Raw genomic sequence first — 72,089 nt, forward strand, 5'->3', positions numbered from 1 at the left:
TACATACTGTTGAAATATATTCCATGTAGTTAAAAAGTACACCGTATTTAAAACATCCTGCCACCCAAGGCAGTCTTAGGTCAGACTTCTTCTGTATGAATTCCCATTTTGCACCACTGTAAACTTTTAGCACTGTTGTCACAAATGTATAAATATGAAGAAACACACCCCGAGTTAGTTCTTGGATTATTGTTGGTACTTTAACGCAAACTTTTGCCTATTATTGAAAGCTTTTTCTTTCCTATAATTCTGGCTTACTAAGTAAGAATGTTTTTTTTTAAAATAAAGTTTTCCTATTTTACAGTCAGTGCTATTCATTCATATTATGGTTACAGAGGATCACAAATACCCACTGTATAAAGACCAATCATTAGCTAAGTTTACTCCCTGGATGTGCTATTTTTTTTTTCAGAAAGTTCTGTGAATGGAAATCATATATAGTGTCTCCTCTCTGACATGGGTTTCTCCAACAATATAATTCCCATATTCTTACACAACTGAAATGTACAGTGATGGCGGGGTGGGGGGTCCCCCAGTGAGTCAGTGATTGTCAGTTTTACTGCCACTAAAGGATGTGATCATCTAGTTTTTATCCTGGTTCTCTCTTGATTGTAAATCCCCAGGGAATAATTTAGGGTTCTGTTATGCTGTAACCTTTCTCCGTTCTGCCTCTGGTTCTATCCCACTACTAGCAACTAATCAGGCATGAACACTAAAGTAGTTCAAAATCTCTTTTGCTTCCACGTTCCCCCTTCCATATTCATCTGTATCTTCTAGACATCTCGTTTTCAAATGTACTGGGGTCAGGAACCATTGATCCAGAACCCTGGAGTAGTTTTATTTTGTTCGAAGTGAGATTGAGCCACCTGTTCTTTTCCCATTGGTCCTTTGTTTCCTTTCCTCCAGATTCTTGCTATGTCTGCAGCTTTCCCCTACTGTTACATTAAAATGTTGCATAGTGGGAATAGTAAGCATTCTAATAGCTGAATCTCAAAATCAGTTATTTTCATTCCTATTTCATTTCCTATTTGGAAGTGTTTCTTTCGTTTGCAGAAGAACCTGCCCTGGGAGGCTTTCTAGGAGGTAATTGTTTCTTTTTCTGTAAGGTTCACTTTGTTTGTTGAAGTCCCTTTTAAAAAAAAAAAATCTCTGACCCTCATGACCTAGGAAAAATATGTACAGCCCCTCAAACATGTCAGCCAGGGTGGGGATCCTGTCATATCTTAGTAGCATTCAGACCATCGTCTGCACAGCACTCTCAGGCCCACACACCACCTTCTTTCACAGTGGCAAAAAGCAGCTGCAGGTAATCAAACAGTGGTTCTTCCTATTAGATGCAGTCCAATAAAAGAACAAACTAACTAACCTCTATTCACACTGTGTATCTGCTTTGTCTTTTGTATCTGTAAATACAGCTGCAATCAATTCTGTGGATGACACCAAAGATGATGGGGTTAGTAGCTACAGAGAAGAGAAGCAAACTGCTAAATGTCCTGGAGTGAGAATAGCAGAAGCTACAGGTAAATGAGAGGAGAATAAGTATCAAATAATTGGTAAAGACTTCTACCCAGGGAGCAGAAATAATTAGACAGATGCAAAATAAGGGGAGAAATGCACCCAGCTGCATTCATCTCATTAAAGCAGGTTTACTTTCATATTATCTGTTTGACAGTGTCCTATGACATTGTTTTGGAACCATGCTCTGCAGGTGCTACAAGGAAAGTGTGGAATCCTGAATTTCATAGAGGAGTTACCCTTCCCCCCACAGAAGTGGGAGCAAGGCCTCCCCTCAGACTTGGGGGCATTGTGACTTCAATTGAATCACATCTGTGTAACCCTTCTCTGGTTATGGTCCATGGGTCTGAACAGAAGATGATGGCTGTTGCCTTCCCACCAGCCCCTTCCATGCCACTGTTCTGCTCAGCCTCCTGCCCCTCCCCAATTGTGGACCCTGGTCTGCACTGAGAAAGCGCTCCTGGGTCTGGAGGAAGAGAAAATGGTCCCACTGAGGCAGCAGAGCCCCTTTCTGGATAGAAGGGGTGAGATCTCCACAAGGAGGTGTCCTTCACTCAGACATCAAACGAATGTTGTAAAATGTGAGTTCAGAGTGTCAGTAAAGGACAATTAAGTGTTTTCAGGGTTGTTTGGGGTTTGGGGGGGGGGGTAGAGAGGGCGGGGAAGGTTGACACCCTTGATTCACTGGTGGGAAAAATTCACCTATTTTCTTTTGCTTCCATCTCAGAGTTTCCTAGAGAAGTGCCCATTCAGGACTGCATTTCTTCCACACCAATAATTACATATTTTCCAAAATAACCTCAGTGATTTTACCTTTCAGTTGCCTCCAGTATCCATGATACAGCCACTAAAACATGCACTGTTTTTTATTGAAATGTAATTAGATGATATCAGTACCGAATATATGTATATATGTGAGTGGGGGGGGGGGAGGAGGAGTGGATAATCTCTTTGCCGTATACTATAGTATATACATACATTCCCCACTCCTCCCCAACCGTCATGCTTTGATATTGTTTGGTAAACTGAAACAGTTCCAGAGTGAGAAACTGTTGCTTTAACAGAACACTTAAATTGTTGTTCGACTGAACTGATGAGAATGATTGTCTACAGTTCTTGAGAAGGAGAAATGAAATCTGCCTGAATTCAGTCGAGTGAATTCCACTCTTTCTCATGATATTCAGACATGCATGTAGATATGCCTCAGTTTCCCCTCACATATGATAATTGTAGGTAACATGAGCTGTCTCATATGGCATTGGTTAAATTGTATCACTTCAGGAGGAACTGGAGGGCACACTGTGAAAGTTTTGAATACATTATACTTTGTCTCTCCTTCTACCGTCCTAAGTCTTTCAGATCATTGTGCTGTTATTTTCTTTGTATTTGAGAGACAATTTCACTTCTGCTAGTTATTTAAACATCAGAGAGCTGTGGAAAGATTTTTGAGCTAAAAATACTAAGGAATATTTCATCTGTGCACAATAGACGTGCAGCATGTCTTTATTGCTGGAAAGAAATGTTTTCAGATCAGTAAGATTATGCTGAGATCTTCAGCTTTGACAGACCAATATGTTCTCAACTAGGGATGGTCTTCCTGTTTCAAGGGCTTCAGTCATGCCCCTTTCTTTATGGTTATCTATATGGAGAGTCCCAAAATTTATGAGAGGGGGCTCCCAAAACTTTTTATTGTAACATGGGGCCACAGGATGGATAAACTTGGGAACCACTAATTTAATTTATTTACACATTTTCCTTTACTTAATTTAATAGCTCTTTTTCATGCCCATTCTTCTTTCTATTCCTTTTCCAACATCAGGCAGAAATACAAGTTTTATTTAAATTCCGGTTGCATAAGGAATGAGCTTGATTTGGACATGTATGGTTCTATCATTTGCAGCGTTGACAATGCTCATGATTTTGTCACGATAATTATTGGTTTCCTTAAAGCCTCAGCTCCTGGTGTCAAGTGGCTAGGTCATGATTTCAGGCTTCATCCTTAAAGAAAAAGTAAGTTTCTAGCCCCCATGCCTGTGGAGAAAGCTCCAAAATGTGACCCCAGTGCACCCTAAAGGCTCAAAAATAGGAGGCAAATAAAAAGAACCCCAAATCTATTCTTTTTACATAATCTCATGATTCTAAAGCCAATCTCATGATTTTTGGTGAGCCGGACTCATTATTTTTGAACATTTGGGGTTGGCACTACTGCATTTGAAAATCACTGTTAAGCCTAATAGCTAGATATGCATCCTACCGTACGCTCAGGAGTTCTTTGAGTATGCAAAGTAAGAATTAACAGAGTTGTGTCGCCATCATTATGTGAACATATCATGACACTCCAAATAGGTTCTATGCCCACCCAGAAACTTCCAAGCCTTTTACCTAAAACCTTTTTACCTAAGAAATGATGTGCACTGCACATCTGTATGGTGAGACGTGCATGCAGAGGCACCAATTTTCTAATGTGCCAGGGGTGCACGCCCCTGGCTCCGGCCCAGGCCCTGGCCCCACTCCACCCCTTCCCCCAAGGCCCCGCCTCTTCCCACCCTCGCTCTTCCTCTTCTGCTACCAGCACCTCCTGCACGCCATGGAACAGCTGATCATGGCAGGCAAGAGGCGCTGGGAGGGTGGGGGAGGCAATCATTGGTGGGGCAGCCGGTGGGCAGGAGGCACTGGCGGAAGCGGGAGGTGCTGATCATGGAGAGCTGCCGGTGGGTGCTCAGCACCACCATTTTTTCCCCAGCCCTGGCTCACCCACGGATTCAGTGTCTATCCATGAATGAATGTACAGCATTCAAGAAAATCCTTAGGGATTAAAAAGCAACCATTACAGTACAGACAATATGGTAATAAGAAGACATGTCACAACAGCAAATATGAGAAAACAATAATTTGCAACATAGATAACTTAAGTAGAAACCCAATGGACACAGAAATGAAAGCATATTGTTTTGCATAATAATAATAATCATATTTTGTATTTACATACAACCTTTCAATGAAAGATTTCAATGTTTTACAAACATCAATTAATCAAGGCCATGTCTACATGAGGAACACTTTACCAGCATAGGAATACCAGTATACTATACTGGCAAAGCACTCCTAGTGTGGACAGAGTTTATATCAGCAAATCTCTTACCTGGATAGTTTATTCCACCCCCATCCACTTGAGTGAAACAAGCTACACTGGTAAAAGAAATTGATTGACCATGGTGGGTGCAGGATCAGACTGCAAGTGAATTGTCAAAAGTAATGTGGCATGTCGGTGGTGAAGTATAGAAGAATAGAGTGAAGGAAGGCTCCTGACTCCCACATTCCCATGTTCTAATCACAATATAGGCCCAGTCCTGAAAACGCTTGCACACATTCTTAATTCTAAACACAGGAGTAGTCCCGTGCATTTAATTAGGACTACTCAAATGCTTAAAATGAAGAGTAGATATATGTGTTTGCAGAACTGGAGCACACTTTAAAATAGGAAATGGCAATATTCAAATAAATAACATTTGTGAGTGTGATGATGTTGTCCAGATAAGCATTGGCTGAATTATTTATTATGAACACTCTATATGAAGAATTCTGGCCTTTCTTCTGTTTGTGAACCATTTGCAAATTGAGCTGGATTTCTCTGAGTGTGTTATTCATATATGCAGTGGTGTAGCCACATTGGTCCCAAGGTATTAGAGCAACAAGGTAGGTGAGGCAATAGCTTTTATTGGACCAACTTCTGTTGGTGAGAGAGAAGAAGAAGAGCTCTGTGTAAGCTTGAAAGCTTGTCTTTCTCACCAACAGAAACTGGTCCAATAAAAGATTACATCACTCACCTTGTCTTTTTGTTATTTATAAGTATTCACTAAATAGCTTCTATGAACAAGTGTTCACACACTATTAACTTTCAGTATTCATGGTAGGTGATTACTCATCTAATTTATATAGCATTTTCTACTCATGACTAGGATAAAAGTTTCTTTTTGTTGTTGTTGTATTTTAACACAAAAGAATAACCAATAACTATTAGTCAATAATGAATAGTGCACCTCTGGTAAAAATTTTCAGGCAATACATTATTCTTGCCAAATCTGTGAAGATGATGTGATTTGCAAACATTTTCCTAAATAAACTGGCGGCTGTCCACATGCTGTCTAATGATTTGATCAATAATCTGTGCTGCCACTATTTTTTTTTTAGCTGAAAGAGAAAATAACGTTTTCAAATCTTTGCAACCAGTTCTATTTGAATGAATAATACGACCCAATGAATAACAGCAAATTGGATTATATCCAGTCCTATATAGTCCTAATCATTGCAATATCTGAGCTCCTTCCAGTCTTGCACTAAGCGGCATGATTAACATTTGTCTTACTTACTTGTGAAATATTTACATGGTTTTGTCCTATTAGATCAGCTATAGATAAGATGAAAATTGCATAAGATTTTCAATGCATCTTGAGGAAATGGACAATTCTGTCCACAAACTAGAAAAGCTTTGTAAAGTGAACTGCTGAATGAAACAATTAGGGCTGAGTTGTGGCTGTTGATTGCACTAAGAAACTTCTGGAGTAAAATGAGGTCTGAACTGACAATGCATTAAAATTCAGTTTACTGAATGCACCTAAAAGTATGTCAGGCAGAGGCTCATATTTTCATTGTGTTATATTGTAACTGTTCAATTTAAATTGCATAGGGCTCAACTGATTTCAGAGTGGTGAGTTGCCTTCCACTTGATCAGTACCATCTCACAAACAGAATTTCCTTATAAACAGGAAATTAATGCATCATAAAATACATTAAATCCTAAGCCTCATTATAGGCACAAAGCAAGACAATGCTGCATTGAAACAGTTACTATATCTATCTCTCACTTCACTTTACATAAAATTAAAAGAGATTCCTCAACAGGAATCTCCATATGATATAATACCTGGACAGAAATAAATTCACATGCAGAGTGTATTCCTGCATCCTTTTAATTGAAGCTAATGGGGGTGTTACCTGAGCAAGGAGTGAAGGATCAGGGCCTTAATATACAAGTGAATGACTGTAAATAAATTAGAAAATCTGACCTCCAGTGCAGTGAAACCGACAGTAGTGTTTTGACTCTACCGTTCTAAAAGTTTCAAGGTCAGTTGATAACAGCACAGCCAAGGGCATTTCTGTCTCTCATAATACCTGGCAAGTGGATTTCTCAGATGGAACATCTGGCCTTAGGAAGAGGATAAAGCAAATTATGTAGCACCACATACAACTCAGACACATAAATTAGAGATTGACAAGACTCAATAGGTCATATCTAGTCCATCTTCTTGACAGTGAAGGATTGATCCCTGCAGTATATTTGCTAGTGATTTGTCTGGTCTAGTTAGGCTCTGGTGACTTAGGGCTTGGCTATACTTGAGAGTTACAGCTAATTAAAAGAGCCCCGGGTGCACTAGCTCACTACCCATCCACACTGGCAAGGCACATAGAGCGCTCTGACTCTGCGGCTAGAGCGCTCCTGGTACTCCACCTCGGCGAGTGAAATAACGTTTTGTGCACCCTGGCTGGAGCGCCACGGTGCCAGTGTGCACCTGGTCTGTTAGTGCCCTCTGATCAGCCTCCAGAAGTGTCCCACAATGCCTGTTCTAGCCACTCTGGTCATCACTTTGAACTCTACTGCCCTGCCCTCAGGTGACCAACTGTCAGACCTGCCCTTTAAATTCTCTGGGAATTTTGAAAATCCTCTTCCTGTTTGCTCAGCCAGGCGTGGAGTGCTCTCAGCGAATCTGTCCAGGTGACCATGCCTCCACGCACCAGGCAAGCCCCAGTATGGCGCAGTGTTGAGGTGCTGGACCTCATCAATGTTTGTGGGGAGGAAGCTGTCCAGACCCAGCTGCGCTCCAGCCATAGGAATTACGATACCTTCAGGCAGATATCAAGGGACATGATGGAAAGGGGCCATGATCGGTATGATCTGCAGTGCAGGATTAAAGTGAAGGAGCTGCGGAATGCCTACCACGAAGTCCATGATGCAAACAGCCGCTCCGGTGCTGCCCCTGAGACCTGCTGTTTCTACAAAGAGCTGGATGCAATATTTGGGGGCGACCCCACCTCCACTCTGAGTACCACCATGGACACCTCAGAGCCCGATTCAACAAGACAGGAGGAGGAGTAGGAGCAGCAAAGTGGGAGCGAGGGTGCTGAGGCAGAGGAAGACAGCCTGGAATCCCCAGATGCATGCAGCCAGGAGCTGTTCTCAGACCAGGAGGAAGGTAGCCAGTCGTGGCAGCCGGTGCTTGGGGAAGGACAAACACCAGAGGAGGTTCCCGGTAAGTGGCTTTTATTTTGGGAAGGAAGTTGGGGTGCAGGCTATTGGGGTGAGGAGGGTTAGGGCTGCATGCATGCCTAGATGCAGAATAGGGCATTGGGGTGCTCTCTCACATTGTGGTAATCGGCCTCAGTGATCACTTCAAAGGTCTCATCCAGAACTTGGCCAATGAGCTTGCGCAGGTTTCTCAGGAGAGCCACTGTGGTCCTTGTCCCAGTAAGGCTAACTTCTCCGCGCCACTGTGCCGTGAGGGTGGGGGGGACCATTGCTGCACACAAGCAAGCTGCATATGGGCCAGGGTGGAAGCCACATTGTAGTAGAAGACCCTCCCTTGCTTCCCAGGTCACCCTCAGCAGCGAGATATCTTCCAGGACGAATTCCTGTGGAAAATGTGGGGACAGTGTTCAGTATAGGGGCCCCCTGCTGCTGTTGGCTCTCCCCAAGGCATAGAAATCCAGAGGACAGGACAGCCATGAAACAATCAGTCATGCCTGACCCTGTGCTTACTCATCATTTTTTTGCTCCCGTGGGTTATATGCACTCGCTTTGGGCTGGGCAAATTATGCTATTGTGTAGACTGTGCTTCCCCTTAAGTACGGGGGAATCATTGCTCTGTCTGGTGTGAACAATGCTGCCTCTGTTAAGTGTTGCATTTTGCCTTTACAGATGTAACCTTGAGATCTCAGCCATCCGTGTTATCACCGGCCGAAAGACTCCAAAGAATCAGAAAGAGGCCATGTAGAAGCAAGGAAGACATGTTGCATGAAGTAATGCAGTAATGAAAATCATAAAGTGCAGGAGTGGCGGGACAGTGAAAAGAGGATCTGCCAGCAGCATGAGGAGCACTAGGGCAGCTCTCCACCATCAGGGCCACTCTCAATTTCGTTCCCTTGCTCCACAGGGTGGGGGCGAGCGCCTCACACAGTCCCATGAAAGTGGCTTTTCTCATCCGAAAGTTCTGCAGCCACTGCTTGTCATCCCAGGCTTGCAAGACGATGTGATCCCACCACTCAGTGCTTGTTTCCCAAGCCCAAAAGCAGTGTTCCACAGTGGTGAGCATGTCCGTGAATGCCACAAGCAAACTCGTGACATATGTGTTACTCGAGTCAATATCGTCATCGGAGCCCTCACTGTCACTTTGGATCATAAGGAATAACTCGACTGCCAAACGTGACGTACTGGAAAGACTCATCAGCATACTCCTCAGCAGTTCGGTCTCCATTCCTGCAGACTGAAAGGGAAGACGGAGCGCGCAGTATAAAAAACGTTGAAAGATGGTGCCAAATGTGGACGGAAGCAGAGGGATTGCTGGGATTCAAACCGATGCATCACGGGGCATTGGGACAGGACCCAAACTGCCCCGCGTTCCCCTCCCCCTTCCCACAAGCCACAGCACCAGAATGGGAAGAGGTGCTCTGTGGGATAGCTGCCCATTATGCACCGCTCCCAATGCCGCTGCAAGTGCCGCAAATGTGGCCACGCCAGTGCGCTTGCAGCTGTCATTGTGGACAGACTGCAGCGCTTTCCCTACTGAGCTCTCCAAAGGTGGGTTTAACTCAAAGCGCTCTACATCTGCAAATGTAGCCATGCCCTTAGACACTTTTGAAAATATACCCAAAAACTAAGGGCATGGCTACACTTAAAACACTGTAGTGATGCAGCTGTGCTGCTAGAGTGCTTCAATGAAGACACCACTAAACCAATAGGGGAGCTTCTTCCTTAGGTTTCAGAGTGGTAGCCGTGTTAGTCTGTATCAGCAAAAAGAACGAGGCGTACTTGTGGCACCTTAGAGACTAACAAATGTATTTGAGCTTCAGCTTTCGTGGACTAAAACCCACTTCATCAGATGCATGCAGTGAAAAATAGAGTAGGAAGATACATATATACACAGAGAAAATGAAAAAATGGGTGTTGCCATACCCACTATAATGAGAGCAATCAGTTAAGGTGAGCTATTATCAGCAGGAGGAAAAAAAAACCCTTTTGTATTGATAATCAGGATGGCCCATTCAGCTGTGAGTAACAACAGGAGGGAAAATAAGCATGGGGAAATAGTTGTACTTCGTGTAATGACCCATCCACTCCCAGTCTTTATTCAAGCCTAATTTAATGGTGTCCAGTTTGAAAATTAATTCCAATTCAGCAGTTTCTCCTTGGAGTCTGTTTTTGAAGTTTTTATGTGGTAGTATTGTGACTTTTAGGTGTGTAATCGAGCGACCAGGGAGATTGAAGTGTTCTCCAACTGGTTTTTGCATGTTATAATTCTTGATGTCTGATTTGTATCCATTTATTCTTTTACGTAGCCAATGTACATGGCAGAGGGGCATTGCTGGCACATATCACATTGTTAGATGTGCAGGTGAACGAGCCTCTGATAGTGTGGCTGATGTGATTAGGTCCTATGATGGTGTCCCCTGAATGTGGACAGAGTTGGCAACGTGCTTTGTTGCAAGGATAAGTTCCTGGGTTAGTGTTTTTGTTGTGGGTGTGTTGTCGCTGGTGAGTATTTGCTTCAGGTTGGGGGGCTGTTCCTAAGCAAGGACGGGCCTGTCTCCCAAGTTCGGTGAGAGTGAGGGATCATCCTTCAGAATAGCTTGTAGATCCTTGATGCGCTGGAGAGGTTTTAGTTGAAGGTGATGGCTAGTGGCGTTCTGTTATTTTCTTTGTTGGGCCTGTCCTGTAGTGGGTAACTGCTGGGTACTCTTCTGGCTCTGTCAATCTGTTTCTTCACATCACCAGGTGGGTATTGTAGTTGTAAGAACGCTTGATAGAGATCTTGTAGGTGTTTGGTTCTCTGTGTATATATATATCTTCCTATTGTATTTTCCACTGCATGCATCCAATGAAGTGGGTTTTAGTCCACGAAAGCTTATGCTCAAATAAATGTGTTAGTCTCTAAGGTGCCACAAATACTCTTCTTCCTTAGGTGTAATTTAATCAACCTCTGCTAGAGTTGATACAAAGGGAGAAGCTCTTCCATCGGCATAGCACTGTCTACACTGCGGGTTAGGTTGGTATAACTCCGTTGCTCAGGGGTGTGGATTTTTCACACTCTGAGCAACATAGTTATACCGATATTGAAATGACAATAAGTGGCTGCACTAATGAAAACAGATGATGAGATGGTCTGTTCAAATTACTTATTGCTGCGTTATTCATAAAAAGCAGTTTATTCATCAGTAATTGGGCTTTAGAATGAGCTACTACTCTGAAAAGTAATTAACACTAGCATCAGTTTTGAGGGATAGCTCAGTGGTTTGAGGATTGGTCTGCTAAACCCAGGGTTGTGAGTTGAATCCTTGAGGGGGCCATTTAGGGATGGGGCAAAAATTGGGGATTGGTCCTGCTTTGAGCAGGAGGTTGGACTAGATGACCTCCTGAGGTCCCTTCCAACCCTGATATTCTATGATTCTATCTCATGCATTCGATGACAGAAAGGTTATGAAGTACAGGAGCAGCTGAAAAGTTTTTTATTGTAGTGTAGACCAGGCCTAAGTCCCATTAATGTTCCACGAGAGGCTCCTAAATGATTTGGGTGCTTTTGAATTTTTTACCTTTAATATCCTAAGCCAGTGGTGGGCAACCTGCGGCCCATGGGCCGCACGCTGCCTGTCAGGATAATCCGCTGGTGGGCCATGAGACAGTTTGTTTACATTGACCATCCATAAGCATGGCCGCCCGTGGCTCCCAGTTCGTGGCTCCCAGTACATCGTTCCCGGCCAATGGGAGCTGCGTGTCCCTGGACCACCCGAAGCAGGACTTCAGACTCCGGCCACAGGATCACCCCTCCCTACGCTGCCCCTGGCCCCTGCTGCCTCCTCCAATACCCAGCTGTACAGCCGGACCCCAGGCTCCAGCACCTCACTCCCACCTTCCCCCGTCACTCGACCACCACTGCCTCCTCCAGTCCCCCATCACCCCTGGCTCTCCTGCCTCCTAACCCACCTCCCCATCCAGCATTTTGTTTGTCCATTTTGTTTTGTCCAGCTTGCTGGGGATGAGTAAGTCTGCTGTGAAAAGTGATATTAACAAATATCACTTTTCATAGTAGCAGACTTACTAGCTAGCAAGTCTAAAAAAAAAAATTAACAAAAAAAGCAAAACATACAAAGCACCTTATTTGTGTTTCTAGTCTGTTTAGGTGCAGTAAAGAATAGAGACAACTGTCCATTATTTTTATTATTGAGTCTGCAAAAAACTCTACATAAATAAATTACAATGATTTGGACATGTATATGTGCATATTTATTTGTTTTTTCCTAAAGATAATTAAGTATTTTAAGAAAAACTGTCAGATAGGGCACCAGCAAGAGTTGGTGGCCTCAGAGTGTAGCCACAAAATTTTCTTGTGAGAATCCCCGATATGTATTATTTTTGTTGATATAAATTTCTATTAAAAAAAAAAATCTTGCTAAGCATTTTGTCTTCAGTGATATCTTGTGACAATGAGTTCCATGGGTTAATTGTACATTGTGTGAGAAAACTATTTCTTTTTATCAGTCTGAAATTTGTTTCCTTTCAGTTTCATTGTATGTTTCCTCTTCTTACATTTTAGAAATAGTCAGTTGAAACTCCCATCTCATCTGGTACTTTGTATACCTATCATGACCCCTCTTACTTGCCTCCTCTCTAAAGTAAACTAGACAAATATTTTCAATCTCATTTCAGAAAGTGTGCAAAGGGTAAGGTCTGTTATTTCAAACTTGGATGGAAATGTACAGTTGTTATTGCAGGAGTCTTTCCTCAAATTCATGCCATTAAAATGAAAATGGAAACTTTAGAGGTTTTCACAATGAAGTGTGGGTATATAAAATTTACCCTGAAGATTTATTTTAAAATCTGCTTTGTGATTTATTTGCATAACAGCATTAAGTTTCCCGAGGCCCATCCATTTGATTAAGTTTATCTGGCAATTGCAGGTAAAAAAGGAACAAGTAGGCCACTACATCACATCATACTTTAATAGTTACAATCAATTGATACTGTGAGGTGACTGCTGATTAATTTGGAAGTGTAAGAACAGCTGTAGATGTTTCCCAATTCCCATTTATCTTTGTAATGAGGAGAAAAGTAAGTGAGCAATATTAGAATGCTTCACATTGCAATATACAGCAGATAAAGTTGTTTAATGTTACCTTTGCCAACAAGGGAAAGAGGGAGGGAAAAACCCTTTATTTTAATACCTATTTTACTCTAAGAAATTCTCAGCAGTGGAATAGTAGTTCTGTGCCAAGACTGTCTTGCAGACATCTCAGGGGATTTGGAAAATATTTGTCACCATTTAAAGGTGAGGAAATCCCCACCTACAGCATATCAGTCTGGACCCAAAGTCAGTGTAAAGACTCCCATTGATTTCAGTGGGTTTTGGATCAGGCACCTAATACCCAGAGTAGATCCTGCTTCATGAAACTTCTCTTGGCAGCAGCCTCAGGAATCTGAGGGATTTTTTTCCTGTGTGTGTGTGTGTGTTAATTTAACCCACCCAAACAAGCTGTGACTCCAGTTCCTCTTTGTAGTCACAGCTCAGGGAGTTTACAGACCTGGGATTGAACTGAAAGTATGTGGGGCATTCCCAGGGCTGCCAGTAATAGGTAAACCATGGAATGGGCTCTAGCTTTATTTATTGCAGGCTGATGTGACTATCTCTTAGTAGGGAAAGGGAGTGTTTTATTCCAATGTCAAAAATGACAAAGCCCCTTCTAGATAAACCCATCACCCTACCTGATTACTCCTCTTGTTTAATACAAACACCAGCAGAAGTGGGACAGGGCTAAATTCAGGATGCCTGATTAACCACTACACCTACAGCTTGGTATAGTCCTTTGCAGTACTATAAAGTGAGTGTAAAATGCAATGAACTCAGAATGGAAACATTTTACACCTACTCAGTAATGGTGCAAATAACTGTACAAGCTACAGGGCAAAGGTTCATTCTCCCCTGCCTCCAGTACCCTCCACCATCAGTTCCCTATTTATACTGCTTTCTGCTTTAATAGGTTTGCCTTTCTACACTGTAATCCCCAGTGAAAGCCCATTGAAGTCAATGAGACCCATGTTTCCCCTTTCACAGCTTTATTACTAATCCTCTTTACGCATTAGTGCCCAGGTTTTTGGAACAAACAACAACTTTAACACATGCTTATTTCCCCTTTAACAAAGTCAGCCAAAAAGACAGGTTTCAGAGTAACAGCCGTGTTAGTCTGTATCTGCAGAAAGAAAAGGAGTACTTGTGGCACCTTAGAGACTAATCAATTTATTTGAGCATAAGCTTTCGTGAGATGCATCGGATGAAGTGAGCTGTAGCTCAGGAAAGCTTATGCTCAAATAAATTGGTTAGTCTCTAAGGTGCCACAAGTCCTCCTTTTCTTTCAGCCAAAAAGCTACACTATGTTGGAGGTCAGTGCGGTATTGCATTGTCCCTTTCTATTCTTCTGGCCACTCTCCCTTCCTAACAGCCCCCTTTTATGGCCCGATTTTCAAAGGTGCTGAGCACCTACAGTTCTCACGGGTTTCAGCTAAAATTGGGGGTTCTCAGCACTTTTGAAATTCAGGCCCTCTTGGGAAGTGTTATGAAGCCACAGGTGGCTGTTGAGTGAGGTTTGCAGATCAAAGTCTCTAAAGGTTTATATGCACCTAGCAAAGTATCCAATGTTTACCTAAAAGCACAGAGGGGCCAGAGAGGTAGCTGTGACCTACTTTGTCACCCTGAAATGAGAAGCAGCTACAGGTTGATTTGTAAGGCAGGTTATTATTATGCACTAGAACTGGTGGAAGAACTACTATCTGCCCTACATTAAGGCTCCTCTTTAGCTGCTGGACTTGACCTTAAGTGGCTGGAACTTGGTGGAGAAAGTTTGAATCCTTCTGTTGGGCGTTCTTGCCTCGCTCCCTCCTGGAGTCAAATCGCCTTTTCCCTTTGCTGATTGGTGCCTTAGCGGCTGGCAAGGCTGAAAGTTTAGCAAGTTCTGCAAATAACTTCACATCACAATAGAAAGTGGGTTGCTGGGTTTTTTTTCCCTTTTCCTGCTCATAAACGCCTCCTTGAAGATTGCAGCTGGGCAGGACTCCAAAGGTGCAGCAACAACAAGAAACCAGTAGTTCAGAGTTAGCAAATTGCACAACTTCCAGCCCATCGCTACGCTCGGTGACTACTAACAAGCTGGAGGAGGTGAGCGGGGGGGGGAAGAACACCCCAGCCTTGGTTTTGGACGCGTTGATGTCGTGCTTCGGCCGCTGGAGTGGCTATGGCTCCCTTTGGAAGGAATCTATTAAAGACCAGGCACAAAAGCAGGTAAAGAGTGAGTGTGTGGTCGCGCTGGGGCACTGGATGTGTCGTTTTGCAGTCAGGTAACTTCTCGGGGGAGTGCACGTTGCTGGGAAAAGTTGACACCCTCCCCCCGAAACTGTGACTTAGAAACTTTCCTAAGGGCTCGTGAGTCAGTTTAACGTGTTGGAGGGCTATTGATCCGCGTGTGCCAGAAGGGCTGCGTCTCCTTACTCCGATCTGTGCATATTTCACACCCGATGCCTAGTTTAAATCCCGGCCAACACTTTCAATAGGAAGGGCAAGCTCTAATTTAACAGATTCCCTAGCCTTGGGGGCCCTCAGTGCTCCCAGGCCAGCCAGGTGGTTTAAAATCTCGGGCACCTCGTTTGTAGCAGGCTGCAGATTAATAGGAGTGCAAAGGAATGATTGAAATCCGGATGTTAACGCTGCCATGCGTGGTGGTAGCTCATTGCAGCCAGGGTTAGAGCGCCTCTAATCAAGGCTGAAAAAAAAAAAGTATCCGGCCCCTCTCCCGCACCAGGGCTTGCTTCTTGCTGCTGGAAGTTCAGAAGCAGTGGGAGTTGAGTGGGTTATTTGAAAGCGGTGTGTTGCTGCATCGACTTTCAGGCTCTGCTGTGGGGATATCGGTCTCCCTCCTCCCCCCCCCCCCCCACCAGCTTTTTCCGAAGTTTGCCTGGATGTAGGAACTGGGTCCTGAAAACTTCCAAGGATCCCTCCCGTTTCTTAACACGTCCCTTTAACTGTAAGTTTGGGGTGGGGACGGGGGGTAGCATGGTGACTCGAATCTGGTACGTGGAGAATTGAGCGGCTTTTAGTGTCCCTCTCCCGCGCCCTGAATTTGGGACCCTCTTTTTGCTAAGAAAACTGTTTCTGATCAGCTCAGGTTCGCTGCTGCGAGTGCTAAGCATACAGGTTGATTTTGGCGCGCCCCCCGAATCAGACTTGCTTCTACATGCCATCTGCATAGACTGGAAGGGGAACTAAGCTTGCACAGTATGGAATTATGTAATTATTTTAAGTGCTAATATGGCACTAAAGATTTAAATGCAAGTTTTCATGGAGAGCACATGCTATTTCAGTCTCGAGTTGCTAATGACTCTACAGGTCTAGCTAATGCCATGCATAACTCGGTCACTAAAACGCCGGCTGTGAAAGCCTCTGTGGTTCTCTTTACTTCATGTTCTCCTGCATTTGGAATTTCGTTCATCGTGATCCTGATCCCTTCCTAGTGGGCAGGATTGGGCCCAAAATGTGACTGTATTTGTGGTTTCCTAACTTTATCTGAAGTAAGTTTATGGATTTTTTTTTCTTTTTTGTTCATTGTTTCCATGCAGGGTTATGCCAAAGATTTATACTGAGATTGTGCATACATTTTAGTGAATTATTAATTCAACAAATTAATGAAAGCAAATCACTCCATCAGCTAGGGCCTTCATTAACAATAGTATATTATTTTAGAATCACTAATAGCATGGGATACTGCCCACAAAAGTGTATGGGAACAGGACTGTAATTAGTATTTTTCATAAGGGAATTTCGACCTTCTGGAAAGGTTGATATATTATTTTAGACCAAACTAAATGTACATAAAATTACTGTATTTTTCTTATACTTAAAAAAAAAAAAGAATTGTATTATATTGAAATCAATTAACTGAATAAATACATATACCCAGAAATACCCCTCCCTTTCATTCAGCTGTGAATCTCTTTCTGATTTAAAATACACCCCTTATGCTAATTATGTCCATTTTTTACAGAATGAAGGTCAATATAGAAAGCGTTTTAGTGTGAATTACAATGAAAAGCTGAGGGGAATCTCCAAAAACTTGAGACAAGCTTTTTTTTTTACTTCCAGTTTCTCTCTGAAAAGGGCATATCAATTCTGACTGGTACAGGTGTTTTAATGGAAGATGAGGGGGAGGAGGAGGGGATGTAGAAGTCCTGTCCATGTATAATAAGGGTTGGGGTAGGGGAGAGAAGTGGTTCTTTTAAAAACTTCCCTAACTGCATTTTCAAACAGTGGAACCTAAGTGTATATGTTTAAACTTCTCTCTTAGAACAGATTTGTACTTGAGAATTCAAGGTTAGCTCGTAGAGATGGTAAATGGGTTCTGCCATCTTTGCCAGCTTATTTCAAACCTTACACTGAACTGAAAGTGCCATTCAAGCTTGACATTGGGAGGCAGTGTTATCCGGTGGTTAGAGCAGGATATACAGTGCATCTGGGCAGAGCTAGCATAGGCTACAGTTTCCAAAAGCATCTACATAACTTAGGAGCCTTAGTCTCATTGAAAGTCAATTGGGCTAAGATTCCTAAGTGCCTATGGGCCATATTTTAAAAGATAGGTACCTAGGAGAATTTTCAATAGCATCTAGATGTTTAAATCACCTTGAATGAATTAGGCGCCTAAATGCCTTTAACATCTGGCCTTAAATGACTTTTGAAACTGAGTCTTAGGCTCGTAAGTCACATAGGTACTTTTGAAAATTGCTGGCTCTGTCACTACCATATCCATCACTCCAGAATTCCTTGCCCACTTCATACCAAGAAAGATTCAATCATATTTTCTCATTCATCGAGGCCGGTCCCCTTGATTTTTCAGAGCAAACTCAACTACCTCATAGATCTAGCATGCCATCTAATTTCACAAATTGTTTATTTTTAGACCAGGCATGGAGGTGAGGGTCCCTCGCCCTCATGCAGATCTCCTGCAAGTGCCAATCTATATTGCTAGGCGCAAACAGCCAGAGCAATATCTTTGGAGCTGTCTGCATAACTCAGCCATAATGGCCTTAAGTTTGCTACAACCATTTATGTGTTTTATTTACATACACACACTGTTGCTTGCTGATTGGACATTACTATTACAAATCCGTTATTTATATTTATTGCTTTTGCTCTTGCTTCATGAACATTTCCATGTCTATTGCTCATTTCTGAGCCCTGCACCGGTAGCCACTGAGTTCATGCAGGCAAAGCCACTCTGCTGATCAGATTTAGCCTGTTCTCTGCCCTGAGCAATGATTGGCTGTTCAGCATTGGGCTCTGATGTGGGAATGGAGGCAAGCCAAGCATGCAGTCCTTACTGAATGGCCCTTCCCAATTAATACCCAACTAGCCCCTGAGGACTCGCTGCGGGGCAGGATAGCCAGTTAGGTCAAAGACTTGGTTTAAGCAATACCCATTTGGCACTGACTCTAGATCCCCACTGCCTCTCCTCTACTGGCTTCACACTGAACCTGTTCAGATCCTGATACCAACTGCTTATATTTTCCCCAGGTCTATAAGTCAGTGTGATGCAGTACATACTAAGCCTTGGTGAAGGGACACTCGAAATGCTCAGCATTTGGGTTTGGATTGGCTAAGAACTCAGTTCCAATGATGATCTGAATTATCGCAACCTCATATAAATCGGGCTGGAAGTCTCATGAGAACATATACACAATGTCTGACACTTCCCTTCTTGGATGGGGTTACCATGAGAGCAGACTATCTTGTGCCATTTTGGCACTTCTTGTTCCAATCCCACCTGGACTCTGGAGTGTGTGTTTGGGGGCTTATTCAGAACCTAAAATTGAATTCAGGTTCAGTTTTAGAAATGGGAAGATATTCAGGGTGGTGACATAGTATATTTTCCAAATTAGTGTTGTCCATGACTACATGCAAGTTCTTTGAGGCAGGGGCTGTCTTTTTGTTTTGTGTTTGTACAGTGTCTAGTATAATGAGGTTCTGATCCAGGACCAGGCTCCTAGGCATTATGGTAATACAAATTAATATTAATGATGTTGCTCTGCCGTCAGAGAAAGGAACGTCTTTTTGGCCCCAAGCTCACATATTATAATTTATTTTCTGGTCCAACTTGTCTGCTTTGTCGCAAGAACCAATCTGGTTGCAAATATTTTGTAGTGATCCCTGTACATGGCTGCCTGCTTCACTTTCAGGAAGAGCTATATGTCTGGCAAAACACTAGCTTTATTTCTAAAGAGTTAATTATCTACTGTTCTGGGAGAGTAGACTGAAATTGTAGTGGAGTAAATGGAATGACTAATAGACTTGTGTGTAATACTATACCTTCTGGAGGAAGAACAATACTTAAGCAAAGTTTAAACGAATCTGAAACACCAGTATAATGTTCCGTGGGGGTGAGAAAACACTGCAGATGAAGAAAAATGTTTTCAATGGAACAAAAGACCAATCTTGTTGATAAATTATTTTTATTGCACTGGTGAGAAATTAGAATTTCATGTGTATGAATGGAAAAAGGGGATCAACTGTGCTGCTGAACATGGAATGACTTCAGTATAGAGAAGTAGATTTTCAGTGGCAGGATGGATTTTAACTCTGTATCCTCCATAAAAGTCACATTAGTGACAGGGCTAAATCTCATAGAATGGTCTGAAAACGTATCCTCAGACCCTTTTGCCTGAGCTCCAACATTCTTAGTTTGTTTTCTTTGAATTTATATGTTGAATAATAATAAAATATGCAAAACAGATGGAAGTACTTTACAAACATTATTATTTTAAAATAACCTGCAAACATTAAATAATAAATGCTGTACAAACATTTATTAATTCTTACAACATCCTTGTATGGGAAGGAGGTGAGTACTAATTCATATTGATACTTCACTGATGAGGCAAAAGGTAAAGTGATTTGCCATAGACCACACAGCAAGTTAGTATCGGTACTGGAGTGTAGGACTTTCTGGTTCCCAGTCACATGTTCAAATGGCTGGACTGTTGTCACTATTGTTGTTGTTATTAAGGTAGTTCCTAGGAATCAATGAATGAATGAATGATCAGGGCCCCATAGTGCTAGATCCTGAATAGGCACATAATAAAGAAGACCATCCTTGCCACAGAAATTTTACAATCTAGGGGCCTTTGTTGAAGTCTATCAGTATTAGACAGAATGCAACAGGTGGACAAAACAGACAAGTCTTGTATTGGAGTACGTATAGTTTAAAAAAAACAATAACATGTAAGTCTCAAGTAGGTAAGCAGCTGCAATACAGACAAATGCTGTACAGCATTCTCGTGAATCCCTGTCAGCCCACCTCCTTCCTGACCTTGTTGGTCCCTGCTATTCCAGTCCTATGTCTCTGATGAGAAAAGACTGTCACAGGTTGGGCAAAATACTTGTCACAAAAATGTTGCTGATGACATTTGCCTTTCATCTTCTGGAAAACTGCAGAATTCCTGCACTTGTAAAGCATTGGAGAATTTTCACCCAATACTTTCTACTTTTGTGTATGTGAGATATAGAAGTTAAGGCCAAGACATATTCAGAAATGACTAGTGATTTTGGCTGCTCAACTTTTTGGATGCCCAATCTGAGACTGTTTAAAGGGGACTGATTTTCAGAAAATGCCGCACAACTTCTGAAAACTAGGCCCCATAAGATTGTCTCCGGTTGGGTGCCCACAGTCACCAGTCACCTTTGAATATCTTGGCCTGACTTGCCTACAGGGCATTGCTACCTAGATAATGGGATGTGGAGTAAGGAGACTTGAGTTTTACTCCTGGTAATGTCACTGACTTGCTTTGTGACCTTCAGCAGTTGATAATCTCCCTGAGCTTCACAGTTCCTCCCTGTAAATTGAGGGTTGTGCCATGTGCCTGCCTCAGAGGGGCATAACTAAACCATGTGTCATCTATAGAATTGCAAAGAGTGAGAGCCACCCAGGAGGAGAGGGGGAATCTAGAATCTCAGCATTCCTTGTGCTGAGCCTTGTGCTCAGTCCCCTGCACCATGCTGCCTACAGGACATCCCATAACACACACGTGAGAATTCGCAGCTGGCTGTTTTGATTTTTCATCTTCTTCACTGAGAAGCTTTCAGTCTTCTGAAGTTCCACAAGACATTAAAAGTGGGGGTGGGGGAAGGGCTGTGAAATCACTCAAAAGGAAATAATTAAAATTGCCACATGGCTCGAATAGATTGGATGGCAGTTGTATGAGGTGAATGTACAGAGGAAAGATGAGCTCAGGGCCAGCTGTGTTCAAATAAACATGTAAGGCCTTAATTTTCAATCACAAATCTCTGCATTAATGACTTCCTGACATAATAAAACTAAACCCCTTATACTCTGGGGGCACAGAGAAAGCACCCCAGCTGTCGGACTGAAAGGTTCTTTTTCCACTGTGCTCTTTGATATACTTCTCAAATGCCCCTCATTTCCAGAGATGACTTTCATTTGTTACTTATGCACTACACAAATTCAGGGTCAACTCATTTTATTGTTGAAAGTCAGAAGTCAAGAATAATTTAACTGGGATTACAGACAGCACTACTTACAGTCAGGGGATGAACCCTACTGCATTTTAATGTGGCTGCATGAATAAATTTTTTTATGCCCCCTCGTGTGGAGTCTTTGGGTAAGTCTACGTGGCAGCTGTAAATGTAATTCCCAGCTCAAAGTGACATACGTGTGCTAGCTGTGACTGGGTTAGCATGCTAAAAATAGCAGTGCAGGTGGTGGTGTGGGCTAGCTACCAGAGCTCCTTACAGACGGTCTCAGACTCTACTGTACTCAGGGGCTAGACCAAGGTGCCTCCACGGCTACATTGCTGCTGTTAGCAGGCTAGTTCAATCAAAGCTATGTCTACCTGAGCTGGAAACTGCACCTCCAGCTGTAGTGTAGACCTACCCTTTGTCACACATGTGGGCTTTGGATTGATGAGAGGCATTATCTTTGGAGTTTACTTATCCTGGGTAGGAAGTTGAGACTACCAACTTGTAACCTTAGGTAGGATTGACATCCATACCATCATTGTCTGTGTCACACTTGAAGTAGTCAGCTACATTATTAAAAAATAGAATAATGTTAGAAACAAGATTATTTTTTTATAGAGATGGGACATTGCCATGAGTGGGTAGCTATGTAATATATTAATTTACTACAGATCTGTTTTGGGGTTCAGAGTCTGGAACCTGCTTTTTGCTTGAGGTCCCTATTCTCTACACCTATATACTCTCACTCACTCATGTTTAAAATAATTGCGTTATGGATGTCCCAATCAGAGAGAAAATGTCATTGCCTTCCTTGACAGGTACAATATATTTATTTTGCTTCTTTTTAAGAAAATAAAATTGATGTAAGGGTTGCATTAAATAAGGAAAAATGTAACATACCTCTTGGTCAGGCATAAAATCAAGGTTTGAAAAATGGAATAATCAGTTTGCTGTGAGATAATTATGTGAAAACTTGGTCTATCAATATGTCTACTTTCTTTTAATCTTCACCGGTTCAATGACCTCAGTGGAATTGTGCATATGAGTCAGGCTTACTCATGTGAGTAAAGTTTTGCAGGATCTGCTCTTAGGCCCTGAATCTGTGTAGAAAGATCCCTTCATCCATGTGGAACAAGTTGTAGGACTGAGGCCTTATTTTGCTTTTTGCCAGCCTCATCCAAGTCCAACATACAAATATTTTGGTTTAGTGGCAGTTTCCACATATGTAAGCACTTTAAAGTTCAAAAGTATTCAAAACTATGTGTGTGACACTGATTTGACAGTTAATTCCATGCCTCATTTATGAAAGGAAGTGATCAGATTCTGTTTACTGATTAAAGTGTGGCTTAGTAATAATTTGTAAGTAAGGGGTCATGGCATATTGGTTTTTGGTTGTTCTTGTTTCTGTGGGCTTTATTATTTGTAGGCTGATGTGCTGAAATGTTGCTTTGTTGTTTTGAAGAAGTAGAATCCACTATTGGACAATATGTGTCAACAGGCTTTCTGCATGCTGACAACTAAGCTACTTGCAGCATAAGGCCATTTTCTGCAGCAGTCAGGGCAGTTTCACTATTAAAATCTTGTCATACCAAACACCTCACTACAATGGTCAACCCCAAATTCTTAACAGAAATTTGAGACCTGCTGACTTTGGTGTAGTCTCCCAGGCTTTGGTACTGGGAGACTTCAATTTCCTTATACGGCAGAAGTCATCTTCATTTACTTGTGAGTTCACAGATGTTAAAGTTACCACGCATGTTTCTTAAGTTATTACGAGGAGCAGGCAAAGAGTAGTTGTATGTTTGACCTTGCTTTGGGACTGAACTAGAATTCTGGACCTTTATTTTTTTTCCACAGTCAGACCATCATCTTACGCAGTTGAATATTGAAGCAGTAAAATGCTTTTCAAAGGGGAAACTTTGATGGTCCAGCATCAGTGCTTACCAGTCACAGAAGAAGATTTGGCAAAGTTTTTGTACTCACTGTCACAGTCCAGGGCAACTGCCCATGTATTTCCCCTCTACAATCCAGCCAAAGGCTCACGCTTTCCGGTTCCCAGCCATCACCTCTCTTGGACAGAGACACGTGTCTCTCCCTCTGACTGGCATATTTCCAGGTTTGCATGGTATTTCCAGGTTCCCTGCCTCCTACACTGTGAATTTCCAAGGAAGGCAGATTCCTCAGTGGGCCTGCTTTGCCTTCCTTCCTCAGAGGCTGTAAACAGCACAATTGCCACAGTTAATTTACCACACAGCTCTTTCTAAGCAAACATACATTCTTAAAATGAAAGCATACAGAGAGAACATACTAAAAACAATAAAAGAACATGCATGCTAATAAGTTTACCTCCACAATTGCTCTTGTTGGTGTCAGTCCTCCTAACTCTTCCTTAAGGTTTGGGACCCTCCATGCTGGATCAGAATGAAGGCCCCTGGTCAGTTTAAACTCAGGCTATTTATCCAAATGTCCTTTCTATGTCTACTGGTCTCTAGAGAATCCAGATTGAACACAAGCGTCTCCATGAGGTGGTACCTCTCTGTAGGTGTTACCAGTGAATTTGCCAAATCATCTTCCACTCTTCTTAGTTCCTGAAGGGGCTGTGGATACCTTCCCCAGGGAATTGCATACATTCCTTGGCCCAAAATGACACTAACTTAATGCAATAAGTTCTCCCAAAGATATTGTAGGAAATTGTCATACTTGATATGTTGTCAGTCTTATGATTTTTATATCTCTATCTAGAGAGAGAGAGAGAGCCTTACTATATATATATTTATTTTTGTTCCACTGCTATTGATGAGCTGGTATATCAGTGACATTCTTATAGAACTTATTGGTTAACTGGTATGCTTACATGAAGCATTTAGGCAGGAGACTGCCATTAGTGAAGGAAAATTAGCTTCTAGCCCCACTGTTCAGAATCTTTTTATAGCCAGTGTCTTCTCTGGCCTCCTTTATTCTGAGGGGAAAGAACTAACCAAAGGAAATTGTCTGAAGCTGTCCACGATCCAGTTAATATTGATGAGAATGGTTGCACTCTAACAAATTTTAGCAATCTTAGTGTGAATTCTTCATAGATGAGCAGATGGTTGACAATACTGTTATAAAATGTCAAAGAATTAGGCAAACTCCCAGCTACTCTTAGATAAATTTCAGGTTGTTACTCTTTCCAAGTTCTAGGAGATCCTAGCTGAGCTCAGCTACATTTGGGTTTCACCCATTTAATTCCTGATTGGTGGAGGCCTGTGGGGAGGTCCCAAGTCAAGTCTTAATGGAGATAGCTAATGCCTTACTTTGGGAGGGCAGGACACTCCCAACTTTTATATATACAGAGCCTCTATAACGTCTCATGATGTGGACATACTGGCTAGTTCCTCACCAATCTCACTTTTAGAGGGAGCTCTTGAATGAGGATTGGATTTATTGTACAACTTTTAGTCAGGCATTAGGCATTCTTGTGGTACTGAAACAGGCCATTCCCTATGAAGCTGCTGAAGAGCCATAATGTGGGTTTTCCTCAATATACTGAAGATATTCAGTACTGCTTCCTTTCCCATCAATCCATCATGGACTATTTCTTGGCTATTTGAGTGTTTAGACAGCACTTCTCTTTGGATGACAGTTGGTTAATACTCTGCAAGATTGAAGTGATACTCATGTTGCTAGAGAAGTGTTTTGAGAAGCTTTTTGGCAGTTTGTGCATGCCCACTATGCAGGAAATATGGCTGCTACTTGAGACTATTGTGGAATTTGGTTGTCATCTCAGAATAGAGGCTTAATTCCAAATAATGCAAAAATTATGCCTAATTTTATCAGACGCTTATTTCACTACAGTAATTCATGTCTCAGGCTCATCTAGAGTAGACCACTGCCATGCCCTTGTAAATAGACTTTCTTTGAAATTGAACTACTTGGAGCATAGCTACTTGTATGTTTCTTAAGGGGTTGATTTTAAGGGCCTTATTCAAAGCCTCTAGAAGTCAATGTAAAATTCTGAGAGACTTCAATGGACTTTGAATCAGGACTTATTATAGGAGAGAAGGAATTTGTTATAATACCTGCACTACTTACTAGTACCCCAAAGTGTACAATTCAGAGTCACACCTGTACTATAACATTTAGTTCTGGAATGTGCTTTATTAAGCTGGCTGATCTTTACTTTCATTATTGCTCAATAGGTGCCTTGTTAATGTGTTCAATACGAAAAATTAAACACCTGAATTTGGTAAGCAAATAGAAGATGAAATGTTCAATGATCGGGTATTGAAATGTTTGATCTATGTTGTTATCTTTAATGCCATAGTTACGTGATCTTGTATCTAAATCTTTTATTATGGATTCTGCTGTTATACTTGGAGCTGATACTTCTATAAAGGGCTACCATCAATATTTGGAGGCCAAAAGTGTAACTTAATAATAATCACAGCCTAAATAATTTTTTAATCACCGAACTAATGGCAAGAAATCAGGGGCTCCCTCTAGTACAGTGGTCCCTAAACTGTTGGGTGCCCCCCTCTAGAAGTAATGTTCAGAGGGGCATGGTGGAATCTGGGCTAGCCTCCAATGGGGGCAGGGAGAGAGCACCACCCAGTCTTGCTCTGCCCCCAGCTCTGCTCCCAGCCCCAGCCAAGCTACCAGCCCCAGCTTCAGCCTTGCCCCCAGCCTCGGCCCACGTCCCAGGCCCAGTTCCACTCCAGGCCCCAGCCGCAGTCCCGGCCTTGGCCCCTGGTTCCTGGCCTGGCTGCAGTCCCAGGCTGGCTTCCCAGCCCTGACCACGGCCCTGCTCCCAGCCATGATTCCAGCCACAGCTCCGGTCTCAGCCCTGACTATGGCCTCACTCCCATCTCCTGACTGCAGATCTCGGGATGGGAGGAGCACAGACAGGGGCAAGGAGGGACACAAGGCAAAAAGTTTGGGGACCACTAATCTGGTGTGTCAATAGCAGCATCATAACATTACTAGAGCTGGACTGATATCTTCATAATAATAGTTGCATAAAGCATCATGATATGATGCTATCTAAATAAGTCATTATCAGTACATCAAAACAGCCATGTTAACTTCAACTCTTCTCAGAACCACTGGGAAAATGGAAAATATCAACATTGTTTGGTGCTGGAGGGAGTTTTTAAAAGGGTATTTCATATATTGGTGCGGGTGTGTAATACAAATTGCCAACACAGGTGCTTGTGTATGTATCTTGGGCCAGATCCCTGAGCTACCCACACGAGCCATGTCTTCAGCAATGAAGCTATGATTTACACTTGTGGAGGGTATCTCTAAATATGAGAACCGGACGTACATATGTGTGTTCGTGTATTCATTGTAGATGGGGCTGGTAACACTGTTTGTTAAAGTTGCTCAGTGCTCCCAGGTGCATTTCAGTTGTTTATAACTTTGCCAAGCCTGCTAATGTAACCATTTAAATTTTCCATGTTGAGTACCTGCCTCAGGATAAAACTTTTTTAAATGACAACCCAAAATAGTTCAGCCATTTCTGAGAACAAGGCTAGAAAAAAATACATTGTTTTGCCCACGTTAAAATTTTCTGATTAGCTCTAGCTCCCCCATGCTTGGAGTAGGGACTTAAATTTGGCCCAGGATGGTGTTTGTGTCAGGGATGGGCCTTTTGCCATCCTCTTGACAGTCTACCCAAATCTGGCCAAGTTATAAGACTTCTGAAAAATTGTAGTTTACACATGCTCAGTAGAGATGCCATTGATTTTTAGCAACTAAAATCTCTGAAGATTCTGTCCTCATTGAGCACGGTCCATGACCTTACAGCTCCTAGTGCTGACAAGATTGCACATGCTCCATCCCATCACAGCTCCTACATGTGACTGGACGACACGTGTCATCCTCACAGAGCAACTGAGCATGCTCCCTCCAGCCCATTATTACAGGAGCAAGGCCAGACTTTCCCAGTATGCTTCCAGCTTCTTTGGGCCAGTGTGAGGCCAGGCACTGGAACTGGGACCCTCTCTCCTGTCCTCCAGGCACGGTAGAGAAGGAAGCTGTTCAATTCTAATGTAGAAGGGATAAAAGCTGGGAAAGGAAGAGATTGGGCCGAGGAGTCACTGGGAATGGATTGAATCTGGGACTGGCTGGGCAAGAAGATTGAGACTGGGAGTAAGGAGGATGTGAGGGGGACTTGGATTGTTTTGTATGGAGAGTCTGGGACTGGAAGCTGGGGGAAGGGAAGGTTGGGACTAGTTGGGCAAATAAACTGAGTCAATGAGAGAAATGGTGTGGGACTGAAAGCCAGGAACACTCAAATCAGATGAGCAGCTCCAGTGGGCAGATTGGAGACTGAAATTGACTGGATATAGTGGGACTAGGAACCAGTGTGGGGGAGAACAGGTTTGCAGGGAGTGAGTGGGAGGTGCTGTTGAGAACTGGGACTGGGCAAAAAGACTTGGACAAGGAACCACAGAGGAGGGAAACGGGGGGAGGAGAAGGTGGAGAGGAAACTGAGATTTGATAAGGATCTCACGAAGGAAGACTAATATTGGGGTCCAGTGTGGGGAAGAGACAGATGAGTAGCTGGGAGGGAGAAATTGAGATTGGTTGGGTGGGCAAGCAGGCTAGGATGGTGTGGGGAGGGAGAGGCACTGGGAGTGTGGGGTTTGGGATTTGAACTGCAAGCCTGGACCAGGAAACTTAGGCTATGTCTACATTTGGAGCTCGAGGTGTGCCGTTTGTATAAGCTCTCGTCAAACCAGTGTGCTAAAAATAGTGGTGTAGCCACAGTGGCATGAGTTAGCTGCCCGGAGTACATACTCTTGGGATCCAGTTGGTTTGTACTTATGGAGGCTAGTCTATTCCATAGGTCACCACTACCCCTGCTACTGTGGCTATACTGTTATATTGAGCATGCTAATGTAACTCCCACACCACCGGGGTGTGGTGCTCTGTCCCATCTAGTGGCACTGAGACCACTTAGAGAGAGAATTAATGAGTCTGCTCTACAGCCTTGGCTAACAGCCATATGGCTTTTAGCTCATACAGTAGAAGCTCACGCATTTAGCTCCAGAGGTTCCAGGTTCGATTCTGCCCGCCGATGACTGGGGTCCGTCGGTGTTACGCTATCTCAAAGAGAGCTAGCACAAATATGTCACACCCCCACGTCCATGTGTAGACATAGCCTCAGACTGGATGGGCAAGGAGACTGAGACTGGGAGGAGAAGAAACCTGAGGAGTTGAGAGTGGGACTGGGATAAAGATCCAGGTGTGGAGAATAGATAAGTCTGAGACAGAAATCTGTGGGAGGGGATGGACTAGAAGAATCTGTACCCCCTAGTGCACACTCCCATCCAGAACCTGGAATGAAACCCAAGATTCTTGAGTCTCACGATTCCTCTGCTCTTAACAAAGATGTATTGGAAAAGTATGTGACTCATTCCCTTCTAGTGCTGGTCCACAGAGAGGATGACAACCTGCTTTCTGTTACTCTGGTAGCTCAAAAGGCAGAGGTCTGCGTGGTGGATCTGAAAGGTTCCAACCTGCTGATGATTCACATATATGTCAATTTCTGGGGTTTTTTTTCAGTTTGCAACCTTAATCACATTCTTTTAATGAAGGCTGTGTGTCATTTCCTAGGTTTTTTTTTTTTTAAAAAGCAAAGTCAAGCAAACTGTGCAGACTTAATTAATTCCCCCCAATGCATATGCAGTATAATTTAGGCTTTAATTACATGATCACATTATACTTTTTCCCCAGGACCCTTGCTTCATTCAATGCAGAGAATGGACCTCTGGAGCCTTCTGCATTCCTCTTCAGTATTGTATAGCAAAGGAGGTTGTTGTCTGCAGGCTTCTTGCCTCATTTATTGCTAGATGAGGCGGAAGAGAGAGGATGGTCCTATGGTTAAGGCAGTTGGATGGTGCCATTGGGGATTGGATTCTATCTCTGCCTCTACCACCTATATGATGCTGGGCAAGTCACTTAAACCAGAATTTTCAGAGGCATCACTAACGGTGTGTTTCTCATTTTGTGTGTGCCTAACTTGTGACCCTGGGGTATGATTTGCAGAAACGCTGAGCACTCACAGCTACAATTGACATCAGTGGTTGCTTCAAACATATTAAATGCTATATAATGCTAAGTACTCTGAAAAATCAAGTCCTAGATGTCTCAACTTTGGCCCCCAAAATTAGTGGATGCTTTTTACCTTAACCTGTCTGTGCCTCAGCTCCTGATCTGTAAAAGGAATATAAGGCCACTCCTTCACCTCACAGCAGTGTGATAAAGCTAAATTCATTGTGTGAAGCACTCAGATTCTATGGTGATGAGCGCCACAGAAAAGCCCATGAGGAAAGTAATTATTCTGTCTTCAGAGCAGGGCTTTAATAACGTCTGGTATATAAGGTGTCAGGCCATACATAAATCAGTAATTATTGAATAGTTGCTGTGACGGGTTTGGTCACAGAAAGCCCCTTGGGACTGCCACCTGACATGCTGGAATTAGCTCTGAGCCCGTTTTCCACTGGCAGCTTGGGACTCCAGAACCCTGCCTTGTTGAGCCAGACATGCTAGTCTGCTGGAACACAGACCCAGGTCTTTTCCATGCCCCCAAAGCTGCGAACTTAAGCAAAAACTGGTCAGCCAGTCACCTATCTCCAGCACCCAGACACCCAGCTCCCAATGGGATCCAAACCCCAAATAAATCCGTTTTACTCTGTATAAAGCTTATACAGGGTAAACTCATAAATTGTCCGCCCTCTATAACGCTGATAGAGAGATATGCACAGCTGTTTGCGCCCCCTGGTATTAATCACTTACTTTGAGTTAATTAATAAACAAAAGTGATTTTATTAAGTATAAAAAGTGGGATTTACGTGGTTTCAAATAATAACAGACAGAACAAAGTAAGTTACCAAGCAAAATAAAACAAAACATGCAAGTCTAATCCTAATACATTTAAGAAACTGAATACAGGTAAATCTCACCCTCAGAGATGTTCCAATAAGCTTCTTTCACAGACTAGACTCCTTCCTAATCTGGGCCCAATCCTTTCCCCTGGTACAGTCCTTGTTCCAGCTCAGGTGGTAACTAGGGGATTTCTCATGACTGGCAGCCCCCTTTGTTTTGTTCCGCCCCCTTTTATAGCTTTGGCACAAGGTGGGAATCTTTTGTGTCTCTGGGTCCCCACCCCTTCTTCTAAATGGAAAAGCACCAGGTTTAAGATGGATTCCAGTGTCAGGTGACACGATCACATGTCACTGTAAGACCTCATTCTCCATTCTTTCAAGGCTGGCCTGCACATACCCAGGAAGGTTTGCAAGTAAACAGAAAAGGAGGACTTGTGGCACCTTAGAGACTAACCAATTTATTAGAGCATAAGCTTTCGTGAGCTACAGCTCACTTCCTCAGATGCATCTGAGGAAGTGAGCTGTAGCTCACGAAAGCTTATGCTCTAATAAATTGGTTAGTCTCTAAGGTGCCACAAGTCCTCCTTTTCTTTTTGCGAATACAGACTAACACGGCTGTTACTCTGAAACAAGTAAACAGAGTCATTCACAACCAATTGTCCTAGTGAATGGGAGCTATGAAGATTCCAAGCCACCATTAATGGCCCACACTTTGCATAGTTACAATAGGACTTCAGAGTAATACTTTGTATTTCTAGCTTCAGATACAAGAATGATACATTCATACAAATAGGATGAACACTCAGTAGATTATAAGCTTTGTAATGATACCTTACAAGACACCTTTTGCATAAAGCATATTCAAGTTACATTCTATTTACACTCATAAGCATATTTCCATAAACATATGGAGTGCAACGTCACAGTTGCTTATTAAGTGAGCGCTGTCTGTCAAGTGCCCTGAATGAGGTTGGGTTACTTTGGGGCATAAATACCATGTGATCATGTAATTAAAGTCTGTATCATAATGCATATTAAGTAAGGGGCCGAATTAGCTGCTGCTACCATACTCATTCAGCTGACAAAGTGTCTTGTTAAAGTAAACTGTGTCTTTTTATTCTCCCTTTGTGCATTTGAATTGTATAGGAACCTAACTGCCTGAGTTAAAAGGATCCTTAACTGCTCTGGTGCAAAGACATTTGTATATTCCAAAATGTTGAGACATCAAATATGTGTTTTAAATGTTAAGTCAGCCAGACTTACTGTGAACTAAATATATCACAATAATTAGTTTTCAGTTTGCTTAAGGTGTTTTAAAGAATTGGCTGTAATTTACAAAATACATACCTAGCAAGTGCCTTTCAAAGCTGACAGATTGGTAGTGTTTCTTGTAACTGTCAGTGATATGTATCTCTTAATTAACTACTAAACACTTAATTTCTCATTATAATGAAGTGATATGTACTGTTCATGTGCTATCAAAGTTAACCAAAATGTGTCCTTTTTTTTTCACTAGCCATTCTCTCCTAGGATTAATAGGAGAAATAGAAGGAATTAGGGGGGTAGTTAGAACTTGGGAGATATGAGTTCAAATACCTGCTATGCCACAGACTTTTTTTATGACCCGGGGCAACTCACTTAGCCTCCCTGCGTCTCAATTCCCCATCTGTAAAATCCAGATAATAGCACTTCCTTAGATCATAAGGGTGTTGTGAGGAGAAAGCATTAATGATTGTAAGGCACTCAGACACTATCCTAATGGGTGCCATCTCCATACCTAAGGGCTCGTCTTCACTGGCAATGTTAAAGTGCTGCCACGGCAGCACATTAACGTGGCTTGTGTGGTCGTGGCAGAGCGCTGGGAGAGAGCTCTCCCAGCGCTCTAAAAAGCCCACCTCCACGAGGGGCGCAGCTCCCAGCACTGGGAGGGCAGGTGCACTGTCTATACTGGCCCTTTATAGCGCTGAAAGTTGCTGTGCTCAGGGGGGTGTTTTTTTCACACCCCTGAGCAAGAAAGTTGCAGTGCTGTAAAGTGCCAGTGTAGACAAGCCCTAAGATAGATAGGAAGATTTTTCTACTCAAAATTAATGTCAAATATTCAAAATTTGTGACCTAATTATTTTATTACCATGGCTCTTCATCTCAATACTCAGCCTCTCTGAAGGTCAAAGTGGTTAACCACAAGTTGCTACAGACCCACTACTATTACACAGCTGGAGTAGACATGCTAGCATTACAATGGCTCCATTTTGGTAGTTTTGTGTATACATACTTGTGCATGCTATTCAAAGTTTCTGATATAAATTGGTTCAGGTTTCTTTTGTCTATCTAATACTCAGCGTAGGTATTAAGTTGAAAGATATTCATGAGCATGCACTCCATCTTGGGTTTCTTTTTTCCCCTTTTGGCTCATCAAATACTAGTTGTAAGCAATGCAACCCATTTCATTCAGAAAGTTCCAAAGAGGAACGAAATGGATTAGAAAAGGAAAAAGAATTTGATTGCAAATGAGGCCTTGATAAAAATTCCTTTTGGGGATCACAATTTCAATGTACTTGAATGAAAGCAAGAGAGACAGAGGAGATTATATGGTGTAATTTCAAAACCGGATGGTTCACTGGCTGTTAAAATAATGTAATATATAGACAAAGTGAAACTCATAGAAGACTTGCTCTGCTGCTCTTACTCCACCAGTGCTCCTAAGTACCACATGAGCTATCTATTACGTACAACAGAACTGGGTCAAAAGAATATTAAAGATGCAAAATCAATCATTTGAAGGTTAGGAAACACCAGCTTTATGGTTACTAATACAATCATTTTCCATAGTTGCCTTGTGGTAGGGTCCCTCTGGAAAAAAATAGCATGTAACTAAAGACATATAACATGTATTCATTGGGGCAAATTTAGGACTCTGAAGGCAACTGTCAGGAAAAAGTTTCCTAACTTTTAAGTGCTTGACTTTGCAAACTAAATAATGTTCTGTTAATGTAGTGAGTAGGTAATCAGTTGCTGGGCTCATGTGCTTGGAGTAAGGAGTGTTCACTGGGGTGGAAAGAGCCCAGCTCAGCTACTGCCCCATGTGTTATCCGCAGAGGGGGCCATGGGCCAGTAGGGCTATGTCCAGATAGGGGGGTGCTCAGTTATCTCTCTTCCTCCACTACCACGGTTCTATCAGATCCCCATACAGTTTGTGCTGCTGCTTTGGCAGTGGAATGAGCTGAACCTTAACATGTTCTGTGTTTGGTTACTCTTTTGGCAGGCTACCAAGATTTTCCAGAGGGACACACGCCAGAGAAAGGAAGTGGTAGGTTTTACTAGGTTAAATCCCAGCAGAAGCAGAACAGAATGTCATGGGACAAAGGAAAGGCACTTGTGTAGTCTGAGGGCTTCCCTGCTGCTTAATTTCAAAGGCCTGCTGTCACAAGAATCTTTTATAATGGAAAATGCTAGGCAACCTAAGTATGGGGAATTACCAGCTCCCCTTATAATATTGATCACCTCATTGTGGTGTTTAGGCCCCGTATTGGACATGAGTTATAAACTCGTCTCCTTCCGCTATTTATAAGGAAGATGTCTGGGGAAAAATAATTTCAGCCTCATTTTGTAAACAAGGCATACCAGCACAAGACTTAAGTTTTGCATAGATCTTGTGCTGGTCCTTTACATGGGTAAATTTATGCAATGGTACTTTGGGCAGCAAAGTTTCATTTGCTGATGAGTGGAAACAGGCTACCAAACATACCTGCTGCCATGCTGAAAGGGACAGTCTGCCAAGCTGTGATGGCTAAACTTTGCGTGTTGTGCATGTGGTGGTTAGATGTTGCTTGTAATTATTAGAACTGGGAGCCCTGGCTGTTGGGAGTCTGAAAGGACAGGAAACAGGAAGGCGGGGGGGGGAGGGGTTTGAGGAGGCGGAGTGAGAGCTACCGAGGGTGCAGCAGCAGCAGCAGCTTGGTAAAGAGGTTTCCACTTTACAAATAAAGTCCTGTTGAAGTTTGTTAGTACCTTTCCTGGTTGCTACAACAGTACACTAACACTGAACAATTAGAAAATGTTCCCACACCTATCATACCACTGCAAATGACTGTAACTAGATGCATCAGTGTCGGTTTCAACTAGGGAGCTCCTGCCTCGGCTGCTGCCAGTACTGGTTCTCCAAGAGCAGTCATTATCCACATCAAAGAATTTTTTTTCCAGTGGATCAAGTTGCTAATGTTACTTTTGCTCCTGTTGGAAAGCACTTCTACAAACCATGATCTTGGCTCCCTCTTTGTTCTCAAAACCTCCCCTGTGCCAGCCTACCACAGTAAAGTACTGATGCAGCTTATCTGCCTTGGCATTGTGCCTTCTCAGCAAAGTTGCTCATGGTTACTCACAGAAGTTTCCTTCCAGACATTTTTGGACTGGTAGCCAGAAGCCTTTCAATATATAATGGACAATGATGCTTTGTCTGACAGGATAGTTGATGCAGTGTAGGTCTGTGCAGTTTGAATACTTGGTTCTCTCACCAACAGAAGTTGGTGCAATAAAAGATATAATCTCACCCACCTTGTTGTTTTGTCTGACAGACAGGCAGATTTAAGGTGTGGATACAAGTTATAGAGAGTGTGTACCCTGAGGGTGGTGGAAAGCATACTGTAAATCATTTCACAGTCAAGGCAGATAAAGAGGTGAAGAATTAGCAATGGAGATTTGTAAAGTAATAGCCACCATTGAAGTGCTGACAACCATGCAATTGCTGTGTCATCATTACACTCTCACTCTCACTTTTCAGTGAGTCTTTCAGTGAGAGTCTTCCAAAAGTATTTCTAGAGTGGAGAGTTCCTCTTGCCAGAGGCGGATTTACCATGAAACAAAGAGTGCGGTGGCACGGGGCCCGCAATGACAGCGGGGACCCCAAAATGCAGGACAAAACTCATCTGACAATCTGCTTCTGAGTCCCGTCTGGTGGCGCAGCAGGGCTCAGGCAGGCAGGCTGCCTGCATTCCATGGCCAGTGGCCCCACGCTGCTCCTGGAAGCGGCTGGCTGCTGGCATGTCTCTGTGTGCCCCGGCAGGGGGGAGGCGGCTCCACCCCCACCCCAGGCAGCACATGGAGACCCGCTTCCCCCCTCTCCCCAAAGGGTGCGCAGAGACATGCCAGCAGCAGGGCAAAGGCAGCTCCCCGCTCACGCTGCCTCCATGCCGCACCACTCCTGGAAGCAGCCGACATATCTCTGTGGCCCCTGGGGATGTATGTCTCGGCGCATTGCCCCTGCCCCGAGCGCTGACTCCGCAGTTCCCATTGGCTGAGAACTGCGGCCAATGGGAGCTGCGGAAGCAGCACGCAGAGGACCCCCCTGACCCTCCCACGTAGGAGCCACTGTGAGAGGGGTGTGCTGGTCGCTTTGGGATCTGTGCCACACAAGGTAAGCACTGCCCCCCAGATGCCTACCACACCCCAACCGCTGCCCCAGCCCAAAGCCCACACCCAAACTTCCTCCCAGAGCCTGCACCCCTCACCCCCTCCCACACCTCAATCCCCAGCCCAGAGCCCGCACCGAGCACCCAAACTCCCTCCCAGAGCCTGGGGGGGGCAAAAATGAACTTGTACACAAGGTCCCACTCACTCTAAATCTGCCACTGCCTTTTACAATAACTATTACCTGTTTGTTCTTATCAGTCTGATGCCTCCGAATATGTATACCTTTTAGCCTTACAATTTCTGTGGTTTGCATTTTCCCTAGTGTAACCTCTGCCACCCATCTATCTATCAAAGCATGCCCTGCACTTATAAAGAATCCCATTTTTAGTTCCATTTGACTGTGGATTTCTTTTTTCTTTTCTTTTCTTTTTTTTTTTTTGGCTCATAGTTTGTTTTCGTAAGCGACTTCTGTTTCCTTTTGTTTGTTTCACTGAAAATATGGGACCTAATTCAGCCACCCTTATCCATACTGTGCTGGGGTAGGCGAGAAAAGGAGGATAGAAGGATCAGGTTCATGGTTTGCCACTGTTACCTTTATTAATGTTGGACATCCAGTCAGGTAGAATTCTGTGATGGACATGTTTACCATATGCATTTCCCCCTCTCTAGAACACATTTGTCCATCAGCCAAAGACAAGACTTTTGTGGTCGTAATGTTTTATCTGTTCATTAACAATATAGTTTACTTACATTCCCATACTCAGGCCATTGTATTTTACAGTTACATTGGTGATAGGGTGACCAGATATTTCGGAAGAATATTAACAGACAAGACTTTTAAGTTTCATTCTTGCATTAAAGCTGTTTGCTATCATTTCAGATCATTATTGTATGTTACATACAGCTAGCTAAAATAGGCTCTCTTTTAACTCTTTATTATAATGTTCCTGAAATATTTAAATTTTAAAAGCCTTCTCTTAACAAAATATTACAGCGCTTGCCATGTACCGAATGCTTTCTTTTGTTTTCAATAACATATCTTAAACTTATGCAATGGTGGCACTCTACTTATATAACCATATCAATTGAAGATAAAAGCAATTGGTCAGGGTAAGTCTCTGTTATGTATTTTTGAACTAATTTATGACTGTTTCTCATTTGCTTTCAAACTGGCTTGAGGTCTGTTGTGTCCAGGAGAGGAAGGATGGTCCCGCGGTTAGAGCACTAGTCTTGGGTTTGCTGCTCTGCCACAGACTTCCTGGGTGGCCTTTGCCAAGTCACTTAGCTTCTCTGTGCATCAGTTTCCCATCTGTGAAATGAGGATAATGATGCTGACCTCCTTTGTAAAGCGCTCCGAGAGCTACTGTTGAAAAGTACCTGGGTAGTCTTCCTTTTTCTTCCAGAGACTTATTGCATTATAAGGATTACTCTGATCAGGATGAGCCTGACAATCCTTTGAGGTCCGCTGTGGTGTTCATAAATGATAATGGTAAAATCCTGCCCCACTCCATCTGTGTGGCCATTAAGCGCCCTGACTGCAATGTGATGCAGGAGGGAAGAAGGGGCAGGATTCTGGCACTCCATGTGCAGAGTCTACACCCCTTGTACCCCACAGAGGTGAAGTGTGCCCTGGTGGACATAAAATTGGCTGGAGAGGAGTGGGGGTGAGGCCAGTGTTTCTGGGGTTATGTAGATTCAGCAACTTTTTTCTATGGAGTTGGGCAGTGGGGTGAGTACAGCCTCCTGGAGCCTGAGGGGTAACAGAGTAATTCCAGTTACTGTTTCACAGCCTGGATGTGGGGGACAAAACGTTTCTCCCTTGTGCCATAGGACATCCCCCAGCACATAATCCAGGCAGGCTGCACCCTGGCACAAGTTTTGGCTCAAAGTGCTTTAGAGCAAATGTCCAAGAGCTGGATTTAAACTTGAATATGTAGCCAGATTGAATGAGGATGGTTTGAAAAAAGCAAATTTGACCTTTAAGAGATTCATTCTGTGTTAGGTTTACTATCTGGACAGTCGCTGCAGGAATTTCTAGTGTTTGCTCTTTAAGATTCAAATAAGACTTAACCAGGAAGATACAGAAGTTCAAACAAACCAACCTCAGGACAACACACATACAAAGAAATTATTCAATAATACAGTTGTAGAAAAACAAGTCTAACAATAATAGTAACCGTACATTGCAGCATCGGGGACGCTGGAATGGGGGGGCTATGGCCCCTCCACTTTTTACCAGCCGTAAATGTGAGCAATGAGGGAGGGAGTGGAGAGGAGCGAGCGGGAGGTGGGGTTTTGGGGGGAAGAGGTGGCATGGGGGTGGCGACTTGGGGAAAAGGGGCAGCATGAGTGTAGGGCCTGGGGGGTATGGACAGTATGAAGGCGGGGCCTTGTGGGCAATGGGTAGTGCAAGGGCAGGGCCTCGGGTGCGGGGGAAGGGTTGGCACAACGGGGTGGGGCCACAGTTCAGCTGCCCACCATTCCCCCCCTACACACACACTTTTGGGGACCTTCCATCACCCCGGTGCAGTGTACAGTGAAAGAAGTTACTAAGGCAAAACCGGAAACTTTTTCTCTTTCTTTTTGCAGTAATACTAAGCTGCAAAATTCAGATACAGATCAAACCCTTCCAGAGATTTAGAAATATTCATGTTCAGGGATCTGATTCAGAGCTGTGAACTTCAGATCTGAACTTCCCCAAAGAACCAGAAATCCAATTGGTCTCCAATGTAGGGGAGAGTTGGACCTGGGTTCCCATACGACATCCATCCATTATAGTCGTATCATTTAAGTCTTATGCTGGCAAAAATCCTATTGAATTGAGTTCAGTGGGAATTTCACTCGAATGAGGACTTCAGCATAGGGCACCATAAGATTGTCTCTTTGCAAACCCCTGAAGATCAAATTAAAGCAGAATCAATGCTAAAATGTTTGTTGATCTGCTTTTCCTGATGGTCTCTGATGTGGTCTTGTAGCTCCATACCTATTTTCTAGTGCTGGCCAACAAATGGAATTTCCATTCTACAAAAATAATTAAGATTTTGACATTTTGTTTTCATCCCAAATTGGAAAATTTTCTCCTCTGCAAGGGCAATTTCATGGTAGCTGACACTGGTGGTAGGGCTGTCTGCAGTTGGTAGTTCCCCTCCATTAGGGGAATTTTCTGATGACCAGCTATTGCCAGATTCTGGCCCCCTGGAGCTTCCTGAGTGGCCCAAAGAGTCTGAAAAAATATAAAACAGAATCTCTCCCTAAATGTTCAGTGGAAAGAAACCTACTTGTGAAGCAAAGCATGATGTAATGAGAGGCCATTCCTAATATTAAATACTTTTTTGATATTAAAATGACTGGGCCTCTTTAATAATTACGTTATGCTGGGACTGACCAGAAGAAGCCAGGTTCATAGCAGTCTTGTCTGGTATTAATTGGATTAATTACAATTAAAGAGTGTTATAATTTTTTTCCTGAAAGACCAATATGATGTGCTAGACTGTATCAGCACACTCTACTGAAAACAAAAATAGCCACAAAAAAGCGATTTGTGTGTGTGTATAAATATCTGCATATATAAATAAAATATTTGTATAATACTGCAAGGTGAGATGTGACTCATGAATTCATCTTTGATTAAAACTTGAAAGCAGTAATAATATAGTGAATCTAATGAAAAACAAATGATACAAATGCACATTGTAACTAAACCCATCATATTAAACCATTCAGCAATCTACAGTATAGTTCTGATGCAAGAATTGTATCCAAGCCTATGAATTTTTCTTCTGTCTCTTCCTCCTCCCCCACTTTTATTTAAAAGGTGGTACTATTATTATTACTGTGGCTGTTTGATGTATGTATTTGTATTGCAGTAGCACATAGGCACCTCAGTCATGGACTAGGACCCCACTATGCTAGGCACTGTATAAGCAGAACAAGCTGACAGTCACAGGCCCAGAGAGCTTACAGTTAAACATGACTGGATGGGATACTTGAAAAACCGAATGGAAATTATATATAATCCAAGGAGACCTTATTTTACATTCTCAATGTTTTATTTTTGCAGGCAGAATAGCTAGTCACAGTTTTCTATGTTGCCTTTTGGGGTTCTATTGGGATTTTCTCAAGTTAGCAGTGTCTTTCCATCAGTCTGCTTGTTGATCTTCTGCTGAAGCCAGTAGGAGTTCTGTGTAAAAACTGATGGCAGGGTATAGTTTTAAGTGTCTATTGGTACATTGTATTTACAGACATTTTAAGGTTACTTGAAGTTTTGCTAACCTCATAGGTTCACACCTGCCAAGACTTTCTAGGTAGTCTTTAAAGTAATTGGAGGTAGGGAGAAGGAGGAGAAGAAGAGGAGCATTTACTTAGTTTATATAATCTGGTATATACTGCCAGTGTACCAGAGAGGACAAAGATAACATTTTACTGTAACAAAATTAAGAATGAAAAGAATACCTGTCCCAAAGAGTTTACATAAAAGTCTAAGGAGAATGGCGAAAGAAGCAAGAACTATTATAACAAACTGGGGAATAACAGATGAGGCAGTAGTACTGCAGAAAGTATTCCCAGAAGTACTGGGAGTTACAGTGGATCACAAACTGAATATGAGCCAACAATATGACACAGTTGCAAAAAGGCTAATATTCTGCTGGGATGTATTCATAGGACCATTGTGTGTCTCTACTCAGCACTGGCGAGGTGTCGGCCAGAGTACTATGTCCAGTTTTGGGTGTTACACTTAATTTAAAAAAAAAAAAAAAAGGGAGGGGGGACAGCTGGAGAGAGTCCAGAGGAGAGCAAGCAAAAGGATAAAAGGTTTAGAAAACCTGACTTCTGAGAAAAGGTTGAAAGAAGTGGGCATGTTTTGTGTTGAGAAAAGAAGACTGAGGGGGAACCTGGTAAGTCTCCAAATATGTTATTGGATGTTACAGAGACGACTGTGATCACATGTTGTCCTACCTCCAATGGACATGGAGAAGAAGGACATGCAGGTTAGATATTAGGAAAAAATTTCTAGCTCTAAGGATAGTTAAGCTCTGTAATAGGCTTCTGAGGGAGATTGTGAATCGCTATCACTGGAGGTGTTTAAGAACAGATTAGATAAACATCTGTAAGATGTGGTTTAGGTTTATTTAGTCCTGCCTCAGAGCAGTTGGATGAACTACATCACCTCTTGAGGTCCCTTCCAGCCCTATGTTTCTATGATTCTATAAGTGCAACTAAATGAGGAAGGTGATGCTCTACTGTGCAATACTGATACCTGATGTGGTGTTATAAGAAACAGAGGCAGATCCTGTAAAGTAATTACCTCAGCCAGATACCAGTATATTGTTTCTTACACCTATATGTGTTTGCACTTATTTCATTTTTGTTTGTCTATCAGCTTTTTTCCACTTTGAATATCATAGACTGATAAATTACATATGATTTCTCTTTCACTTATTTCTTTATTAGCAGCTGGTATAGTTATTTGAGCAACTATCAGGTACATTTGATAACGATTATATTCATTTGTATAACCTTTACTTGACTCTTAGCTTCTACAGTAACTCGATATTCCATTCTGCATTTTACTTTGTGCATACCGTAGCTTAAAGCAAACATTGTTTGTTGATTATTGTAGCTGAACTCTATTGCAATAGTCTATTCCTGTTAGTGTCATTTAACTACTAATCTGTCAACAAGTAAAAACATTTTTTATGATATCCTGTGCTGTGTAAATTTACTAAAATATGACAGATATTGACTTTGTGGCTTGTGACACATTCAGCAGTAATGTCAATTGATCTAATGTTTTCCTGTTGTGTTGTGTTTTTTGATCTTTGCTATCTGGGATTTTTACTGCCCACTATGTGCTTCAGTAATCTGTTGGAAACTCTGATTTGCTTAAATTAATTACAGTAAATCACTGACCTTTTAAACGGGGCCTGTTGGAATAAGAACCTGTGACTTATTTAGCGAAGTATGAATTTTACACAGGAATGTCCTAAGAGAAGAGTAACACTGCATTTGAACCGAGTTCTCGTGTACTATATAACAGTAATAAAATATTTACTATATGTTATATAAGTAGTCCGTTACTAACCCCAGTCTCTTGAGGAATCTTGCCTCCATACAGAGCTGAGTCAATCACAATTCAAGTTTTTGGATTACATTTAATCTCCCAAACAGGGTAATAATTTAAAAAATGAAACCAGCAGGAATGTTTTAATAAGCAGGATGTAACACTAATGAATCCAGCTTAGGCGCTAATCCTGCTATGGCACATGAGCCTAGAAAAACACTGTGACTCAGTCTCAGATGCTAACTATTGTAGCATCAAATACTTTCTACGTCGACCACATTTCCATTATCCCTGCATTTTTCAAGCTTTCTACATGGAAGTGGATTAAAGCTCGTTCATTTGAATCTACAGAGATTCACCGTAATGTATTGTGCTCAGAGGATGTGTCTAGAGCTAAACAATGGGCCAGGTCCTGGGGTATGGCCAGGCTGCATGGGGGCTCTCTTCCCATTCTCTGGGGCCACTCCTCAGATATAAACTGAAGCAGTTTAAGGAAATTAATCCTGGACATCTGCTCAATGGAGCCGTGTTCTGGGCATTCCTCTTCACTGCATCGCCTGCGCTGGCAGCAGGAAGGAGTGGAGCTGTAGATGCCTCTATGACAGCTCTGCATCAATGGCTATAATCCTTCCGAGATGCCACATCTCTGCTGGTGATGTAGAGTATTACCGACCTCAAGCAGTTGGAAATCATAAGTCACTCCCTCAAAAATCACAAAATGGGTGTAAAATTTATGAGTGGGGTTTTTGGTGGGGTTTTCTTTTTTGGGGGGCAGGATTAGAGCCTAATCTGGATTCATTAGTGTTATATCCTGCTTATTAAAACATTGGGGGGGGGAGTTGGGTTTTTCTGTTTTAAATAAGCTTGGGGTTCTTTTTATTTGCTTATTGGTTTTGGACCCCTTAACATTCACTCAGGTCACATTTTGATGCTTTTCTCCGCAACTACAAGAGCTAGATTTATTATTTTATTTTTTTAATGAAAACTGAGATTCTCCCATAATCATTTGAATACAGGATCTGGGGCTTTAAGAAAAAACACTGTATATCACCAAGACTTTCAATAAAATTAATGAGAGTTGGCAACGCTATGATGATGTGGGGCAAAGGAACTGCACCATACCAGATTTGCCTCAGCATCACAATATTTCTTATTATTTTATCTCCTGTAGGGTTCAGATGATTCTTGGTGATTCAGTGATTCATTCAAAAAAATCTGGACATTTATCCCAAGCTTCTGAACGTGTATTATTTTATAAATTATACTGCTATCTTGTGAGAAAAGACTTTCTTCTGAGATTCCCAGTATTCCTTGATTCATCTGGGAGCATAATACAATTAGAATAGCACTTTATATGAATCTATACTTCTGCTCTTTAAGTGAATTTCACCCAGGAGTTCAGAGAAAGGGTGGGCCAGGTATTAAGGTATCAAGGGTTTTAAAATTAATATATAAGTATCTGAAAAAAGAGATTTGGATTTGTAGTTTGGCTAAAATTCAAGTAGGTTGGTGGGTTTTTTTTTTTCCTTTTGGTCCAGTGAGAGAGAAGCAGGCAAGGCCGGTGTTCTCTTAATTTACATTTTAGGATTTTTATATATTTTTGTTAAAGGTATGGGAATTTTACCCACCATTTGGCAGTATATATCAAGAATAAATGGATTGTCATTTTGATTTACACACTGCATGCCACTGACATAACTCATATTTGATGTTTCCTTATTCTAGATCTCCAGACAAGAACATGGCTTCTGATGAAAGGGAGATAGTGGTTTGGGTATGCCAGGAGGAGAAGATTGTGTGCGGACTGACAAAGCGCACAACCTGTGCTGAAGTGATCCAAGCTCTACTAGAGGAACATGAAGCTACATTTGGAGAGAAAAGGTTTCTTTTTGGACAACCTCATGATTATTGTATCATAGAAAAATGGAGAGGCTCTGAGCGGGTCCTTCCCCCGCTGACAAAAATGCTGAGACTTTGGAAGGCCTGGGGAGAAGAGCAACCCAATTTGCACTTTGTTCTGGTGAAGTCAGATGCTTTCCTCTCATTTCCATTGTGGAGGACAGCGGAAGCAAAGATAGTACAAAACATAGGAAGACAATGGGAGCTCAGCCCAGTGAATTACATGAAGATGTTGCCAGTGGATAAGCAAAAGAGGATTGTTAGAAAGACTTTCCGGAAACTGGCCAAACTTAAACAGGACAATACTCTGCAAGACCGAGACAATATGGAGACATTGATTCATCTGATCATTTCCCAAGATCATACCATTCATCAGCAAGTAAACCGAATGAAGGAATTGGATATGGAAATTGAAAAATGTGAAGCCAAATTCCACCTAGTTCAGGTAGAAAATGATGGAGAAAATTATGTGCAGGATTCTTATTTAACGGCCATTCCAAATGATGCTGAGCAACAAACAAATGTGCCACATGGTCAACATCAGATGCATGAATACTTGAGCAAAAGTGATGGAATTTTGCAGATGGAAGAAGGACTGAAACATCACAAACTATTAATTGAAAAGCTCTGTGCTGAAATTGAAAAAGAGGTAAAATGTGTATGCACTGAAACAAATGGAGATGGTAAATGCATGGCAGAGGCTTTAAATGGCCAACTAGAATCCTCAAATTTAGAAAGTGTCACATATGAGTTGGAAAAAAGTACGAAAGATGGCTTGAGAATCCACTCTCACTTGAGCTGCATTCAGAAAGAGCTTACCTACAGGGACTTGCTGCTGCAAAAGAAGGAAAAAGAATATGAACTCCTTGCAGAAGAATTTAATTCACTGCATATCAAAGACAAAACTGAATCCAGATGTCCAGCTAGCAAAGAGCAAGCCAAAGGCAGCGAGGTTACCAGCAAGTGTGTCGCAATGCCAGACTTTGTTCGTAAAGTGACTAATTTAGACATAAATGATACGGACTCTGACACTGGAATCAGCTCGACTCATAGTCAGGACTCTGAAACGGCTTTAGGAGACATGATACTGTTGTCAACATAGCTGGAGACCATCGTGAACATGACAAAGAGCAATATAAAAATAACCGTCTTTGGGGGATATTTATCCTTTTAATACTCTTGTTATCATAGGGTATGTCTACACTGCAGCTGGAAGTGAGCCTCCCAGCCTGGGTAGACAGACTTGTACTAGTAAGGCTTGAGCTAGCTCTCCAAAAACAGTAGTGTGGATGTTGCAGCTCGGGTTGCAGCCCAGGCTCTAAAGCCTGCCCGACCCCCTAGGTTTGAGAGCCCCAGCTGCAGCCCAAACATCGATATCCACTGTTTTTAGTGTGTTAGCTTGAGCCCCACTACAGCAATCTGTCTATTCAGGCTGCGAGGCTGTGGTATAGACATGTCCGTATCATCTCGGACCTGAAGGTGTTGACCACTCTGGCCCCAATCCAACAAAGCACTTTAGCATGTGTGTAACTGTGAACACAAGGGACTACACATGTGCTCAAACTGACACACATACTTTAGCATGTAAATAATCCCATGTGCTTCCAGTTACACACATGCTAAAGAATTTTGCTGGATTGGGGCCTGAGTGCTTAGTGTTTTGTAAGACTGAGCTTCATTGAGACAAAAGTATTCTGATGGGAGATTGGCCTGAACCAAAATTCCTGATCTGAAACCCCCTAATCTCTCTGGGTCCATCTCTACATCTGACTAATCTTTTAGGAATGTGGACATAAGGGATAGACCAACTTAGACAGACAACTTGATTCTCTGCTCCATTACACTAGCTTTATTCAACTGGAGTAACAGGGTGTAGGATAAGGCACATAATTGGTTAAAATGTAGTTTTATGATACTGTAGAGCAGATATAAAAAGCAAATACTTTTTACATTGTATATTTAAATTTCATTACCACAGATCACAAAGGGTAAAATTTTCAAAAGCACTTAAGTACCATTTTCAGAAGTGACTGAGGTACATAGATTTATGTCTACACTGCAATTAAAACCCAATGGCTGGCCCATGTCAGCTAAGGGGCTGTTTAATTGTAATTTAGACATTCAAGTTTGGGCTTGGGCTGGAGCCCAAACATATACCCCGCAATTAAACAGCCCCTTAGCCTAAGCCCCTTGAACACAAATCAGCTGACATGGGCCAGCTGTGGGTGTTTAATTGCAGTGTAGACATACTCTAGCAATCTCAGTCACATTGACTTTCAGCAAGATTTAGAGTCAAAAGCTAATCTGGAATAGGGTAAATGAGAATTTAAAGAGAATTGTTCCTGATTTAATACCATGTTTGGAATTTCTCAGTCCAGAATGAGAGCTTCCATACATGGAGTTAATAAGGAATAATTAATTAGGAATAGGTTTATTGGAATAATTCCCTGTGGTAGACAAGCTCTTAGGCTTCTGGAGACTAGATCTTCAGATATTTAGGACCTAACTACCATTGAAATTGGTGGGAGTTAGATGCCTAATACTTTTGAGGATCTGGCCCCTAAGTCACTTAGGAATGTTTGAAAATTTATCCTGAAACCTGACTAAATGTATTTAAGGGGAACTATGTACAGTGCTAGCTAAGCAACACAAAGTTCACTCAGATCCTGGACTTAAGTCTTAAATGATGAATGAAAAGATGACATTTAGATGGCATAAATCTAAAAGAATTTCAACTACGTTCTTTTCCTTTCCTATACTTTGGTGTTCATTAGGGTCCTCCCATCACCCTCAAGTGTCTGCCAGTCATCTGGTTTTCAAAATGACTAGAAAACTATGGTGATAAGATTGTAAATATGACTTTGGAGAGCAACATTTCCTGAACACCACAAATTGTTTGTTTTTTAAAGACTTGTGAACTCTGGACTTTATGAAGAGGGTTTGTGTTTGCAGGTATCTGTCTTGGCTGACAATATATTTTATCACTCAACATTATATAGAATACTTGGGATGCTTCAAGTGTAACGTGGAGCTCAGATACATGCGTTCTGATGGAAACTCAGATTTACAGCAAACAAGATATCTTAACTTTTTAATAATTTATTAACACAACTCAGCATCTTTTGTACTCTGTGTGTCATGTACTGATATTAGACGTTGCATGCACTTCTCAGTTCAGAACTTTGAATGTTGAGGGCAGGCTAATGTATTTCATGAGTTCTTGTGCAATTAGAGATTTTGTCTGTGTCAGCAGTTTTTATAAATACAGTTTCTAGCCTGTCTTTTCCTATTGAAATTCTTTCCTGTGCAGAAGGCCAGCACAATGTCTTTGGGCCACTTAATTCCCACATATGCCCTTCATCAAAATGTTTTTTTTTTTTGCAGAGCTGGGTGAGTAATTGATTTTTAAATTAGGTGGCAATTCCAAAAATAATAATATGAAGAATTAGGTTTGGATTGAACTAAATCTGAAAATTTCCAGAATTTTCAGTGAATCAGAAGAGTCCATTTCAGCTCTGCTCTGGAGTAGGGATTCAAACTTGGGTTTCCCACATCCCAGGTGAGTGCCCTCCTAGAAGGTTAAAATGAGGGAAAGAGACACCAGCAGCTTCACTGCATTTGCTGCCACCAACACCAGCTACTGCTGATTGCTTTGCGACTTGCTCAAACCATATATGTCAAATCTGCGGATTGACCAAAACTACATTTTCCATTGAACAGACAATTAGTATGAAAACAATTTTGCCTAGCTCTCTTTATGTGATCCACAGACCTTGTGCTGGCCCTTCACAAAGAGGTGAATTTCACCCACACTGCATGCTTGATTGTGCACCCATCCCTTGTAATGTGCAGATTTGAAGGATATTGCTTTCTATTGAGGAAAAAAAAAACCCAAGAAAACCAAGGCTGGATACAATTTTATTTAAAAAATAATCCACAATGGTTTGAAGCTCAGCCTCACTGTCTGAATCAAACCTGAATTCCTTAGATAGGCTTACATAAGAAATGCCATACAGTACATGCTCAGTGCTGTTTTAGCTCCCACCTGTCGCTAAATCCCTTATTAATTCAAACTTAGCACACCATCCAGGTATTTTGGGGGAAAAAAACACTTTCCCAATTTTATCCTTTTGTCTTCTTTCCCTACTCAATTCATAGAACATAAGAACGGCCATATTGGGTCAGATGAATGGTCCATCTAGCTCAGTATCCTGTCTTCCAACAGTGGCTAATGCCAGATGCTTCAGAGGGAATGATCAGAACAGGGCAATTATCGAGTGAACCAGCCCCAGTCATCCAGTCCCAGTTTCTGGCTGCCAGAGGCCTAGGGACACTCAGAGCATGGGGTTACATCCCTGACCATCTTGGCTAAGCGCTATTGATGGACCTATCCTCCATGAACTTATCTAATTCTTTTTTGAATCCAGTTATAGTTTTGGCCTTCACAACATCCCCTGGCCATGAGTTCCACAGAAAATTGTCTTTCTCCTAGATTGGCTACGATTTTTGCCTTCCCTTGGGAACTGCAAAATATTAAACCCTTATGTTCATTTCCTGTCTCTCAAGTCATGTTTCTCTGGCCCTTGAACTCTGATTTTATGACTCATGCAATTCCATTGGGTGAGCAATGCTTGAATAAGGGAAGCACAAAGAAGTGCTGCATAGTGGTGCAACAGCTCAGAGTGAGGGGGAAAAAAATCTCTGCACCAAAGAATAAAAGGGTATGAATTAGAGTACAATATAGGGAAAGTCAGGACACTGGATTCAGGAGGAGGAAGGGAGAAGTGTTATTTTGATGCCAGATAGTTAGTTATCTGTTGAGGATGGGGAAGAATAGCCAGATGAGTGGGCCTGCACCACTGCTATTTTGAGTTGGGATAATTTGGATTCAGATATGTATCCAGGACAAGAACCTCAGTTGTTATAAAATGGTGTAGCTGAAGTCAGTGAAGAGGCACTGATTTACACCAGATGAGAATTTGGTCTGCAAACTCGCAAGGGCTTCACTGAAGAATTCACTCTTGCATATATAAAATAACCTATATAACCTCTGTTATTTTCCCAGTGTATCCTGGATATAATTTCATGTTTCTGCATGATTAATGTGTAATTTTACAAATTTTGATAGAACCAGATAAGTAAAAATTTAATTACCTGTTTCAGGCTCTTGACGACGCTTTCATTTAGAAGACAAATAAAAGAACATAATTATCACTTGCTTATGTAGAAGTGTACAGTATTTGCCATTCATTTACATGGTCAATAATTACAGTGTAATTGCAGAATTATTACATGATTATCTATATTCTGCAATACCCAACAAATTTTCACTTCAAAACTAAGGGCCAAATTTGATCCTCCAATCTGAGTGCATAAAGTGGAGGGATGGGGGAAATGTCTTGTGTGAAATATGTGCATGTATTTATGGGCCCTAATGCAGTGCATCTGAGTCTAGCAAATAGGTTAAAGTTCAGAGTTGAACCTTCATTCTAAGGCTTGAGGCTGACAACACATATAAGCTACCACTTTTCCCAAAGGCATCATTGTTGATTTTTTTACATTTCCACTCTTTAATGAAACAGACTACTGGAGCATCCATGGTGGCATTATTGATGATTGAAATTCAAATGGTATATTGTATGGCAAAAAGCATATGTGATGGGTTTGGTCACAGAGATCACCTTCGGCCTGTCACCTGATCTGCTGAAATTACCTCTGATTTCCAATTCCAAAAATAATCCCCCCTGCCACCTTGGGACTCCAGAACCCTGCCTTGTCGAGTCAGACATGCTAGCCCGCTGCAACACAGACCCAGGTTAACACAGACCCAGCTGCAGACTTAACTGAAAACAGCTCAGCAGGTTACCATTCTCCAGCACCCAGACACCCAGTTCCCAATGGGATCCAAACACCAAATAAATCTGTTTCACTTTGTATAAAGCTTATACAGGGTAAATTCATAAATTGTCCGCCCTCTATAACACTGATAGAGAGAGATGCACAGGTATTTCCTTAATTGGAAATTAATCACTCTGTGTTTATTAATAAACAAAAGTGATTTTATTAAGTATAAAAAGTAGGATTTAAGTGGTTTCAAATAATAACAGAGCAAAGTAAGTCACCAAGCAAAAACACTCAAGTCTAAGCCTAATACATGAAGAAACTTATTACAGGTAATATCTCTCCCTCAAAGATGTTCCTATAAGCTTCTTTCACAGACTAGACTTCCTAGTGTGGGCCTAATCCTTTTCCCTGGTACAATCCTTGTTCCAGGTGGTAATCGGGGGTTTTCTCATGACTGGCAGCCACTTTTGTCCTGCTCCACCCCCTTTATAGGTTTGGCACAAGGCTGGAATCTTTTGTCTGTGCTTGTCCCCACCCCCGTCTCATCAGTGGAAAAGTACAAGGATTTAGATGGATTCCAGTATCATGTGACATGGTCACATGTCCTGTGAGACCCCAGCCTCCATTCTCCCTGGGCTAGCCCACAGGTACACAGGAAGGTTTGCAAGTAAACAGAGCCATTTACAGTTCATTGACTCTGAAGCACCCTTAATGGCTTCCACTAGATATGTCTACATCAGTAATACAAGATTATATCTTATTCTCCTAACTCCAGACATAGAAATAATGCATGCAAACAAACAGGATGAACACACTCAGTAGATTGAGATTTGTAACAATACCTTACAAGAGATCTTTTGCATAAAGCATATTCCAGTTACATCATATTCACAAGCATATTTTCATAAAACATATGGAGTGCAATGTCACAGCAGAGTGATATTCTTTACTCAGTAATATTTCATTAACTTTATTCAGCATAAATTATCTATCTCCAATGTATGTCATGTTGTCCACATTGGATCATCATCTTAACATAGAAAGTAGAGAGCTGGAACATGGAAATCCCTGATCCCCCTGACCGCCCCCCCCCCAAAAAAAATTCATGTTTTTGAAAATAATTTCATCCCAAATCAGGACAAAATGTCAAAAATGTGACATATTTTGCAGGAAGGGTCTTCAAGATAAATGTCAGTTACAGGCAATCCAAAAGTGATTTTTTTGGCTTCCTAGTTTCCTGCAGAGAAGGTCTTGTCAAATTCACAAGTGACATTGACAAGAGCCTGCAGCCTGGCTGCTCTGACTCCCAGCCTCCCCACCTAAGCTCCAGGGCAAAGAAGCATAGACAGGCAATTCTCAGACTCTCAGCCTTCCTTCCAACTTTGCCAACTCGCTGCCTCTGCGTTCTCAGAACTTGTGGGGAAGTCAGGAACAGCCCACTAGGAAAGCTTTTGTCAATTTCACTGACAGAAAGTAAAATTGACAAGAGCCTTCAAGGCAGGCAGCCAGAGACCCTGATGGGAAGTGGGGCTGTGGGTGTTTGTTTTGTCAAAACTGAGATCTTCTCACTGAAAATTTCAGTTTTCTGAAAAGGGCATTGTTTGTCAGAAAATTGTTCCATTAAAAAAAAAAATTGACCAGCTCCAGTGAAGAGGAAGAACTATTGTTCTAACTAATGCCTTGGCTTTCACACCGGACATGAGTTTTCAGAGATGCTAAGCCCCCCACATGCTGACTGTCTTCAACTTGAGTTGTTGGGGGCACAATATCTCTGAAAAATCAGCCTCATATGATTCAGTCCTGCCCCATTGAAGTCTGTGGGAGATTGGCTATTAACTTCAATGGGAGCTAGATCAGCTCTACAGACTTTAAGGTCTGATCCAGGAAACTATTCCAATTAAGGAAATAAAAAGCACATGTTTAAGTTTAAGCAGGTGCTTAAGTATTTTGATGAGTTGAGAGTTATGTACTTAAATCTCACAATACATCTGTTTAGCAAATATGTATGAAAGTCACAATTTTACAGAACGGAAAGCTTATGTATCAGAATAAAAATAAACTCTAGAAAACCTGACTAGAATTCAGATTTTTATACCTTCCAATTTAGTTGGATTTTTTATATTAACAAAAACACTTAAAATTAATTAAAATTAAATTAACACTTAAAACTGAGTGCAAGTCCATTTTCCAAAGGCTTATGCAGTTGATGAGCTTCACAAAATGTAAAATGTATGTGCTAGATCTGCTGAATCCCATGTATGGGTGTGAAAATCTAGTCATTTGTGCATGTAAATGCAAGCTTCTGCTTGTGTAACCCGTACATATACATTTGGCCTGACTCACCTGTTCCTTGAGCATTTGAAAATTTGGCTTATGATGTTTATCCCCTTCACTGACTTCCATTTCTGGAGAATTTTTCTTTTGGAAATTAAGCAATCCCTTAGTAAAAAATAATAATTATTATCCTGATACTCACTTGCTTATCTCCAGTGAAATAATTAAGTCCTCTAGGACAAAATAGCCTTGCATCACTACCTAGGTAAAAATCCAGAGTCATTTTGACTGATTGTTTTCATTCAGAAGGATCAGATGCAAAGACATCTTGGATCAGAAGTTCACTTTTTGTTTTCTAACTGCAAAATTTTGTGAAAATAAAATTGAAATGCCCCACAATGCAGAATATTACATGAAGACATTATATTAAGGTGTACATCTGAGCCCACGCAATGTCTGCAGCTCAATTCTAGACCGTAGATGTCAGAAGACAGCTACCTGCCTGAGGAAATGACTGGCCCTTCCTCCATATACAATAGGACTTCGGAGTTACGAACACCAGACTTACGAACTGACCAGTCAACCACACACCTCATTTAGAACCGGAAGTACACACTCAGGTGGCAGCAAGGGGAAAAAAAGGCAAATATAGTACAGAATTGTTAAACTTAAACTACTAAAAAAAATAAAAGGAAAGCATCATTTTTCTTCTGCATAGCAAAGTTTCAAAGCTGTAGTAAGTCAATGTTCAGTTGTAAACTTTTGAAAGATCAACCATAACTTTTTGTTCAGAGTTATGAACATTTCAGACTTACGAACAACTTCCATTCCTGAGGTGTTCATAACTCTGAGGTTCTACTGTATTCAGAGCTCTAGATAGACATCTTAGCCAGTTTTTTCTCATGAAGCCAGCATTATCTTATCATACAAGCCCTGGAGAAGCATGGACTCTTCTGAACTGGTATTAGATTGTGGTGACAGACAAATTCTTCTAAATAGAATCTACAATGTTCAGTTCTTTCAACTGGTCTAGATCATGTGAACATGAATTTTATCTGAGCTGTTCACGCACCTCTAGTTTGATTCCAATTCTCCTTTCTTTACTTCAGATAGTTATCAGTCATGTGTCTGGGGCTCCATGCAACTTTCACTGATTTCAATGTCTTCCCAGCCCTGAAAGGACTAACACCTGACCACACCCAAACCTCTTTCAGTCCCTTCCTTCAGGGAATAGTTTATTAATTAAAACAAAAAAAAATTCCAAAGTGACACAAACCAAAGCTGTTCTACTGACCAACACAGGCCACAGGGCCCAGAAGACTTTGATTCTGTGTGTCTGTCTTTCTCTTCTACAGGTCCAGTCACAGGAGCCAGCCTTCAGATGAACTCTCAATCTTTTATAAGGACTACCCGACCCCTCCCAGCTGGGTTTCAAACAGGGCTAGCTGGTCACAGACCTTCTGGTCCTTAAGTGTGTGTCACAGTTCCTGGAAGTGAGTCTTTCAGGCCCGGCTGGCAGACTCAGGCTAGCAGAGCTCACACCAAGGCTCCAAAAATAGTTGTGTGGATAGTGCTTTGAAGTTGCTGCTTGGGCTAAAGCTCAGGCTTTGCAGCCCACCCCTATCCCTAGACTTCATTCTGGGAAAGGAAGAGAGAGAGTAGGAGCCTAACTGTGGGATGAGTAAAAAAATGGAATGAATTAAAAGGAGGAAGGATAAAAGGAAGCAAAACCAAACCAAATCATAACATTCATATTCCTAAAACATGGTTACAAAAGGAAAGAAAAACAAAGGAATACACACAAATGGAATGGAGAATTCTTGAAAATTTGACCCATTTCCTGGGCACAAGTGAATTCAGGTTTTTGGATCACATCCAACATCACTGTATTTCCAGATTTCTTTTGAGTCAAATTGGGAGTCAGATACAACCATTTAACAATGAAGTTAATCTTCTCGTGGATCAGGTTGGCAAGGGAAAGTGATATCATCTTTGCGTGGAGTCCTTAAATTGACACTGGTTGTCTTTATGATTCAATTCAACCACAAGTTAGTGTGCTTGACAGCGTTCACTTATGTAGTAGGGAAGAACGATGTGCTCCACTGCAGGAATTATTAGTGAAATTCTATGGCTATGTTACACAGAAGGTCAAACCAAATGATATTAAGTTGCCTTCTGGCCAACTAGGAATGATTTTGAGGATGGTCAGGCCTAGTGTATACTAACTCATGTTGTAGATTGAATGAAGCGGATGAGGGGGAATGGGAAAGAGCTTATGCCAAAAACCCTCCCCGTTGCATGATCAAGTACAGGGTTATTGCAGCCTTAGGCCACAGTAACCCCTAGTGAGCTTCTGAAGGATGTTTGGGAGAAAGATGGGCCAGACTAAAATTGTCTGAATGGGAAAATACCTTAAAGTTTGCTGTGGGAGGGCATTTCCCTACCCCGACTTCAACCATCATGTAGGTCAACCAATCCCACCTTTGCTGGGATGACAGCTTTGTTTCTGAGTGCTCAGCCAAGAGTGGTTTCATTTGGGTGCCGTGGAAGATCAAAGCTCTGTTGCACTAGGTGCTGTGAAAATAAATACATTCCCTGCCCTAAGGAATTTACCATCTAAATAGCCAAAGGAAGTATTATCATCCCTATTTTACAGGTGGGAAGAAAGCTAATGTTGGACTCTAGCCTGGGAAGCTGTGACTCTGAGAAAGTGTAACCCTTCTGCCCGTCAGAGTTGGCAGCAACAAGGGCCGGGTTCAATATCTAGGGGTTCCATTCCAATAACACAATGCAAACCGGCTTGAGCCCCCACCCAGTGACCTGGGACAAATATATACCACCCCCGCTGGGCGCCTCCAAGAGGCAAAAAGTCTCTGTCCCTGGTCAGGGCAGCCCCAGAGTTCGAAAGTTTATCTGCGGAGCTGTACCTCCCAACCTGGGTGGAAATGGGACGGGGGTAAGAGGCACCTTACGTGATCTGAAGCTGACCGCCCCATAGCTCCATAGTGGCGCTCCGCTCTGCCAGCCGCCCCACAAACTCCTTCCCTCAGCTGCGCTCCGCTCCGCTCCGCCAGCCGCCCCACGAACTCCTTCGCTCAGCTCCACGGCCCACAAGCAGCTCCTGCCATCCACACACTGCTCCGCATCGAACTGCTTCCCCAGCCGTCCCGCAAACTGCTCCACAATATATCTTCAGGCTCCCCCACTACTTAACACAACACTCAGTGATTTCAGCTCTTAGGTGAATTCAGCTTATAGTAGGGGAGCCCCAGTGCTGGTGCACTGTCAGCCCAAAGTGAGCTCAGAAGCCTATAACTAGACTTCTAATGAAATCAAAATTAGCTCTGATATTCCACAGTGGAGAGAGGAGGAAGTGCAATTAGCATGTAAGGCCCTCACCAAGGGGCCCAAGCCTCTCTCTATTCACACAGTTTTGGAACCCATGACCTTTGCCTAGCGAGTGCTACTTAGTTGATGGTGAATCCCTCCATCATAACAAAAGGCCACGTACAGTTCCAAGCACAGTTCCCATAATCAGGGTAATAACAATTTATTCTTCCTGCCCCAATAACAGAGACACTGTTGGATCATATTAAAGAAGTTCTGTATTAAAATCACAAATGAGTTTGATTCCCCAGAGTTTAAATTCCAGGGTATTACTAATTAAGAGGTCTCTTGGTTTTTGGTACTGTTTCTCTCCCTCTCTGTGTGAAACTTGCAAGCTGCTAATTGTGTTAGTACATTCTAAGACAGAGTCTGTTCTCAAAGCAATTCACAGAGAGAGAGACTCAAAGCAATACTCTAACAACAGAAACAGCACCCAGAGACTCCCCACCCTTTTGTTGTATTAACCATTGTGATTGAAATAGAGATAGAGGATGTATGTGGATGGATGCTTGGTGTGGATAATAACTGAATGATCAGGGAGGTGCCAGCCTAAGAATCCAGTGTCCATCGGCTGAAGAAGGCGTCAAGTGGAAATAACCAGAGGACCCCCCCCCCGGAGGGCAGACTGGAATCCACCCAACAGCCTCAAGGATGGGAGAACCAAAGAACAAGATAACATCTTGGAGCCGTCAGGAATGTGCTATCTGCTGATTGATTCAGCAACAGCATGATGAAGCAATTCCCATAGACTGGCATAGGAAGAAATTCCTATAAAAATAGACTCTAAAAAGTGAGAACTTTGGGGTCTGATTCTGCAAACCAACTTCCAGGAGCATCAGATGAGCATCTGACAAGGCCCTGCTCCCTCTTCATGTCCAGGCCACCTGGCCAGTGACTTGGCATGAGCAACTCTAAGGCTGGTAACTATGATAACAACCTTGCAGAACCTGTGTGTGGGTGTGTGTGTGTGTGTTTGAATGAATGAATGTGAGAATAAATATGAGATTGAATGGAATGTTATAGCTATAACTAACTGCTTTCTATGATTCTTTCTGTATTCACAATAAATGTGGTATTTTGCCTTTTTCCCTTTAATAAGATCCTGCTGGTTTTTATTTTATTGGTACAACATTTTGGTGGAGAATTGCGAAAGGGGGAATATTGGTAAAAAACCTCAGTTATTGTAAATATTGGTGTGCACACCGCCAGCTCTAGTGAGCTAGGCATTTCTATTAGGTTAACCAGACCTGCTGGCCTCTGAGAAGGTAGCAGGGGACCTGCTGGCCTCCGAGAAGGTAGTAGGGAAAACAGATTAAACCAGACCTGCTGGCCTCCGAGAAGGTAGCAGGGGACCTGCTGGCCTCCGAGAAGGTAGTAGGGAAAACAGATTAAACCAGACCTGCTGGTCTCCGAGAAGGTAGCAGGGGACCTGCTGGCCTCCGAGAAGGTAGCAGGGGACCTGCTGGCCTCCGAGAAGGTAGTAGGGAAAACAGATTAAACTAGACCTGCTGGCCTCCGAGAAGGTAGCAGGGGACCTGCTGGCCTCCGAGAAGGTAGCAGGGAAAACAGATTAAACTAGACCTGCTGGCCTCCGAGAAGGTAGCAGGGAGAAACAGGTTAACCAGACCTGCTGGCCTCCGAGAAGGTAGCAGGGAGAAATAGGTTAACTGGACCTGCTGGCCTCTGGGAAGGTAGCAGGGGACCTGCTGGCCTCCGGGAAGGTAGCAGGGGAAAAACGCATAGATTAAGCTATGATTTCAGAATCTAGGCTGTGTCACTTGCTAAGTAATACCAGCAGTGACAAAGAGATTGAAATATCCATGTTAAGATGTTTAAAAGAAAACAGGGTAAGCCAGTACTAGAGGGAGGAATGGAGTCAGAAGGAACTCCAACCTCACCTTTTGTTAAAGAAATTACACCTTTTAAACAAATCCTTCAAAAATTTGGGCACAGTCCTTGGACTAAACAAGGCCTAGCTGATGTCTGCACTATTTCGGACCTAGAGGATAGATTGGCTCAGTATATCCTCATATACAAACCTTCTAGTGCTGCCAAAAGAGATGCAGCAGCAATTTGGTTGTTGTGGGAGGCATGTAAGGATTCTTCCCTCCGCTTGTCTTCATGTAAAGAGGAAAAGGCACAAATGGAAAAGGGAGCAGACAATTGGAAGGTGCTGGCTACAAATATCCAAAGCCAGCTGAAAATAGTGAAAGAGGCACTCCAGGAATACAAAAAGAGTGAAAAAGTTAACTCTGCAGAGGCTGGAGGGAGGCAGGTAAAGGGGGAGAAGGTCCTATGTACGGCACCCCCAGGCATAATTACAAAGAGAAAAGAGAGTAAAAAAAAAGTTAACTCTGCAGAGGCTGGAGGGAATTAAGCAGTTAAACTTTGTATTTCGCCCAAACAACTTTTAACCGAAAATGTTAAAAAGGAAAAGTGTTAGAGCATTCTTGGTTTCTTTGCAGCCATTCTGAAAGAAAAATGGGCCCTTTTCCAAAGCAATGTCTGTAAATTAGCCAGGCAAAAATAAACTATCTGATTAAAATAATTTGACTGGACAATTTAGTCAAATTTGCTAAAAGAACATAAGAGGGTTCTATTGGAACTTAACTGCCTCAAATGTATAAAGGGAATGTAAGATGTAAAAAACAGAGCAGTGTGGAAGGGATGTTAAGGAAAAGAAAATGTGTATGTATCTGTCTGTGTGTGTGTAAATATGTAAAGTTCTAAGGACCAGTTAGTTTTGTTTTTGTTTTAAATAATGCCACTAAAAATCCATTTGACTCTTTAATTCAAAGTTGCAAAACTGACAGACCTTTTTTGCTAGACACAGGTAATTAGTGTTGTTTGGCTTTGGGATTTGGCATTTAACCCTTAAAAGGTAACTCAGTGCTTTACAAAATTTAAAATGTTTTTAAGTTGTGGCTGCAGCAGGGCAGTCAAAATCAGGAGAATATAAAAAAAAAATTGGATTCTTTTTGGTTGTTTTTTGTTGGTTGTTTTTGTAACAAAATAGCAGATGAGAGTTGTAGTAAAAAAAAAAATTAAAAAAAGACAGTGCCTCTCTGAAGCAACAGCAGGGGTGAGGTGCACAAAACAAAAAGAAGCAATGTTAGAAATACTGAGTCTTAAAATGGCTCTGAGTAATCAGACTGTCACTTTGATAAAGGTACATGAAAACTCTGTAAGCAAAAAAAAGAAATAGTGACACCTTATGTAAAAATGGATCTGGATAATGTTATAGAAGTTAAACTATGGAAGGAATGTGCATTTGCCCCAGAACATGTGCAGGGTATATTGTAGAAGGGGCAAAAGAAATGCAAACATACCATGCTACTTAATTAAAATGCTATTAGGGCTCCAAAGGGAGCCACAATAGGTTGGGTTTTCTTTTTCAGATTGCTGTGTGTTTTGGAAGCAGAAGTTAAAAGTAATCAAAACTCCGGTGAAAGTTGATTGTGTCCCTTTTAAGATAGAGTCTCTGAGCTGCTGATGGCTTTAAATCCAAAAGCAGGAAGTTTCTGTGAAAATGCAAATTACCTAAATGATAAAGGAAGGAAAGAACTAGCAGCACAAAGGAGCTGCAGATAAAGGACATACCTGGTCAGCAAACAAATTGTCTAAATAAAAGGCATGGGATAACAAGATAATTTTAATACATTTAATGATAATAAGTATCCCTGTAACAACGTATAGTGTGTATGATTTTTGGAAAAATCCTTTAAGGTCGTATGGTAATGATGCTTCTCAGTTATTACCTGTAAATAAAACTTAAAGCTTAACACAGCAGGAAAAACATTATAAACTTGGTCTGCTGTATAAGAAGGAAAACTCAGGGATTTAATGACTAAACAGTGGGATAATTTCCCCATAACCCTTAAAAGATAAAAGCCTTTGAAACCTGGCCTGCCTATAGAACAAAAACAGGAAAATATGGGGGCAATTTCTCTGTTTTGCCTGCAATCAGCAAGGGTATTTGTAAAAGAAATATTTTAAGCAATAATCTGCCACCCCAAAAGGGGTAGAAACATGTTCTTTTTGTCTTTCAGAAAATCAGGAAAAGCTGCCAGCTGAAAAGCAACCCAATACCACGAATCTACTGTCACAATAGAAATTGTGTTCTGTGTTCTATGTTTTGTCTTGTGTTTTGTGTTGTTGCTAGCACTGTTGTGTGTTTAAAAAAAAAAAAATACTGAAGACCTGCAGGAACTTAAAAATAAATTAAGCTTTCTGTCCCAGCTACAGGACAGCCTGATACAAAAACAAGTACATGCCAAAGTAGACTTGGTCCAAATTGGTCTGGGTAACCTAAAAGGCCAATGGAATCTTTAGTAATGGCTTAATACTACCACATGGCTTATCCATAAGAAAAAAAAAATATTAGAAATAGGAAACTACACAGGCATAGCTATGGGATGCACTGAAATGCAGATACTTGCACTAGCTACTTTGGAACACAAAATGTTCTGGGTCATATTGGGAAATATTAAGGGTTTGATGCATTTGTTAAAAAAGAAAGAGATAATTGTTTGACACTTATCAATATGAATGGATGCAATATGTTTCCAGTATTGTAAACCAGACTTGTTAATGGGAGAAATTGTTGTCAAAATTGCACACCAACAGTCCCTGGAGGCAAAGGTATTGAAGGTTAACCCACTCCCCATATTACACATGGGATCCTTTTGGCTACCCTGGACCTTGAGCCAGTGGGCTGGGGAGGGAGGGAAGCTATTGGACACTAGAGGTTGTACCGAATGGACTCCTCAAAAGTGGGTGTGCCTCACCTTGCCTGTTGCCCCAGAACCTTGTAGTAAAGATACATCACTAGGATCATGTATGTGGCATGAATTGGAATCACAAACTCAAATTGCCTCACAGTACTTTCTCTTGAATAGGCTACATAGAAAGTGACACTGACGATTATAAATCTTAGTGTCAAAAGGGGGATTATGTTGGATCATATTAAAGAAGTTCTGTATTAAAATCACAAATGAGTTTGATTCCCCAGAGTTTAAATTCCAGGGTATTACTAATTAAGAGGTCTCTTGGTTTTTGGGACTGTTTCTCTCCCTCTATGTGTGAAACTTGCAAGCTGCTAATTGTGTTAGTACATTCTAAGACAGAGTCTGCTCTCAGAGCAATTCACAGAGAGAGAGACTCAAAGCAATACTCTAACAACAGAAACAGCACCCAGAGACTCCCCACCCTTTTGTTGTATTAACCATTGTGATTGAAATAGAGATAGAGGATGTATGTGGATGGATGCTTGGTGTGGATAATAACTGAATGATCAGGGAGGTGCCAGCCTAAGAATCCAGTGTCCATCGGCTGAAGAAGGCGTCAAGTGGAAATAACCAGAGGACCCCCCGGAGGGCAGACTGGAATCCACCCAACAGCCTCAAGGATGGGAGAACCAAAGAACAAGATAACATCTTGGAGCCGTCAGGAATGTGCCATCTGCTGATTGATTCAGCAACAGCATGATGAAGCAATTCCCATAGACTGGCATAGGAAGAAATTCCTATAAAAATAGACTCTAAAAAGTGAGAACTTTGGGGTCTGATTCTGCAAACCAACTTCCAGGAGCATCAGATGAGCATCTGACAAGGCCCTGCTCCCTCTTCATGTCCAGGCCACCTGGCCAGTGACTTGGCATGAGCAACTCTAAGGCTGGTAACTATGATAACAACCTTGCAGAACCTGTGTGTGGGTGTGTGTGTGTGTGTTTGAATGAATGAATGTGAGAATAAATATGAGATTGAATGGAATGTTATAGCTATAACTAACTGCTTACTATGATTCTTTCTGTATTCACAATAAATGTGGTATTTTGCCTTTTTCCCTTTAATAAGATCCTGCTGGTTTTTATTTTATTGGTACAACAACACTGGGGATCCCACAGCAGCCAAAGTGACCATTTGGGCAGCTATGGTCTCATTCTAGGCGTGGTGGGTGTGCCTATGCAAATGAGATCGGCCCCTGAAGTTCTTTTCCACAACTTGCCACACCTCACCACCAGATGTCAGGGTGGAGCTCATCCTGACACTGCTTACATCCTCCCCCCAGCCGAGACTTTGTCGTCCCGACAAATCACACTCCCTTTATACCAACTCATTGGTTTCCTCCAAAGGGCCTCAGGAAGCCCACTTTAGCTTCCACAAGCCTGTGTGCTAAATGTATTGGCTCCTCACTAGTCACCCCAGGTGCATCATAAGTTAACCGTTTCACTGGTCTTATCACCCTGTCTCGTCTATTGAGAATCTCTGTTGCCGAGGTAGGGGGGACATCCTCTTGAGTGACGATGGAGAGGCTTCCCTGGAGGGTCCCTCGGCTACTGGCGTAGGCCCCTGCACTCCTAGTTCTAACGCTGGAGGGTCCAAGGTGCCCAGGACATCCTCTACCTGTCTGTCCCCATTGTCCAATAACCTGTGTGTGTCATCACAGGGGGGTCTCATCAGCAGCACCGGGGTACCAGAAAGGGGCCTAAATAGTTCCGCCATTGGGTTTAGGGCGGAAGAGGGAAAACTCTCGTTTGGTTCAGCTGATCGAGACTGAAATCTTGTCTCCATCCCAGGATACACCAGGGTTGTGTCTTCCTCCTCAGACTCACTCTCAGATGTGCAGAATAGGGGTAAGTTAGCTGCAGGGGGCCCACTGTCTGTGTTGGATGGCGGCTTTGGTCTAGCACCTCTGTTCTGCCCGGCGGCCCTGCCGTGGCCCATCTCACAAGGGGTGCTTACTAATTCCCCCACAGGGAGCAAAAGGTTTCTATGCACCGTCTTTATTTGCCCTGGACCGTCTTCAGGTTTGATCTTGTAGACCGGCAGATCTCCCAGCTTTTCCATCACCAGGTAAGGTATTGCCTTCCATCTGTCAGCTATCTTGTGTTTGCCAGCAATACCCAAATTTCGCAGCAGGACTCTGTCCCCCGGCTGGAGCTCCTGCGAACGCACTCTAGCATCATATCGATGTTTGTTGCGGTCTGCGTTCTTCCGAGCCGCAGCGGTAGCTAAGCGATAAGCATCCCGCAGCTTTTCTCTTAGTCGGGATACATATTGCTGATGAGTTTCATAGCTATCTCCATCCTCTGATACACCAAAGCACAAGTCTATGGGTAATCTTGGTTCTCGCCCAAACATCAAGAGATATGGGGTGACTCCCGTAGCATCGTTCTTTGTGGCATTGTAGGCATGCACCAGAAATGCGACATGCTGGCTCCAGGTTGCCTTCTGCTCTGGTCGCAAAGTTCCCAACATATCTAATAGGGTTCGATTGAACCTCTCTGGCTGAGGATCACCTTGGGGGTGATAAGGCGTTTTCCTAGACTTTTTAATTCCTGCTATCTTCAGCACCTCCTTCAGAAGGTGACTCTCAAAATCCCGCCCCTGATCAGAGTGTATCCGAGCCGGGAATCCATAGACTGAGAAATATTTGTCCCACAATACTCGAGCAACGGTGGTGGCCCTCTGATCACGTGTGGGATATGCTTGTGCATACCGTGTAAAATGGTCAGTCACTACTAGAATGTTTCCAACATTCCTCTTGTCTACCTCTACAGACAAGAAATCAATGCATACCAACTCCAAAGGTTTGTTGCTGGTGATGTTCTTGAGATATGCAGCCCTCGTGGGCAGAGTTTTCCTTTGAACACATCGAGCGCAAGTCTCACATTTCCTGCGAACATCTTCAGCCATTCGGGGCCAATAGAACCTACTATGAATAAGTTCCAGGGTCCTCTCCATCCCTAAATGCCCAAAGTCATCATGCAGGGCCCTCATGACCAGGGCTCTGTACTTTTTTGGCAGTACTAGTTGTGCTCGTTGTTTTTGTAAAGGGTCAGTGGTCATTCGGTGTAGCACTCCCTGAATCAGTTTTAGTTTGGTCCATTCTCTCAATAGTAGTTTACCCTCCGGGTTAGGTGGGACAACTGCAGCTGGGCTTCGCCCCTCCCTTTTGGCAAGTAGTGTATCACAAATGTCAATATCTTGCCGCTGGGCTTCTTGCCAGTCAGCCGCATTGAGCATGGGCAAAGGAGATTGGTCTAATGCAATATAGTTCACCGAAGCAGAAGGCATGCATTCAGGGGGCAGGCCCAAAGCTTCTGCAACACATCCCTGAAAGCCCTCACGGGCCTCTGGCTCTTGGCGACTCACACTGCAAATAGCTCTCACTCCACCTGTGGGTATCACAGCAACTTCTGGAGCCTGCGGACGCCTGGACAATGCATCTGCATCTACATTGCTTCTCCCTGATCGGTACTGAATGCTGAACTCATAGCTAGCCAAGGCGGCCACCCATCTCTGCCCTGTAGCATCCAGCTTAGCACTTGTTAACACATAAGTCAGTGGATTGTTGTCTGTCCACACCTGGAACTGAGCACCATACAAGTAGTCTAGAAATTTCTCAGTGATGGCCCATTTCAAGGCCAAAAATTCCAGCTTGTGGATGGGATAGCGAGTTTCACTATCAGACAATCCTCGGCTGGCAAAGGCTACAGGTTTACATTTGCCTTCCACTTCCTGGTACAGGACTGCTCCCAGACCCTCCAAACTGGCATCAGTATGCAGGATAAATGGTTTGCTTGGGTCAGCAAAAACTAGGACTGGAGCATGAGTTAGGCAAGTAATGATTTCTCTAAAAGCCCTTTCACATCTCTCATCCCACCGTGGCCCAAATGGTGCAAAGGGGCCATTGTGTCTCTGCACAGGAGGCTTTGGGGACCTCCCCTTATTCTTGGACTTAGATTTGTTCTTGCTGGACTGATGTCCCCTGGTAAGATCATTCAGAGGCTTTACAATCGTAGCATAGTTTTTCACAAATCTGCGGTAGTAGCCACTAAATCCAAGGAAGGTCTTGAGTTCTCTGTAGTTACTTGGACGTGGCCATGTAGTGAGTGCTTCTATTTTATCAGGATCAATACTCACACCTTCTTGGGACACAATGTGACCCACATACTTCACTGAGGTTCTGCAGAACTGGCATTTGTCAATTGAAAGCTTCAGACCATAATCCTCCAACCTATCAAGCACTTTAAGAAGTCTTTCTTCATGCTCCTCTAAGGTTCTTCCAAACACAATCAGGTCATCCAAATAAACTAACACTTGCAGTAAATTCATGTCTCCCACAACTTTCTCCATGAGACGTTGAAAGGTGGCAGGTGCTCCAGAAATCCCTTGGGGCATGCGTTCGAACTGATAAAACCCTAATGGGCAGATGAAGGCTGTCTTCTCCTTATCTTCTTCTCCCAGAGGGATCTGGTAGTATCCACTTCGAAGATCCAACACAGAGAACCACTGGCTTCCCAGCAAACAGTCTAAGGCATCTTGCACTCAAGGCATAGTGTACTGGTCGACCACAGTACGGCTGTTTAGGGTGCGGTAATCAATACACATCCGGATTTTCCCATTCTTTTTGCGGACTACCACAATGGGTGAGGCGTATGGGCTGCGGGACTCTGTAATGATGCCATTCGCAGCCAGCTCCTGAAGATAATGTCGCACATCTTCCATCTCAGAGAGAGCAATCTTCCTAGATCTCTCCCTGAAAGGCCGAGAGTCATGTAGTCTGATATTGTGCTCTACTCCTTTTGCACATCCCACATCCCACTCATGCAGTGAGAACACCTTGGATCTTTCACAAAGTTTCTTCCTCAGGCGATCTTTCCAGTCCTCGGACACTGGTGAATCTCCAAAGTCAAACTTTGCTGGGTCTATTGTCGGAACTTGAGTTTCACACTGGGGTTTTACAATCGACTCAGGCTCAAAGAGGTCTGCTATCTTTTGTCCTTGCTTCACAAAAATATCACGACTCGTTTCATTAGCAATCAGTATAGTCACCCTTTCCTGGGCTTCAGCAGGTAGGGTTATGACTCCACTGGGGACCAGCACTCCTTCAGGGAGCTCTCCTCCCATCGGCTGCTCTATCATTGCTAACGTCCCTTTACTGCCTTTCAGACAGGTACTCATGACAAGCACTTCTTGCTCCGTCCTTGCAGGCACTACTAAGGGGGTTGTGCCCGCGTACTTCAGTGCCCCAAGCGGTAGCTCAGATGTGTCCCTTTTAGCGCTCTCAATTTTCCTATAGGCTTCAGCACAAAGCGTATGGATCATCAGGGTATTCAGGTATTGGTCCCCAGCCCGCCTTCTGCAGTAATCCGCGAGTACCTTGAAGAGACTGGAGTTGGTCCCTATCAGCACAGACACATCAGAAGTCCCTTTAGGGTCAGGGCATATTAAGGCAGCTGTGTCTACCTCTTCTCTTACCCCAGCAACCTCCTCTGGGAATTCCAGGTGCACTATGACATACCCTTGATAGGGGTATTCATCCATGCTGAGGCCACACAGGCCAAGGCCAGTCAGTGGCTGTATAGGCAGGTGCCTAAGCATCTGTTGGTAGAATGACTGAAATATAATAGTCACTTGAGATCCAGTGTCAAGCACTGCTTTACACTCCACCCCTTCGATCCTCACCATGACCTCTGCTCGAGGCCCTATCAGTCCTGCAGGGATCCCAGCTGGACAGTCTTTTCTGGGGGAATCTTCAAATCCTGCAGACCTGGGGGGTCCCCGTCCCCAGACCCTCTGGCAGCTACCGGATCTCTCCCAACTGATCCTCCGCTTTCCGTACACTAAGGAGGGGTTTTCTTCATTACGGCACTTGGCAGCACTGTGTCCATCCTGACCACATCGGTAGCAGAAGAATTGACCTTTCCCCCTTCACCTGGGGGGGATGGTGGCTCTAAGTGTGGGCTTCTCAATCGCCACAGTTTGAGGCTTTTTATTCCTGGAAGTCTTAACTCGGTCAACGGTACTTTGCAGCTCAGCTATCCGTTCCGTCAGGACCTGCATTTGTTGGGCAAGTTCCTCTCTGGTGCTCACCATCAGTACACTGGCCGTTTGCAGTGGTGTTGTGCTGGCTGGCTCCGATGTTTGGGCTTCCCAAAACTCACTGGCAGCCTGCCTTTCTTCCTCCTCTCGGACCTCTTTTATCAGCTGGGAGTAACTTGGGGGATGTTCCCGTCGTTCTCTTAGCTGGAGATGAAGTAGAATCGGGTTCTGATACTGAGTTCCTCTTACAATTTGAGCCAGTCTGGTCTGATACATCTGCTCAGCAGTCACTGCTCCCCTCATGACAGCTCTCTGAAGCAGTCTCTCCAGTCTCTGTATGTAGGCTGAAGCCTTCTCGCCCTTTTGTTGTCGGGAATTAAGGAACTTACAGTAGCTGTCTTCAGGGCCCTCTACGCTCCCAAAGGTGTGTTCAAGGGCCTCTAGGCAGTCCTTCACACTGACCCCAGGGTCAATGAGCTTCAGGGTGTGTCATAAATATAAAGGGAAGGGTAAACCCCTTTGAAATCCCTCCTGGCCAGGGGAAAGCTCCTCTCACCTGTAAAGGGTTAAGAAGCTAAAGGTAACCTCGCTGGCACCTGACCAAAATGACCAATGAGGAGACAAGATACTTTCAAAAGCTGGGAGGAGGGAGAGAAACAAAGGGTCTGTGTCTGTCTATATGCTGGTCTTTGCCGGGGATAGACCAGGAATGGAGTCTTAGAACTTTTAGTAAGTAATCTAGCTAGGTATGTGTTAGATTATGATTTCTTTAAATGGCTGAGAAAAGAATTGTGCTGAATAGAATAACTATTTCTGTCTGTGTATCTTTTTTGTAACTTAAGGTTTTGCCTAGAGGGGTTCTCTATGTTTTTTAATCTAACTACCCTGTAAGATATCTACCATCCTGATTTTACAGGGGGGATTTCTTTATTTCTATTTACTTCTATTTTTTATTAAAAGTCTTCTTGTAAAAAACTGAATGCTTTTTCATTGTTCTCAGATCCAAGGGTCTGGGTCTGTAGTCACCTAGGCAAATTGGTGAGGCTTTTTACCAAACCTTGTCCAGGAAGTGGGGTGCAAGGTTTTGGGAAGTATTTTGGGGGGAAGGACGCGTCCAAACAGCTCTTCCCCAGTAACCAGTATTAGTTTGGTGGTGGTAGCGGCCAGTCCAAGGACAACGGGTGGAATATTTTGTACCTTGGGGAAGTTTTGACCTAAGCTGGTAAAGATAAGCTTAGGAGGTTTTTCATGCAGGTCCCCACATCTGTACCCTAGAGTTCAGAGTGGGGGAGGAACCTTGACAGGGTGCGAATCACATCTAATGCTGGGCCGCCAAGGCTCTCTATAAGGCATCTTCGCTTTTCTGCATCTGGTACGGCCCACTCTTGCAGCATTTCAGTGGTATGCTCTAACCAGGGTTCAAACTCCTCCTCCCCAGGAAATAATCTTAACTTAGGACAAGAGTCTGACTCAGCATGGGGCAGCACAACCTTTTCCAATATTTGCCCCAGAGCTTTTGTCCAATCATCAGCCGAGGCTGCAGCCTCTGAGCTAGAAGCTGCTGAGCCAGGGCCCAACAAACCTGACATATTAGCCATTATACAAACAGTAATTTCCTCAAAATATAAGCACAAACAAAAAAATATAAATTGTTTCCCAATGTAGTGGATCACTCAACAGGTGCTTGCGAGGGGTACTGACCCAGGCGATCCCGGACGAGCCCCCAAAAATGTAACCCTTCTGCCCGTCAGAGTTGGCAGCAACAAGGGCCGGGTTCAATATCTAGGAGTTCCATTCCAATAACACAATGCAAACCGGCTCGAGCCCCCACCCAGTGACCTGGGACAAATATATACCACCCCCGCTGGGCGCCTCCAAGAGGCAATACTTCCCCTCTCGCAAGCACATAGTCTGAGTGTAGCAAAAGCCTTTTAATAACAGAGAGAAACAATGTGGCATTATGTTGGGGAAACACCACCAACAGGATTCATAACACAACCCATGAGCAAAAAAAAACCCACCCCAGGCAAATTGGGGCATGCCCTTTTCTCTTTGGTTCTTGAGTCCAGCAACCCCAAATCACCCAAAGTCCCAAAAGTCCAATGCCCCAAAAGTCTCTGTCCCTGGTCAGGGCAGCCCCAGAGTTCGAAAGTTTATCTGCGGAGCTGTACCTCCCAACCTGGGTGGAAATGGGACGGGGGTAAGAGGCACCTTACGTGATCTGAAGCTGACCGCCCCATAGCTCCATAGCGGCGCTCCGCTCTGCCAGCGGCCCCACAAACTCCTTCGCTCAGCTGCGCTCCGCTCCGCTCCGCCAGCCACCCCACGAACTCCTTCACTCAGCTGCGCTCCGCTCACCGCCCCACGAACTCCTTCGCTCAGCTCCACGGCCCACAAGCAGCTCCTGCCATCCACACACTGCTCCGCGTCGAACTGCTTCCCCAGCCGTCCCGCAAACTGCTCCACAATATATCTTCAGGCTCCCCCACTACTTAACACAACACTCAGTGATTTCAGCTCTTAGGTGAATTCAGCTTATAGTAGGGGAGCCCCAGTGCTGGTGCACTGTCAGCCCAAAGTGAGCTCAGAAGCCTATAACTAGACTTCTAATGAAATCAAAATTAGCTCTGATATTCCACAGTGGAGAGAGGAGGAAGTGCAATTAGCATGTAAGGCCCTCACCAAGGGGCCCAAGCCTCTCTCTATTCACACAGTTTTGGAACCCATGACCCTTGCCTAGCGAGTGCTACTTAGTTGATGGTGAATCCCTCCATCATAACAAAAGGCCACGTACAGTTCCAAGCACAGTTCCCATAATCAGGGTAATAACAATTTATTCTTCCTGCCCCAATAACAGAGACACTGGGGATCCCACAGCAGCCAAAGTGACCATTTGGGCAGCTATGGTCTCATTCTAGGCGTGGTGGGTGTGCCTATGCAAATGAGATCGGCCCCTGAAGTTTTTTTCCACAACTTGCCACACCTCACCACCAGATGTCAGGGTGGAGCTCATCCTGACACTGCTTACAAAAGATTTTGGGGTCAGGGTAGATAATCAGCTGAACATGAACTCCCCATCTGACGGTGTGGCCAAAAGAACTAATGAGATCCTGGGATGCATAAACAGGGGAATCTCGAGTAGGAGTACAGAGATTATTTTAACTCTCCATTTGGCACTGAAGCGCCCACTGCCAGAATACTGTCGCCAGTTCAGGTACCCACAACTCAAGAAGGATGTTGATAAATTAGTGATGGTTCAGAGAAGATCTTTGAGAATGATTAAAAGATGAAAAAACATGCTTTATAGTGGTAGATTCAAAGAGCTCAATTTATTTAGCTTAACAAAGAGAAGATTATGGGGTGACTTGATCACCATCTGTAAATATTTGTTTGAGGAACAAATATGTAATAATGGGCTCTTCAATCAAGCAGAGAAAGGTATAACATGATTCAGTGGCTGGAAATTGAAGCTCGACAAATTCAGATTGGAAATAGGGTATACATTTTTAATGGTGAGAGTAATTAACAACTGGAATAATTTACCAAGGTTCGTGGAGGATTCTTCGTTAATGACAATTTTTTAAAATCAAGAATGGATGTTTTTCTAAAAGATATCCTCCAGCACAGCAGTTCCAAAACTTTTTTTTTTCATGGACCACTTGAAAATTACTGAGGGTCTCAGCGGACCACTTAATGATTTTTCCAAATGTTGCTTGTAGCATTAGCTAACTATTGTAAAGCACTTTGGATAAAAGTGTTATATAAAAAAACCTTAATAATTAATGTTTTTTTGGTCTACAAATAAAAGCACACAACTCATATTTTAATAACAGTAGTCTTACCTTTCTAATGTGATGGATGTGCCCTCTCCCCCCCGCCATGGCAGCCCCCAATAGCTGGGGCTGGGAAAGAGGAGGGTCTCCCCTGCTGCGGCAGCCCCCTAGCTGGGCTGGGAAGGAGGGCTGTCTCTCCCCAGCAGCCACAGCCCTGGAGCTGGTGAAAGTTGCCTCTTTCTCTGGACGCCACAGCCCTGCACATCCCAATTCTCTCCACACCCTCTTCTCACCCCACTTCCCCCTCCCACGTACCCTCTATTCCCCCCAAGACCACCACCTCACCTTACATGTATGTGTTCTCCAGGGTCCAGGCACCTAATTAGTGGAGTCACACCTGTGCAGCACCACTAATTAGGTGGGTGGCCCTTCATTCTGTTGTTTGCGGCCGCCAAGGTGCGCATCTTAGAGGGAACTATCCGCGGACCACCTGAATGGAGCTCACGGACCACTGGTGGTCCACAGACCACAGTTTGAGAACCTCTGCTCTAGGAAGTATTTTGTGGAAGTTCTATGGCCTGTGTTATACAGGAGGTCAGACTAGATGATCAAAATTGTCTCTTCTGAGCTTGAAATCTATGAATAAACAGAGGCATTCAGACATGTCTACCAGAATCAGATCTTCTACAGTCTGTGCTACCATCTTAGCTACAAAGGCATCCTTATTCTCTAGAGCAACCTTCTTTTCTCTGGGATGGATTCTGCCAACTATACTCACTCCAAGATGCACCTTATTCCTTGAATAGAAACAGTGTATGTACTCATTGAATAAGGTACTAATTGACTAAATTGACACAGACCTTACTCCAGGGGTCCCCAATGCAGTGCCTCTGGGTGCCTTGGCACCAGCCAGGGCATTTTTGTGTGCCCGCAGGACACCCCACAGCCGAAATGCCACCGAGAAATGTTCCCCTCACAGTCTTCTGGGAATAGCAATTTGCAATTCCCACAAGAAAGGTTGGGGACCATTGCCTTACTCACAATAAGAGCCCATTTATTCCCGTATTCATTTCTTCTGAGATTGCAACACAGGGCTGAAACAGGCACAATCAGTCACAAGGCTGGAACAAGCAGGGCTTATATGTTTGAAACTTTTCCGAAGTGGGTGGGACAGAGGTAGAGAAGAATAAGTAGAGGGAAAATCCTCCAACTCCCTGGCCTAGATAGGTGAAGTAAGTTCCTGCTCACCAGAGCAAAGGGGGAACAGGGGAGAAATTGTGGCTTTCTGAGATATAATTCATTCTCTGGGGTACTCTTGGGGTAGGACAGCTACATGCCACCCCTTACCTAGGGCTAACTGTAAAATTAAAATCCAGCTCAAAGGGTATAATCTTAGCCCTGTTGAAGTCAGTGACAAAACTCTCATTGGGCCAGGATTTCACCCAAAGTGAGTAAGGGTAGCAGAACCTGGCTTTCGGTCCTTAATATCTAATTTCCTCTTCTCTTTGATCTAGTTTACTCTGACATGGGACAGGTCTACTATGTATATAAATTAAGGAACCTTTTACCTTTTTTATTTTAAATACTCTCTCTGGGTCATAAGGCACATGGGTCAAGGTCACAGTCTGTTTAGGCCTTTTGATCTTTCTGCCCATGTAACCAGCACTCAGCTGTCTTTAATGGTTAGTGCCATAAGACTACAGCAACAATGGGGGCTTCTAAAAAACATTTCCTAAGAATGTCTTCATCTTATATCCTTAAACGCACGCACAAGCCCCACAATGATGTTAGGAGGAAGCTTCATGTTATATAGATTAGTGGAGGGTCAGAAAAGTTGTTTATATGATACCAGTGCAAGAAGTCCATTAAATGTACTTAGAACAAATGTCAAAAGCATCAGAAAACAATGGTGTGGGGCTTGATATTGACACATGCCCTTTTAAATTGCTGGCTATTGATTTGCTGTCTGGTGCACACATCAGGGAAGCAGTCATTTCATCCTTTTTAGTTAATGTTCCACAAGGCCACACATGAAGGGGGTCTGAAAGGTCCCCCACCACACAAAGCTGCAAACAATATAAGTTCACGTCTTCCCCTCTCCCGTTCAATTCTTTTCTCTTTTGATTTTAACTTACATGCTTGTGGCTGCCTCTCTGTGTCAAGGCCTTGTGTGGTAGTGTAAAATTGGCCTTAAAAATTTACTTTAATTGCAAACTTATCTGTAAACAATCTGTGAAAGTTCCTAAGATGTTATAATAACCTATCATAACAAAAGTTGGTAGAAAATAGGTTGTTTTTAATAATGAATGTTATAAACAGGTGCAAAGAAACCAGAGAGACTAAATTAGTTCAGGCAACAAGGGCCTACTGATCTGGTTCAAGGACAATGTTGCAAA

General features: G+C 42.9%; 1 protein-coding gene across 5 annotated transcripts; it reads left to right on the top strand.

Annotated features, from left to right (window-relative positions):
• The first annotated feature begins 14,531 nt into the window (after window positions 1-14,531).
• Window positions 14,532-48,781, top strand: RASSF9 (Ras association domain family member 9). 5 transcript variants are annotated; one of them, XM_084624699.1, is made up of 2 exons: window positions 14,532-15,113; window positions 43,413-48,781. In XM_084624699.1, exons 1-2 carry the CDS (start codon window positions 15,067-15,069, stop codon window positions 44,686-44,688), a joined length of 1,323 nt encoding a protein of 440 aa, XP_084480825.1. In that variant the 5' UTR covers window positions 14,532-15,066; the 3' UTR covers window positions 44,689-48,781. The 5 variants fall into 5 exon arrangements, with proteins under 5 accessions (XP_084480825.1, XP_084480828.1, XP_084480826.1 ...); XM_084624702.1 differs by having other exon boundaries at window positions 14,532-14,990; XM_084624700.1 differs by lacking the exon at window positions 14,532-15,113 and adding an exon at window positions 15,691-15,852.
• The last annotated feature ends 23,308 nt before the right edge of the window (window positions 48,782-72,089 follow it).

This window comes from Lepidochelys olivacea (assembly GCF_965140295.1).
Source record: "Lepidochelys olivacea isolate rLepOli2 genome assembly, chromosome: 1".
NCBI classification, from domain to species: domain Eukaryota; kingdom Metazoa; phylum Chordata; order Testudines; family Cheloniidae; genus Lepidochelys; species Lepidochelys olivacea.

What these genes read in the sequence shown, in the direction of transcription:
- RASSF9 (XM_084624699.1), top strand. Translation starts at nt 15,067, where the DNA reads ATGGCTCCCTTTGGAAGGAATCTATTAAAGACCAGGCACAAAAGCAG. An exon ending in AAGACCAGGCACAAAAGCAG is followed by an intron (nt 15,114 to 43,412) that starts GTAAAGAGTGAG and finishes TCCTTATTCTAG; the next exon opens with ATCTCCAGACAAGAACATGG.